Raw genomic sequence first — 72,089 nt, forward strand, 5'->3', positions numbered from 1 at the left:
TGGGTTGCACAAAGATTGATGATGGTAGGTGGGACAACTTGATGTCTTAGCCTTCCTCATCCACCATCTAAAATCATCTCCACATAAACAAGTAACTAACTAAAGATTACCACTTGTTTCCATTTAATGCTATGCATGCAAATAATTTTTAAGAAGCAACCGACAAATTTTCCATCACTACAAGAGAAAGCTATAAGGCATTGAACTCAGAATTGTAGAGATACACGAAACATATTGCAGATAACTACATGAGACAGAGTGTTTGCTACAAGAGTAAAGAGCATCATTGGAATCGCTCACAAAGACCCCGGAGCAGGCTAAAAGAGGTTGGTTGTATCCAAAAATAAGTCTAAATTCTTTACATCATCTTGCTCACCTTTGGCACCAGGGTTGCTGCTTAATTGTTGGAAATTAACCAGTCCTCATATTTCCTGTATCAATATTGTGAATTAGAGGAGGAATAGTCAATCAATGTTTTTGTCTCTATACATACTGAATGGTATGATTGTGGAGAGATAAGTTATTTTTATAATTAGAGTTAAAGACTATGCATTTTCAAATTACAGAAAATAGAGTCCCTTGCTGCCACAAGAATCTTTGTATCCTGTAGTAGCATATGAACAAATTTTTGTTGCTTGAAAACTTGTCCAAAACTATGAAATTTGTACCTTAGAATTTTGAAGACCTTGTCATACACCATGGGGGGTGGATTTAATAGAAGAGAGTCAACTGATACAACTAGAATTAATTAAAAATCCTAAAGTTGTGGTCATCCTAGAAAATTGTCAATGGTTGGGCTTCTTTGAAAAGCTCGTAGGGTTTGATGATGAAGATGATTTAGAATTTTCCATGAACTTGTAAAACCTTTAAGGCCAAGTATTGATCACTGTGGTCAAGGGACTGGTGGCATATGTTAATGAAGATTCCATCAGTAGGATCACTACTCTCCCTAAGGGGGTACATTGGAGTAAAGAAGAGAGACAAGAAGCTATCAATGCCAAGAGAGGATTCTTCCTCCCCAATGAACAACCAAATGAGTATCATAATGGAATTAGAAGGAAGAGATTGCCTTACCCTTGGGATGAGGTTGCCTACCATATTCTCAAATATATTTATTATGAGGGTAGGCTATGCATAATGTATTTCTGACACCTCTATGAGTTGATATTTCAAGGTAACCTTCCAAATTGTGAGTTGTTATGTATTCCATGCTTCCTCCTTCAATTACTCAAGGAGATAAGCGCCAAGGTAAAGGAGGGTAAGTTGAATTACCTGGACCACTATAGGCTGATTAAATTCCCAGTCACATATGCATTAGAAAATCTTCAACAACCCATCCCCTGGCTGGATTTTTTGTATATGGGTAGACAAGCCTTCCTAGAGGCCTCAATAAAGTTTGGAAACCCTCAGAAGAGTTCAACCAAGAAGAAGAAAGGGAAGGAAATGGATAGCCCTGCAAAACAAAAAGATGAAGAAACCCTAGAGGAAGAAGAGAAGGAAATTGCAACCACATTAGCACACCTCAATACTCCCACCAAGGAAAAAACAAGTAGGCTTTCTCAACAAATTATGTACATCGAAAGGAGAAGCACCAGGATAAGGTATAGTGGCAAGCCAAAGCTTCCTTCTTCCATCCCTATCACTATTGAGGAGACACCTAGTCCAAAAAAAGAAAGGCTACATGTGATAAAAGAGCAAGAGTTACAAGAACTTGAGGTACAACTAGAAGAAATGTAAGCACCTCTTGAATAAATAGAGCATTGAGTACAGTCATAGGAGTAGGTGGCTCACCTATAGGAACAGGCTTCTGATTTGTTAAAATTGGAAACTAGGGATAAATTCCACTTTGGATAACTCATTTTATGGAGATGATGATTACATTGAATTCCTATTTTCGAGAGGACCAAAATTGACCTAAAGATCATCAAATTTAGATAAGGGAGAATGTATTTTTGAATTATAAGCCCACATGTGCATATTTGATCAGGTCATCCCTTAAGAAAATTGGAAACCCTTGTAAGGCTATAAATACAAGTTACCTCCACCTCATTTTGACATCATCATGGATCATTCTTCTATTCTATTTCTTGTTTTTGGCTCGCACATGTCTGAGGTAGGTTCGTGGAGAAATGGCTTCACACGAAGGTGAAATTGTAGGGTCCGAAGCTCGAGCATATTTTTCTAGGGTTTTATTTCTCAATCGTAGACTTACTAAAGGATGTATTCGATTAGTCGTTGGCTTGCGAGATCAAAGGAGCAACTAAAAGCTTCCATTTGCTCGCATGCCCACTTCCTCCATGCGACTAGGAACTAAAGTTTCATTTTTTTGTTGACCTAAGTTTTTGGTCGTTGACCGCAAAGCTCGATAGTTGACCGCAGATAGTGACAATTCATTATAGGCTTCTGAATCAGAGTTTTGAGTATGAGCATGGTTTGGTTCATCTCATGGATATTGTTTAGTTTATTTTTGTTGGATAGTTGTATGGATGAAGATATAGATCCTTGCACTCTCTTTTGCTTAATCATTCAATGACAATCTAATAAGAAGAAAAAAATGAAAGGGTTTTCTCCATAGTGGTTTTTTCCCTGGTCTCAGACCAATCGTGGTGTCTTTTTGTGTGAATTCTTTTCTTCTATTGTACCTTTATATTCCATTGCATTGATGATGATATTTTTCTTTCTACATAGTTGCATATGTTGTTGAATAATGATGTTAATGTTATCACAAAACCTTCTCCTGATAGGCTGCTAACTAGGAAGACCTTGAGTAACTGTTTCAAACCAACTTTTGGCTGAGGCTTAGCCTCCCAAACCTAAGAGGGCTCTCTCACTAGGTTAAAGATTTTAGTAAAAGATTAGATGGCTAACTCTATGAAACAAGTAAAGAAGTATGAATGGTTGAACACAATCAATAAACATCCATTGGGCTTATGGAGTCAAAAAATGTTTCAGTATGACAACAATATTAGCTTAACATGGAAATCAGGGCATCAAGAGTTCAATATATCAATAACACATAAGAACATGTAGGAAACACAGTCTACAAATGCACGAAGGAAGTTAGAGCGTTGCCAATGAGTTTTAAGTAACATGCATTTATACCACTGCAAATGAGTAAGTGAGGACAACCATAAGATAATAAAGCATTGAACTCGCTTCTGAATCTTGAGTAGTAAAGCCAAACTCTGTATTACATACAAACATAGTCTTCCACAATGACACAATATGAGTGTTCTTCTAAAAAAATTCCAACCCCTGGTGCATTACACTTCTTGTCATATATAGAGTTCATTACAATATTGGATTCCTTCCTCCAACATGAGGGGAATTCGAATTTTACTTGACCTGACACTTATTGATACTTAAACAAACTATTAATTACAACTAGTTGTTAACTAACAGTCCTAGAGTCCTAATACAACTAGGAGTGTAACTCCTTATTATGCTAGCAACAACCTAGGATGTGGAATAAATTCAGTTTTTGACAGCTGCTCCTTCTTAACTTCAAACTTGGTGATGTCCATAACCCCCTAGCTGGCCTCCAATAGCTTCTCCTTCATTTTCCTTGAAAACTAGGAAATTGTCCCCTGCTTTGTTATGGCTGAAAAATAGGTGTTGGGACAGAGTTTTTTTCTCCTCATCAAAAATGTATTTTGCAAAACTGAAGGAGGCGTTTGTAGACCACTCCGTTTTGAACAAAAATCTCTCTTTGTTTTTTGCAATACCTTTCCCACTGCCCAGAAGCTGTCTTTGAATATCATGTGTAAACTAGAAATTGTGATTTCTGAAAAACTGCTCCTACAACAGTTTCATAACGCAATTTGAGTCATCAAATTCTCCCAGATCATAATGAATTTGAAGAAAATGAAAGAGGTTTTTGTATTTCAGTATGTTAGGAATAAAAACCTCTTTTAGTTTTCCAAAATATGCTTTCAGTTGCTCAAGATACCTCCTAGAAGTTGACTACTTAAAACATTTTTTCTGCTGAAAAACGCTGCTTAGATGATTTCGTAGCGCAAGGTTTGGTATGTGTATATGTCTTCATTTATTGAATTTACCTTTTGCTTAGGGCTCAAACCTTCTCAAGTGATCTTCTTACACCTCTGCAGCAGCATCCCTTTCAAAATAATCCCCTTTTTCTTTCAAGATAGATCCTCAAAAAAAACAAAACTGCAGCTACAGCAGTTTTGTAGCGCGCTACGAAACTGCTGTGTGAGTAAAAACACACAGTTTTTTTCTCAAAATTGTCATTATTGGGATTTTTTTTTAACGGTTTCACCATATGATAATGGGCCATATAAAACTGACATTATCCATCCAAAAACAATCTTCAAGAAGGTAAGTTCCACATCAAAATTGTATTAAGACTCCTCACTTATTGTATGGTTCATTTAAGCCGAGGATGCCCTTCAGGTTTACTCAGCTGAATCTTCAAGTCTTCAATTTGCCTCTTCATCACTCTGATGTTGGTTTTGAGCCTGTTATTAATCCATCTGATGTATCTTTCCTCCTTAATAGCAGGGATAACCCAGGTGAAATATTGAGCTTTTCTGCTCACTGCTTGGGTTTTTGAATTTTTCTCATGTTCCCACTCAGCCTTCATTTTGTTGAAGTTGACCCTTTCAATTGCATGTCTTCTTGCCCTTTTCTTAAGTCTGGCGATTTCAAGCTTGGCAAGCTTCAACTTCTCCTTAACCTCCTCAAAGCTTTGTTCTTTTTCTTGAGTACTAATTGCCTTGTTTCTGTCATCCTTGTGCACTGGTGATGGTTGTACTGGTGGAACCACAATTTCTTCATGTAACTCTGCTACCTCCCCTGTTTCATCTACCACTGGCTCTGCCTCTTGTAACCTTCTTGAATGTCTGGTCACTGCTCACCATGGGCTTGTTTACTTCGAACTTAAGAACAACAGCAAGTGTCTCTTGCATGCATATGAGCAAGATCAACATGAATATGTCCAGGATCAATTAACCCTTCCCTTTTTTGAAATTTGAAATGACTGCGGACAAATGACCCCTAACAAATCTAATGATGGATATGAATGGTTGCATGTAAGTGGTAAGGTTCATGGACTGACACCTGATGATGAAAATCTAACAAATTCTGGTGGATTTGACAGCTAGACAAGATTTAACACGAATCCCTGATTTCGTAGCGCATCCAGTGTAAATTTGGGGTTTTGCACTACGAAAACTCCTAACTGGACTTTGCGCTATGAAAACTCCTAGACAGTTTCGTAGCGCCTTCAAAATTTTAAAATGACCAAATACATGAAACTTTTGAAATGATGTGGGATTCATAATGGGTAAAACAAGGTTGTTGACTTTTATTTGATAATGGAAATGAGACTCTAACCCTATGACTTAGACTCTAAGAAACATAAAAATGACTTGACCATGTCTAACACAAAAAATTTGGAACCATGCAGGTTGTCCAAAATTTTAGAAAACTTTTTCAGTGATAACAGTTAATATGAATAATGATATGATGCTATTGGGTGAATTTAAATATGGAAATAATGCAATTATCAAAGCAAATAACAATATAGCCCTAAGAGAAATTAACATGGAATCATAGTTGGATGAAGAAAAGTCATTGAATATCAACCCTATGGAGACACCTCTGATGGAAGCAATAAAATATGGTGGAGACCTAAAATAATGCTAGGGTTTGAAGGTAACCTTATGCAATTTGGTTATTAGGGTTTGATGGATACTATGAGGTTAGGGTTTGAAAGAAACCCTGGTTTATGGCAAAGATTTGAGATATGAAATCTAAAAACCCTAGCATGGTCAATGTGAAGGTGCTCAAGCACTTGTGACATATTTGATGAAGCCGTAGATGGGATAGTTTCTATTAGCCCTGATTGCTGATGAAATGATAAATATATATTGAAGAATGGACAGTGATGGTTCTTGAAGGTTAGTTCAAGAGAGATATTATCACCTCTCACTAAAGATATGTATTTTTTGACTTATGGTGCTCCTTTATGTCTTTAATTTTGTTTAGACTTATTGATATGATTATTACTTATACTTCTTGCATGTATATGTGAGTATTTGGGTACCTCTAACTTCTTGATCAGATGTGATAAGTGGATCCTTCTTGAGGATCATCCGAGATGCAGAAAAGATGACTAGTGCAGGAAGTGAAGACCTACAGTTTCCCATGACAAATAAGTTGACAAAGTGCCCCCACTAACAACGTCAAATAAGAAGGTGCACAAGTATCTGAATACTACAAGGTACATATGGTGTAATTTTTCAATTTTATGTTCCAACTGCAATATTGATGGCAATGTAAGACCTAAGGTTTGATGAGAACGCCCCCTTATCAAATGGCTCATGTATGCATATGAAAGGAAGTTTTATTCATGATACTATGATGAAATGATGCACTTGGTAGTGAACATGTATCTTACCTTTTAGACATGATGAACTTTTTGATTCTATGAAGCTACTTAATATTGATCTTTGATATATTGATAACTTGATGTTTTCTAAAATTTTGGATATCTTGATCCATAAAGAATGCTAGCACCTTGATTCTAATAGATGGTAACTTGATACTATTGATAATGTTTGTGATAAGCATGGTAACCATGATGATAGAAGTGTAACAATGAGATTGATATTCAAGATCTTTTATTGGTCGTGGTTAAGTTTTTATGTGCTTAGTAATTATGACATATGATAAAATTGAATGCCCTGATTTGATGGATTGATCTATGTGATAAAGAAGAGATGTTGTGATCATGATTCTTGAAGTATACTCATATTAGCTATTTGACACTAATCCTTGATGAAAGATTGATGTCATGATGTGATGATGAAGTAGTTGATGCTAAAATATTATGACCATGATGGATATATGTTTTAGAACATGATATAGCTTGACTTTATGATCTAATAGTTTTTCTAATGCATGGAAATATTATAGACACGTTGATGACTTTAATAATATTGACTGAAGGGGCTACTCATTAAGAGGGAGAAACTCTCCATAAGGTCCCCACACCTATTATCATTTGCATTATATGTATAGAAGACTATTTATTGTTGAAGTAAGATTTATGGACATGAATAGACAAATATATGATATTGTTGGTCTACAACAAAGTTTTAGTCTAAGAATAAAGAGTTTTCCTTACTTTGAGCCTCAACCACATGGAAGCAAGCCTAAGGGTGCGAATTTTGCCTCTCAAATGCATGGAGGAAGGCCTATGGGTGTGATTATGCTTGTAGGACACAAAAGTGAAGCTTTGTGCATGAAATTAGAAGTTCACTTGAAGGACGATAGTCCTACAGACATGGAGTAGACAACACAATTTTTTATGAGCAAGGAAGTTTGAATATTTGACTCACTATAGAGAATGCGATTGTGTTGACTAAACTTACGTTTGCAAGGGACCAGAATATGCATATCAATATGTCATTATGATTTAACCATTGAAGCTTGTGTATGGCAATATTTGATAACATTTGCAAGGGTTTGACTAGATTTGGTTGATTGATATAGATGAGCAGTGTTTGGAGTTTTGACATGATTCTTGATAATTACTTAGAAATTTGACTTGATGTTGAGATATGTTATAGGTTATACATCTCATTGTGATATCAAATTTGGGTTTTGACCCGATGACTAATGATTTGATTTGATGACCAATGATTTGCCTTTATAACAATGCTATATGGGCATAGTGACTCTCAATGACTTATATTGGTATTCAATAGATATTATGAGTTGACATCATTAGCATTGACTCATTGGTTGAAGTATAAATAGTTGTATACAACAATATCACAATGAATGGATGACACTTGTATGACTCATTCCCGGTATACGCATGAAATTTATATGACTTGTCCCTGATGTATCCATTCATATTTAGTGGCAGAAATGTTTCATGTTATGGTAATAAGGATAACTTGATCAAGTTTGGTTTGATATTGATTGGTACATGACAATTTGATGGCATGACAATAGACGAAGTCATAACTTGATGTGTGCTCTACCTGTCACCTAGTCCAAAGAATTTGTTACAGTGATATTGATCATTTTGATCTGGCTTCTAAACTTTGATAAGCTGAATTAGTTGATTTTATTACAAAATATTGATTTATGTAAGGCTGAGCATATTGTTCTGGAAAAGTTTTATGTTTGCAAAAAAAATTGTATGAAGAAAGATCCCCGAGCCTGGTATGTATGCATTGACAATTACCTGGTGAATCCAAGAAGATGTGTCGATCCAAACCTCTACTTCAAAAGTGGTCCAAGGTATGATTTTGGTTTTGGTTTTATATGCTGATGGTCTACTCTTAATAGGTAATGAGCCTTTGATGATCAAAGTAAGAGCGAGTTGGCTTCTAAAGCTCGAAATAATGAATCATGGCATGATGAATCAATTTTTGAATTTTGGAAAAGAAAATCTATATCGTGAAGATATTGAAGAGTTTTTGGAAAGTGGAAATGAAAATCCTTAGACACTCCAATTGAATTTCAAGAAGTTGTGAAGAGATATTGTTGAACTTGACTTGGCATCTGACTTGAGTGAATTCATGATTGAGCCACTTCATACACATTTATTTTCTGCTAGGCACCCTTCGAGATATTTGCATGGGACGATCATTTTTCGGTTTGAGAAATTCTTCCTATGATATGAAACTGCATTGATGTACTGATGTTGTTTGGGATTGTTATTGATGAGCAACATATGGGTGTTCCCTTATTATGAGATCTTCCATGATATTTTGGATGAGAAGTCTGTAGCTTTAAGCATGACCGAGGTTGAGTACGATGTTGCTAGCATGGCTAGCTGTGAAGGGGGAAGAAGAAGCCCTTTGGAGAGTCATTTGAGCAAGTTCTGGACTTGGATACATTGTGATAATAATGAGTGGTATCGGATTGGTAGATATCTTCAGTCAATGCTAGTGTACGAGACAAGATTATGCTTGTGGTTGTTATCCTCGTGAGAGGGAGGATGACTATGGTATCCTTTTTGTGATATGTATATTTTTTTTCTAATATAACATTTGATTTGATGCCCTATGTGAACATGATATTGCTGTTATTGACACATAATGATTACCATATATGAGCATGATGATATATTTATGATCTATAAAGAGAATCATTGATCGAGGACATTGATCCAACTCTTCCCCCCCAATTGAGCTCCCAATGTGTGGAGTTGAGATGGAGAGCTCCTAGGGTTGAGGGATATTTGTACAATAGGGTATCACCCTTATCTTGGTCTTTGCAGAGTATAGCCCAGTTGGAATCATACCCACAAATTGGACTTTATGGGATTGTCCCTCCCCGTTTGGCCAATAGGTTGAGGAGACTTGGGGAATGTGATCCTTACCTTGTGGTAAGTCGGGTATCTAGCCCAAGATTAGATTATGATGTAGGTGTTCTACCACATGACTCTTGAGGGTCATTACTGGGAAGATCGACAGGCAATTAGATGGGTTGATATGTGCTCCCCTATATCACCTATTGCTCGATATGGGGTTGGAGATGGTTTCCTCCCCCATGAGATTCCTGGTTGAAACTGAGCTCCCTGATGTGGTTTCAGTTTGAGATGTGCTCCCTAATGTTGGTCTAGATTGAGCTAGGCTCTCTGATGTTGACGTGGGTCATATATTTGGTTCCCTACTAATGTTTCCTGGGTGGTAGCATTGGGCTCCCCGCTTGCAGTGACTCTAGGTGGTAGTAGTGGCTCCCCGATGAATAGAGGGTGGTAGCTTAGGCTCCCCTCCAATGTCAAATTATTCTTCTTTTAGATTCAAGAATGTTTAGCACATGAGCAGGGAAAATCAAGAGATAAACATGAATACGTAAGAGATTAATTGAGATGAACAATGACAATACTGATGATGAGATACTTGATATTGGATATGATTTGATGACACAATACACATGACATGATGCGGGTGGAATTCTCCCTAGTTGAGAGGGAGTGTTAAAATTGACAAATAGGGCCAAGTTCCACTTTGGACAACTCATTTGATGGATATGATGATTGCATTGAATTCCTCTTTTCAAGAGGACCAAAATTGACCTAAATATCATCAAATTTGGACAAGGGAAAGTGTATTTTTGAATTATAAGCCCACATGTGCATATTTGATTAGGTCAGCCCTAAATAAAATTGGACACCCTTGGAAGGCTATAAATACAAGTGACCTCCACCTCATTTGGACATCATCATGGATCATTCATCGATTCTCTTTCTTGTTTTTCGCTCACACAAGTACGAGGAAGGTCCACGAAGAAATGGGCTTGCATGAAGGTGAAATTGCAGGGTCCGAAGCTCGCACACATTTTTTTCAGGGTTTTGTTTCTCAGTCGCAGGCTTACCAAAGGACACATTCAACTGGTCACTAGCTTGCAGGCTCAAGGGAACGACTGAAAGCTCATAGTCGCTCGCATGCCCACTTCCTCTTTGTGACTGAGACCTAAAGTTGCATTTTTTTATTGACCAAAGTTTTCTCTCGTTGACCACAAGATTCGGCAATTGACCACAGACAATGACAGTTCATTATAGGCTTCTAAATCATGGTTTTTAGTATGAGCATGGTTTGTTTCATCTCATGGATATTGTTTAGTTGATTTTGTTGGATAGTTGTATGGATGAATATATGGATCATTGTACTTTCTTTTGTTTAATCATTTAATGAAAATCTAATAATAATAAGAATTTGAAAGGGTTTTCTCCATAGTGGGTTTTGCCCTGGTCTCCAACTAATCCTGGTGTCTCTATGTGTGAATTATTTTATTCTATTGTTCCTTTATGTTCCACTGCATTGATGATGATATTGTTCTTTCTATATAGTTTCATATGTTGTTGAATAATTATGTTAATATGAATAATGATATGATGCTATGGGGTGAATTTAAATATGGAAACAATGAAATGCAATTATCAAAATAAATAACAATATAGCCCTAAGAAAAATTAACACCATTTACAAGAACAAGTTGCCCTGCTATAGGAGAAGTATGCAGAATTGCTGAAAACTAAAAAGCATCCAAGCAACCAAGGAAGCCCCATTCATTTTTCTCTCGGCCATTAATAGTTGATCGTCCTTCTACAAGAACATAAAGAAGAGTGATTCTTGAGCACTTAGTGCCCCAACTACTACTCAAGGCGGTCAAAGAAAAAGTATAAACTCACTAGTGGAAAAGAACAACCCAATCCAAAGGAGTAGTTTGTATTGGTAGAATGGAAAATGAGATGAAAAAAATGAGGGAGGAAATGGCCTTCATAAGGCTAGATGAAGAAAATAAAAGTGAATAACTTGAGAAAGAGAAAAAGTAGTTGAAAATCCATTTACATTAGACACAAGGATTGCTACAAACAAAGTGCACCCATATTGCAACCTTGGAAACAACTTTAGGGATTATGGTACACCTCTCTTTAGAGGCAATTAATTGCAGATAACCTTCAAAGGCTTACTCGACATTTTTGAAAGAATAATGGTGTCAATTTTAGATAAATATGATTGCATTGAAAGGGACCATCTCTCAACAGGAAACCAAGGAATTCATTGATTTTTGCAAACAATGCAGTATGGAGGACAAATTCAAGGTTACTGAATTCTACCTTCACAACCTTGTGTTTACAATTTTGACTATATGAGATCCAAAATCATATTTGGGGGGATGCACAATTGTTGGCCTTAACATCCTGGTTAAAGCATGAGGAGATTAGAGCTGAAGAGATAAAGAAGATAATGGATGGGGAGTTGAGAGAGCCATTGTGGATTATACCTAAACAACCAAACCCATCCATCCTCACCTCAACACATGCTATTCTGGTAGAAGACCACAAGGTAGTGGAATTTTACACTCAGAAACAAGTGGAGTCCATCCTTCACTTTGAAGATACTTTCATATTTTTAGGAGAGGAAATATCACAAGCTTTCCAAAGGAGATGGAAAGCATTGCCCCACAATATGAAGATAAGAGAATACCACTATTTTGACTAATTGCAAACTACACTTGGCAAGACTCCTTTGTACAAAAGGATTATTCAGAGGCTTGGAGTCTAATGGATTGGGCTTAGGTTTAATCCACCACTACTTCTAGGGTTCCAAGAACGTCATAGTAAGGAAAAGGAATCCAAGGAATGGCAATCCATTAAAGAGAATGTAGTCGTCCACCCAATAAACACAGCCACCTCTAGCTCAGGAGGGAATGTCAAGCAAGTTATCAAAGAGATGAATGAGAAAGAGTAGAAGGGAGAAGAAAAGTAAGTTTCTCCAAGGGTGAGAAACAATTATAGTAGGGGGGTATGATGGGCCTCCCAAATAGGTAAAGCATAAGGCCCATATGACCACTCCTAGGCACATAAATTCTATATTAAACCTTCCTTTTTGCATTCAATGAGACTTCCCTAGCTTAATGAGTACTTAGGAGAGTCAAAGAGATTTTTCATACCATGTTCCTAACATGACTATTGTGTAGGATATTGAAAGGATTCTACACATATTTCAAGGATATCCATCTAGATACATTCATGGGGCTTGCTCCTTGCTCCCAAATCGGTTGGATAAGGACAATAAATGCTCTTTCATGCTATTGTGTGGTGACCTTAGAAATAAGATCTAGTTTTTTAGGGGTTTTGGAGGGAAATAAGTCCTCCCCTGAAGGAGGCTACCCACTACCCATATTGTATAAATAAGATGCTTGAGTATCCTAGTAGGGACAAAATAAAAATATATTAAAGCATGTGAAGAATAGGAGAAGTTTAGATTTTAAGCAAGTTTTGTAAATTTGTCATGTATAAGCAACTTTTCAATTAATCAAAGTGATAGTTGGTTTCAGCTCTTAATCTAGCTTTCTTTTAAGGGTTATAGGATTCATTGGGTTAAGGCCCACCCCAGGTGCTAAATATCCTTCTTATACCATTTTTTTTTCATGCATTTGTTTATCCTGCAAATTATTTCTGAAGGTTACTTTCTTGCATGGTTAATTAGATAGTTTTATGAGCAGCCTTTTATCATATCATTTCGTGATAGTTTTAACAGTTGTAGTGATTACATGATTTAAATGGCACATTTCCTTTAAATTTAGTTCATTTCTTTGTTATTATTTATTTGTTGTCCATAGTTCATTGTTTGTTGTTTATGTGTTGTACACTATTTTGAAGCTACAAGCATAACCTTGCACTTTGATAGATTAACCCTAACACAAGTTGATATAATGCCTTGGGCATGCATACTTTGTCCTTTTCAATATTCTCCTTATATTCCTTGCCCTCCAACCTTACAATTAGCATGTTCACCTGCTCATTGGATGGTCTTTTGCAGCAAAACAGGGACTCCTGTAGCAATTTGCAACCCGCTTTCTAAACTCACTCAAATTTGCACCAAACTCATGATTTTCCTTCCTTGATGTATTGAAACACTTCTCGAACCATGAGAATAGAACTTAGAGGTAGAGACACCTTGTAGATGCCTTTATTTGTCTTGCTATTAAAATTGCTTATTTTCTGTAAAATTAGGGTTTACTGTTTACCAACTTTCATTTTAGTTGTGTGTTTTATTTCCTTGCAAGATAGAATATGTATCTTTCATTTCATTGCAGATAGATTATTTTTCCTTCCCTCACCGTAAATAGCTTAGTCTTGCATGATGTTTTTCTTCCCACTAATTATTTCCTGCAATTTTAGTTTCCTTGTAGCATAGAATAGTTAGATTGGTCTATTTACATCTAGATTTTATACATAAAAGTTAGCAAAATGAAGAGATAATCCCTATTACACATATAATGTTGGCCCCTCTTAAGTTTGTATGAACCCCCAGGTTGACAATTAAAGCTGAGACCCTTTGGAGTTGCAACATTGTTGTTGCAATACTGAGGGCCATCAAGACCCTTTTAGGGAATATATGGAGGACTTCATATCTTTCCTTGAACTAGTGGAAATTAAACCAATTTTTAGGAAATAATATTGAAGCAATAAAAGTATTTCCCTTGGTCATATTGCAGCTCAAGTCGAAATATTTTTAGTAGATAGTGACTTTCTAAATTAATAGATCTCCTCTTCTTCCAACAACCTTGCTTAGGTAAGTTCAAACCATCAACCTATTTCTCTTTCCATGCGTCCAAACTTGGATTATGGCCTTTTTTCATTTCGGTTTAGCCCTCATTGGCTTCAACAACAAGGAATAATGGAGGTAATCTCCTCTACATGGAGTAAATGGATTAACAATTCCCAAATCTACATCTGGGAACATAAAACTAAAGAACTAAAATTAGCACTCAATAAATGGGTCAAAGAAAACCAATCAAATTAAAGCAAGGAAGTAATTATACAAAAACCCAATTTGAAATATGTTCAGAAGAAAATGGAATATGGTAATATCTCCTCGAAAATTTTGTAAGAAGAAAGGAAGGAGTTTGATATATACTACAAAGCCTTGAAGAAGGAAGAGGAGATGAGGTGAATAAAAACAAGAAACATATGGCTCAAATATGGGGATTGGAACACTAAATTTGTCCATAATTGGGCCAAGATGAGACAATGAAGGAACAATATAAAATATACCTCAGTCAATCGAGAGACTCTTACATATTACCCCAAAATTAATGAAGCTAAAAATAATCACTTCAACTCTCTTTGTAAAAATTACATGGAAAAAGATTTAGCAACAACTCAATATATGTTAGAACATATTCCCTACCAATTTTATCCATATGATAATGAGGCGATCTTTAAGGCTATTTACAAAGATGAAACTTGGAAGGTTTTGGTATCATTCAGCCCTAATAATCCCTAGGACCAAATGGCTTCTCTACCGATTTTTATAAAAAATATTGAGGGATTATAAAGACCAGTTTTTGCAGAATGATAGATTACTTATTTAAACATGGTTACATAGGAGTAGGAATTAACTCTTTGTTCTTAGCCTTGATTCCAAAGGAAGTTAATCCTTCCTCCTTTGTGTGCTTTTGTCCCATTTTTCTTTGCAATGTATCATACAAGTTGATATAAAAAAGTATAGCACTTCGAATTAAGCCCCTTCTACCCAAGCTAATTTCTAAAATTTAAAAGGGATTTGTAGGTGATATGAAATTTGTAGACAATATCATTTTGGTTCAAGAAGCCTATTTGTTATAGAAAAGTTCATGGTAAAAACGAGATGGCTATAAAGTTGGACATAACTAATTCTTTTGATAGAGTTAATCATCATTTTATTTTTGAGGTTCTCCGAAAGTTTGGATTTGATGTCCAAGTTCTAAAATGGATTTATGCCTATATATCAAGCCCCTAGATTGCTCCATCGGTTAATGGGAGACTCGTTGACTTCTTCAAAGCTCCAAGAGGATTAAGGCAAGGCTACTCTCTTTCTCCTATGTTATATATTCTAATGGTTGATTCTTTGAGAAGGAGACTAGATCACGAAAGAAGAATTGAAATGCTCATTAGAATTAGATGTGTGAACAATATCAAAAGTATCAATCATTCATAATTTATGGATGTACTTTGTTGTTAGGAGGAGCATCATTTATAAAAGCCAATTGATTCAAGTTCATGCTGGATAAATCTGTTACAACATATGGAGGTCTTCTTAATTTAAAGAAGAGTCAAATCTAAACCTAGAATATTGGCAAGAGTTGACAATGTCAATTGAATAGATCAATGTGATTTAGTGTGGTTGATAAATGGAAGGAATTTAAATATTTGGGTGTGACTTTGTGTATAAATCCCCTTTCTCATTTGTCTTGGATTCCCATTTGATCTAAATTAGCAAAAAAAAATTAAGTAATGGTGAGCCCCCTAACTGAACTTAGTTGGTAGAGCCATATTAATCAAATCTATTATATCACCGCTCCCCCCTCTTCCAATTCTCAACCTTACTTTCTCCTTCTAGTATTCTTTTAAAATATCTCAAGCTATCAAGAAATTTTTAGGCAAGGGGGAAAACCTAATACAAAATTCCATCTTGTTAAGTGGGTAGTTCACATTGTCTATACTAAAAAACTTCTTGGAGACTTAGGAATTTAGGACCTCTCCCTAATAAATTTAGCTATTGGCACAAAGTTGGTATGGAGGCTTATTTCCTAAAAATAAGAATAGTGGAAATCAGTGATATATCACAAATATTTCATAGGGAATGGGTTGACTTGTCTTGACTCACCCATATTATTCATATGAGGATCACCAATTTGGAAACTCATATACATGGCTCCCCCTTTGATCAAGGAACACCTAACATGGATCCTGAGGATTGGAAGTTTAATTAATATTTAGAGATACAACATCAAGGGTCACCCTCAACTTGGGGAAATGGATTCTCTCCTAACCCTGCGTGAATGGTTGGCTCAACACAATCAATTTTCAATAGCTGATATTTCCCACTAGGATGAGGATGCTAGGTGGTTGGGATGGATTTTGAGAGATAAATTGATCATCTGAAGAGAGTTGTGCTTACTCTTAAGGGTTTTCTTTCAAACTATGCACCCAACCATTTAAAAGAAGAAGACTCTCAAGGCTGGAAAGTGATTGAATATTCAATTAAAGAATGTTATCTCACTTTATTGTTCCGTCAAGGAGAACCTCCAAAATCACAGATGTGGGGAGACATTTAGTATCTCAATGATGTGTCAAGAATCAACTTCTTTCATCAGTCATTAGTCCATCGGGAAATTCTCATAGTTGACATTCTTTCAAAATGGGGCATCCATGGCCCCTCTAGGTGCCCTCTATTCTTTTCCATTGTGGAAACTATTCCACATTTATTTCTTGAATGTAAGTTCACAAAAAAAGTTTGGAATATTTCTCTCTAAGTTTTAGTTGTAATATTAAATTGGTCAACCTCTATGAAAAAAATCATGGCTTGGCATAAACATTATGTTGGATCTTTCCAAGGAAAAGCCCACTTTAAACAAGTTTGGGTGGCCTTTCGAAAATTCATTTGTTAGAAAATCCGACTTTCCCAAAATAGGTTCATTCTCGAGGATGAAAAGTTTCAAGCTCAATAAGTGGCCTTGAGGGCTCTCTCTTTGATGGTAGAACATTGGAAAACAATAGTCGACTCCTCCGTTCTTTTTCAGGGGTTGGACGTAAGTGAATCAACTTATTTGTCTCATTTGATTCAACCATCCTCTTGCTCCTTAACACCCTCCAAAAGTAGATTCGTATCCACTGTTGCTTGGAAAGTCCATTGCTCCCAGACCAAGTTCAAATAATGGATTCACTCTAATTGTTGTCACATTTTATGTTTTGATGGTGCATCAAAAAATAACCTAGGGGTGGCATGAGCCGCTGGGGGTGGGGGGCTATTCTTTACTTGATGAATCAATTAGATTAACCTTTTATTGGGGTTTAGGATCATGATATAATAATCAAGTTGATGCTTATGCTCTCCTTTAGGGCTTGTTGTTGTCTTAGGAAACAAACATCCCTCACATATCAATCATACAAGACTCTAGAATCATTATTCAAAGCATAGTCATGAAGACTCTTCCAAAATACATGCACTTGAGAGGTACTGTAAAGAAAATCAGGGGGATATTGAAGAAGTTTAAGAAATACAAGGTAACCATGTTTTGAGACAACACAATCATCTTGCTAACTCTTTGGCTAATGTAGACTCCTCTTAATTTGATGGTGCCAAGTGGCAGTAAGGAGGAATCCAAGATATGCAATAAGTGTTATAAAGAGGAGTGGAGTTTGTTGGTTTTTGGGGAACCTTTATTTGCCATCATTCTCTAGTGGGTATCATGAGTATGAGATCCCTTATCTCAGGGTGTATTACCAGTCCTCTCAATATGTTATGACAAGGGTATTCATCACAAGGTTCACCTCTCACGAAAACTCTAAGATCAACAATTCCTTTCTCGGAATGGATTTGGTACTTTGCAGTAAATCTCAAATTAAATATGCTCCCTGTTACTCTATAGGTGGGTTTCATTTGAGCTGGTGACACTGTTTTGGTAAAATTAAATGTGTGGAATTTAAATATTATATGAAGCAGGGATGTTGTTTCAATTATGTGGGCATCATTCTCGTCATGTTTTCACTCCATAAATATTGGAGAGAAATCCAATGGTTTGTTGGCTTTGCTCTCAAAATTAGATTTTGGAAACATAATTGGCTTAGTAAGCGACATCCTTTTAGCCTTGTGTTTTTGAAAACTTTCTACCTCATTCCTTTATTTAATTGGGAAGTTAGTATTATGTGGACAAAATTTCACTAGGGAAGGTTGTTTTGAGTGGATTTGGTGGAATTTAATGGTGTTTCTTATCAATGCAGCAAGCAATTATTCACTTTGTCCTTATTGGGGAGTCTAGGAAAGTTTGGGTATAGGAAACATCATCCATCCTAGGGTTTGTAGTTTTTTATGTGCTATAAAAGTGTGACAATTCTATGTGGGAATTATTGTCGAGTTCCACTTGATTTTATTATCATATATGCCTTATTGAGGAATTGTGTGCTACAGTGGACAATGACAGTTTGGAAGCAATTAATTTGTGTAAATATGTCCCTCTTCCATCAAAGGTGGTATATAGCAATTCTTGTAGAAGTGAAGACTAAATATTTTTGAATAGCGTTATCTGCTTATACAAATCTTTGTTTGGGTCTCCCTTAATGTAGACAATAGAAAATTACAGTGGGAGGGGTTCAAATTGTGCAATTTGGCAACATATAGGATCCTATGTGTTCATCAGAAATATCTTATACAAAATTGGCAAGTGTAAAAGAGCCCAACCCTGCTTTAGCAACCTCAATGCTATCTTGTTTTAGTGTGGTTTCTCCCCTTAGTTTCTTATTTGATAATTCAATTAATTCGTCATTGATTATATGCAAAGGATAACTGGTGTTAATGGACAAAAGTAGTCATACTGCATCATATCAGCGAGGAGTATAGAAAAATTATGTTGAATATTTGTCAACTCTTAGAAGAAATCCTCTCCTTGCAAATGAGATATAATCAATTGGTATCAAGTATGACCACAACCATGGAGATGTTAGTAGATCATCAAACTATGATGCAAAGAATAAAGGATGAATTATCAAGCCTTCATCAACAAATCGAAGAGTTGCAAATTTCTCTCAGCAAGCACCTTTTGGAACCTTCCTCCTTTACCAATAGCATTTGTAATATGCAACAAAGGATGCTTGAATTAAATATGCCAGTCTCTCCACAACTTGGGGGTTCAAGTCTTGGAGATGTAATCCCACCCTTTGTTAATTAGTATGGTCGTAAATTTTGCCAATTTTTGTAGGTCTTTCACTATATTTATACATATAGGCACAATAGTTTATATATCAAAAAGACAAGCTTTTTAATCTAATGGACTTACAAGGATAGTTACGTGTATTAGTCAATTAATTGGAATAACCCCTCTTTTGAAGTAACTGTTGCATCCACAATGTCATTTTTTTATCAATGCACAGTTCTTTTCATGGTTTATAATAAACAAATAACTTCAAATTTAATGATATAAACAAATTATTAAATTTTATATACAAAAATATTAAATTTTATGTAACTTAGTGCTCATTAGTCACGTAAAAATTATATTATTGACAAAATTCATTAAACATTATCAATGTAGACAACTATTATATTATTTTTGGTCACCCATTAACATTGAGATCAATTAAGTTGTGTGTGTGTGTGTTCCAAAGGGAAAAAACCCATAATTCTATTCAACTTTTTGAAAACAGAACAAAATCACATTTTGTAGATGTTATATGCATTTAGTAAGAGCAACCTCTCAGCTTATGTGCATATGAAAAATTAAAGAAAAAAATACAAGAAATCAAGAGAAGTTAAGTATTATAATAGTCGCTTAACTTCTCTTTCTTCCCTGTCTTTCTCTGGACCTTTTTCCATATGTCTGGGTGGGGGTAGACTAGAACCATTGCCAAATCACATGTTATTGTATTTGGTGGGGGCTCTTTATCTGAATCATAACTTTATGACATGAAAACTCTCTTTGATCCCACCTTCCTACCCTCTTTCTGTGCCACAGTTTTTTGTTCTTCTCGTTCATGAGTCACTTTTGATTAAGTGTTAGACTACTTATGGGTTGTATTTCCAACCTATACTTTGAGTTCTCTCTTCTTCTTGGTTAGGTTGATTCTATGTTATTTCTCCTTATTAATCCTCCACGATGAAGGATGTAACACCCCACCCAACATTTACCCAATTTTACAAGCTCTCCAGGGTAAATATGAGTTGAGAGTTACTCTGCATGACCCAACAACCAAGTTCCATTTATGGAAGTGGGGATTAATGTCTTGAAAATCTACTGCAACCTCCCAGGGACACCTGATCACCCATATGTCAGACAAAACCCATTGGTGATCCTTCCCTAAGCTGAAACCTTCTTTATACCCGACATTACAAGCCAACCACACACATGTCAAGTTGTGCATGCAACCAGAAGGCTTCAGCCACATGCACAATGTGCCTTTCATGCAAATACAGTCAAAATTCCCCAGTTTTGTGCTTGCGACCACAAATTCAGTGCCACAATTTCAGGGTTAGCCTACAGGCCACTGCCCAAAAATTTCCAGAATCAAGTTTAAAATAATCACAATACTAGGGATCAGTTCTTACACAAACATGCCAAACACATGATAAACATTTAGACAAAAATATGGTAAACATAGTAACTAAAGGTAATGAATGCATATCTTATCATTGTTTCATTAGTTTCACCGGAGAATCATGAAGAAGGCTTACTTCCCTCTCAAGTCAGTTGCTTCAAACAATTGTTATCTCATACATTCGTATAACCATTCAATGACTTATCGAATCATGAACAAGGTCCATAACAAGAGCACATCATTTAACCATGCCTATAATCAACATCTAATTAGAATGAAGCCACGCAAAATTGTTAGAAATTAATTAATGGAGAAATTGAATACATAAAATATTGTGAAAACACAAATACATAAACGCATAACATAAGAGACACAAATATATGTGTTTCACCCAATTTGGGCTACGTCTATGGAGAAACAACAAGTCCTTCCTTTTACATTATCCAACAAAATGAAGAGATACAATCTATAATAGATCCCTTGTAATTTCCTCTTTACTCTCACACAAACTTCTCTCTCTTTCTCGCTCTAAATAATAATACATAGCTGCAATACAATTCCATCATATAAACCAAGGGTTTCCTTCTAGGGAAAAAAACCCTAAATTAACATAACTTCTACTCTCGGATCATTTTCCTAATGGACGACCCAGATTGACTACAAAATTACAATATTTTACAAGGTAATTTTCATCTATTTTTAGCTTCGGGGGCGTTGCCCCCAAACCCTCTTTAGGGGGGCCTCATAAAAGTCATCGTTGCCCGCCATGGACTCCCATAACGATGATTAAACGGGTGACCTTGTTGCCCCATTAGGAACAGGGATCCAACGTGGCCGAAACAAAAAGCCGCTGAACAATCAGGAAGATAATCAGACTGCACAACCCAAAAAATCTCCCACTTGGAGACTGATTATATAAACTCCATCGTTGCTTCACTTGCTAGACAATGACTCCACTTTGGACCTAATTGTTTCTCATCTTCATCATCATACTTGAAGACTAATTGAAGTTGAGCAGAATCTCAGTTTCTCCCCGTTACAAATTTTGTTAACTTATTTGCAAGATTTTGGCTAGTGTGTATATTTTTCAGCTTCAACTGTCCATCTTCCAACATTGACCATATGAAATGGTACTTGAGTTTTATATGTTTAGTTTTCGAATGAAATGTTGAATTCTTTGCAATATGAATGACACTATGGTTGTCACTCTATAACCTACCCATCTCCTGCTTCTTGCCTAATTCATCCATAAACCTTTGTAACCATATCATTTCTTTACTGTCCTCTGTAGCAACAACAACATACTCTACTTCCATTGTTGAAATTGCAACAACACTTTACATTTTTGAAACCCAACTGACAATTGTTCCACCTATAGTAAACACATACCCTGTGGTGCTCCTCATGTTATCTCTATCACCTACCATATCTACATCAACATATCCCTGTAGAGAAATTTTTGAACCACAAAAGCATAATGCTTGATTTGTAGTACCTCTCAAATACCTGAGAATCCATTTCACTGCCATTCAATGTTCTTTTCATGGATTGTTCATGTACCTTCTTACAACTCCCACTACATGTGCAATATCAGGCCTTGTGTAGACCATTGCATACATTAAGCTTCCAACTGCTAATGCATATGGAACTTTAGACATATAATCCAGCTCTTCATGGGTCTTGGGACACATCTCCTTACTTAGTTTTAAATGGATAGCCAAAGGTGTACTAAATGGTTTTGCATTTTGCATATTAAATATTTCCAACACAATCTGTATGTATTCACACTGAGACAACATTAATTTGCGATTTTTCCTCTCTCTAGTTATTCTCGTACCAAGGGTTTGTTTTGCCGCACCCAAATCCTTCATTGAAAATGAATTTTCCAATTTTCCTTTGAGCAAATTTATTTTATGCATGTTAGACCCTGCAACAAGCGTGCCATCTACATACAATAATAATATAATATAACTACCATCATTTTTCTTTTTAAGGTAAATACAACGGTCAGAGTGACATATAGTATAACTTTGTTTAGACATAAACCTGTAAAATTTTAGATACCACTGCCTTGGAACTTGTTTTAGGCCGTACAAGCTATTCTTCAACCTACACACTAATTTATCCTTCCCTTTGACCTCATACCCTTGTGGTTGATGCATATAGACCACTTCCTCCAAATCCCCATGGAGTATAACTTTGTTTAGTCATAAACCTATCAAAATTTAGATACCACTGCCTTAGAACTTGTTTTAGGCCTACAAGCTCTTCTTCAACCTGCACACTAATTTATCCTTCCCTTTGACCTCATACCCTTGGGGTTGTTGCATATAGACCTCTTCCTCCAAATCCCCATGGAGAAAGTTTGAATTTACATTTAAATGCTCAAGATGCAAATCTTATGTTGCCACAACACTTAAAATTGTTTTGATTGAAGTCATTTTAATTAATTATTTATCTATTAACGAATATATAGTATTATTATTATTATTTTGCTTATTTTTATTGTTGAGTAATCCCTTTTTCCCTAATTATTATTGTTATAACAAATATTTATATACTTATGTTTTTATTATTATTTATTTATTTATTTATTTATTAGTTCTGCGTAACTAATTTTTATATATTATTATTATTTTATTATATACTAATTTTATTTATCTATTAAGGAATATATATTATTATTATTATTTTAACTAATTTTTATATATTGTTAGTATTGGTAATTTATCTATTTATTAAGAGATATTATTGTTATGCACTTTATTATTTCTTTCATAACTAATTTATATATATTATTATTATTATTATTATTATTTATTTTATTTTTTATTTTAGCGAATATATATTGTTATTTAGTTACATTTACCTTATTTATAAATAAGTTAGGTCTTCAATTTAACTAATTCCCATTTAATAAAAAATTTTAATTATTAAATTATCATTTTAACTAATTATTCCTTGGAATAATCAATTTGACTTTTTGACTGTCCCTAAGTCAAAGCTAGCCGTTAATCTAGATAGCTGTTGAGGCCCTGCTCAGACTATTTAACACGCAAGGCTGGATCTGTTTCTTCAACTTGTCCTGACGATGAGCCACACTTGCTGGCTCGAAACGCGTCGACAAAGGTCTTTCTATATGTGATTTACGCCGAAGCTCTTCTTATAACTATTATGGATCACAGAAGTCTCAATTCAACAACAGGAGAAAATATTTCATCAAAGTCTATTCATTTTTTTTGTGCAAACCCCTTCACAACAAGTCTAGCCTTATACCTCTGTTTACCTCCATCTTCTTCCTTCAACCTGTAAACCCATTTATTCTGCAATGTTTTTTTACCTACAGGCAACTTGACTAAGTCCCAAGTTGGGAAAAAAAAGAAGAGTGGTTTCTTGAAAGTATCAACCAAAGATTTCCACTCTTCTTTTCTTTCCCAACTCTGATAAACCTGACTCTCTTTTGCTTTCCATAAACACAATTTTTGCATAAATCCAAATCAACATGCTTCAAACCTATCAACATATTTCTTGAGTGAAGAATATGCATCCCCTTCTCAGTCATGTGCCCAAATCTATAATGCCACAATTTATTATATGATTTTGTGGAGGTTAATGCATTAACATAATTAGAAATACAATTACATAAATACAACATGCCAACCTTTTCTCCTTTTTCTATTACCAGGGCTCCTTTAGTGACCTTCCAGGTTTTGTCTGTGAATATAGTTATACAACATTCACCACCTAACTGTCCCATTGAAATTATATTTTTCTTCACATCTGAGACATTTCTTACCTCCTTCAATAGCCATTGGTTTCCATTTTGTTGCTTTATAAAAACCTTACCCATTCCAATGATTTTACAAGGTTTATCATCACCTAAATGAACATGTCCAAAATCTCCTTGAACACAGTCATGAAAATGTTTCCTATCGGGTGTAGCATGGAATGAAGCCCCTGAATCTATCACCCATGCATCAATATTATTCTCTAATGAAAGAATCAAAGCATCATGCAACACATCACCTGTCACATTCGCTTTGTGATTGTTCTCTTGTTGTCCATCTCCTTCTTTTCCTTTCTGAGATTTGCAGTCTTTCTTCAGGTGTCCTTTCTTCCCGCATTTCCAACACACTATCCCTTATCTGGATTTGGATATGACTTTTCTTGACTTACTGTGATTTCCTGGGCTCCTTCCTCTTTCCATTTTTCTTTCCCTAGTCTTTGCAATCAAAGCATTACCTGATGTCTCACCTAAGATTTTCCATCGCATTTCCTTGCTAAGGATAGCACCAACAACATCATCAAACTTTAAAGTACTAGATCTAGAGACAGAGTTATTGATAGCCATAACTAAGCCATTCCAACTTTCTGGCAATGAGCACATAAACAACAAAGCCCTAACTTCATCATCAAAATTTACCCCTATAGAACTTAACTGACTGGTAACCGTGTTAAATTCATTTAAATGATCAGCAACAAATACACCTTCTAACATCTTCATATTAAATAGATGCTTCATAAGAAACACCTTATTTGAGGTCGAGGGGTTTTCATATAGTTTTTCCAATGCCGTCATTAAACTTTATGTTGTTATTTCCTTTAAAATTTTGAATGCCACATACGCTACCATGCACAGTTGTATTGTTCCTAGTGCCTTTTTGTCGAGAAACTCCCATTATGCATCTGTCATACTCGTCAACTTATTTATTTTTATGCTCAATGGTAGGTACAGATCATTTTGATACAGATAATCTTCCATTTGCATCTTCCATAGTTGGTAGTTTTGGCCATTAAATTTCTTGACCCTAAACCTACCTTTTTTTCCATTGCTCCCACTCAAACTAGGAACCCTTCTCTCTTGTGAGTTTATTAGCCAAATAGACCTTTTGGCTATGATACCAGTTGTTAGAAATTAATTAACGAAGTAATGAAATACATAAACTATTTTGGAAACACAAATATAGAAACACATAAATAAGAGACACACAAATATACGTGGTTCACCTAATTTGGGCTGCATCCACAGAGAAACAACCGGTGCTTCCTTTTATATTTTCCAGCAAAATGAAGAGATACAACCTACAACAAATCTGCAGTAATTTCCTCTTCAGTCTCACACAACCTCCTCTCTCTTTCTCGCTCTGAATAATAATACACAACCGCAATACAATTCCCTCATATAAATCGAGGGTTGCCTTCTAGGGCAACAAACCCTAAATTTACATAACTTATATCATCAAATCATTCGCATAATAAACGACCGAGATTGACTACGAATTCACAATATTTTACCTGCATATGAATTCTAAAAACATAAAATAAACAATGGCGAGAGCATAACACATAACACAAATGTACACAAAGATTTTCCCCTGGATCCCAAAACTGGGACTACCAGATTAATTTTTCATTATGTTCCTTTCAGTGTTACAATACATATATATATATATACATGTTGAAGTATCCATAAACCCCAATCCATCAACCCTGGATTAGAACATACCGTAGTTCACTTGACCGAGTCTACAAAATACCATGGACCTGTTGTGCTATTCAACAACCCCCCATTTATTAATAGTAGTAGTTAATATTACATAATTAAATGGGGACCCTTTAAAAATCCATCCAAAAAATGAACTTAGCATTTAGGCATTTCTTTTATTTTTGGAATAAAGCAAGATATCAATTAAACCCCTTTTTTTCAAACGAACTACTAAATGCTTGCTTTCCCACATACACCATTATTAAGCATCATCAAAATACCTTTTTAACCCACCAAATCTAGTAAAAAATGATTAAAAGAGGACTCTATGCTTTATACCTCGAAACTATCATATTTTTAACATAAACTAGGTCCTTAAGCTTTTCTCTTCAAAGCCAAGTCTCGCATCGCATATCACTATTTATAAAGAGGCCACCTTAAAAGGTTATCTCAAAACAAAAGAGATGCGAAATTGTGATGGCGTCATAACCTTTATCGCATCGCATTTCGAGCATTCAAAAGAACACTGCAAACTTACCATTAGTCGATATTGTGAAACACGATCAAGACCTGGACCCACTCCTTAAATATATCACGAACAAATGTTTAGGTCCGCCACTCATTAAAAAAGGTCTTTACATAGAAAAACTTGACAAGTAGCTATGTTTTGAAACAATAAATGAGTGGCTCGAAACTCGCATAAACACAAGAGAAGGTAAGAAAAGAAAAAAGGAATAATGCGATATTGCGATCTGCGATATTGCTTCGAAAATCGAAAAATCGTCATTATCACAGTTCAAAGGCTTGCCACCCTATAATTTTTCTTCCCGATTTATGATGCAAACATTTATGAGCATTAAAGCTAAGGGATAACAAAGCATTAGTGGGCATTTAGTAAGAGCTAACTGCATTTATGTGTGAAAATCCATTTAACGTGATATGATATCTTCTTACGTGCATTCGAATAAAACTCCTTTTATCACCTTTACAAGTTATCCGCATTATTTAATTTCACGTTCATTATCATCTTTGTGTATCCTATAGCTGTTGTTCTTCACTTTCAGGGAAAATCCATAGATCAAATCATTGGGAGCAATGGTGAAGAAAGGCAAGGCAATCATCTTTGAGAAATTAGAAATGACTCCTCTAATTATGGATACTACATGAAACAGAGATGGAGGAACCTCTACATGGGAGGCCATGTATAATATATTGGAGGAAGAACAACCAAGGATTCTAGAAACAAAGGTTATAGTTGACGGACATGATTCCTCATATGCTTCCATGTTTGAGACAAAATGCTCATTTTTGCATCGCATAGCTGCGCGCCCAAAGATAATCCCTTATACAGACATGGTTAAATGGGTTATTGATGAATCTAACATCTCAGACAGAGAATTCAAGACAAGAAACCAAGAGGTTATGGGACCTTTTACGCCAGACAACCTGCGACTTATGTACCACCTACCAGAGCCACAAGTCATCTACAACAGGCAGTTCATCGAGAAGTTTGCCAAAGAGAACGAGGACCCAACAAACTGCACCTGGACCTGGTCAAATAATGAGGGCAAAATCAAGAAAGACAAGAACGATATGTACACTACTGCGTCTATTTGTCCCCCTCATAGTTTTGCAGTGGCCATGCTATGTAGACTATTTGGCAAACTCGATAGTACTAAATTCTCCCTGGAATGGTTGTCATTAATAGATGCAGCTGTTAACAAAACTGTAATGAATTGGGCACAAATTTTGTCTGACAATTTAGCAAGAACAATAATGGAGTATAGAAGGAAAAGAAGTGTTGCTTCGAGGGTTTACCCTCCATTTTTTATGAGCGCCTATGTAATGGATGCAATTTGTTTCGGTTCGAAATTTCCTGTCATGGGATGGAAGTGGACTATTCAAAATCCACTTCCCATTCACATATACCATAAAGACATGTGGGAATCTAACTTTCAACCACATTTTTTCAAAATTTGTCATGGAGTTATGCTCCCTATCCACAAACGGCTTTATAACCGAGATGCCCCCAGGTTTTCCCAAGAAGCCGAGGTAGATATCCTCCCAGTGGCCAGATGGTTTGGGGAGGATACATTTATGTATATCAGGGTATTTGGCAGCATTACCTCCCCCCATGTCCTCCCATACTATGTTCCGGACAAATTGATGGCTAGAGAGATAGCCTATCAAACAACTAGTGAGGGAGGGATGAGAAAAACATTAAAGGAAGCAAAAAAGGCCATCTGGCCTACATTCCCTTTGCAGTGTGGAGCATTTGCATTACACGACCTAGGGCATGCATTTAAAGAAGCAGAGATTATGTTATCTCCGCAACTACCTAAACTCCCTGGAAGGCAATATGACTCGCTCGGCACTGTCAAAGACTTTACTGCCATGGTGAAAATAAAAGTATTCAGTAATGAGGAAGATGCATTCTATGACATCTTTTTGCAGAAAAACACCTTCACAGAGGTGAAGCATATGGCACAATTACTTTTTGACCGTGAAGATCTTAAAACCTTTTACGAGTACAGAGAAAGGAGGCTAACAAAGGTCCCATTGGACCAATTATTGATTGAACCAATAAGGGAGCCTACTCCCAGTGTAAGTATAGAAGGTGACTCCAAAGAAAATTCTAAAACTGATTCTGGAGCAGAATCCCAAGAGAAATCTACCAGGGAATCAAAGAAGTCATCACAAAATGGGAAAAGCAGAAGCAGAGAGTCGGAAAAGGATACAACCCAATCTATAGAGAAGATAGTTGAGCAAACTTAAGCTAGCAAACAAGCTGAAATCCATGCCACCTCCACACAGCCAATAAAATCCCTGGTGATTAATTTAGAGGAAGAATGGGACAACTTTAATAAAAGGCTCAATATAGAGGAACAAACGCCAGAGTTGCAAACTCCACACAAAAAAACAACTCAGGAAATTATAGCAGAGGAAATCGTAAATATTCAAGAGGTAGAACACATCCATGTTACACCCACCTCTGAAATTGTTTTGAAAATAGAGGAGATTCCCCCTCTAGATGTGTTTTATAGCCCACAACACAATGTTGTTGTTAAAAGACAAAGAAAGAAGATGAATTTGGATTTGACAGTTGTTACTACCCCTGATAATCAATTGATGGATGTTCTCTAGAAAGACTCACTCATCGACCCGTCCACCAACCTTACTAGACTCTCACAGTTTGCAAGTGCCTATGCTACAACGACCATCGACAAAGCAACAGAGGTGCAAATGTTTCTTAAAGAAAAAGAAGATAAAATTTTGTCGCTTGAACAACAATTACAACAAGCAAAATCTGACCAGTAGGCAGAGATACAGTTAGCTAAGCTACAACAAGAGTTCGAGCAGATGCAAATAAAACATCAAACCAGCTTAGCAGAGAAGGAAGCGCAAATACAAGGAATAACTGATCTACATAAAGATGATCCAAAAATTGATCAGTTTATTACTGAAGCGCTCGGCCTTAACTCCCAGCTGATGCACCAAAAAGAACTATTATGCCAGAAGATTTCGCAATGGAATTCTTATTGCGAAACAAGCGACAAATTGACAAGTCAAGTCATGGAAATGAGACTTGAATATGATGAAATCTTGAAAAAGGTCTCCGACTTCATCACCTGGCAGAATTCAGAAGATGGGAGAAAAGCCAACTTGCCTAAACTAGAGGAGTCGCATAAAGAAATCTTATTTGCAAACTGGGATTCTCGGCTTAAAGAGGCAGAAAAGGAAACAACAAATGCGGCAACAGCAACAAATAGTGTCATCAAAAATATTAATGAAAATTTACATAGCGCCAACCTTGTGGCAGAATCCATTCCAGGTTTTCTTCCTAATGTAAAACAACTTGAACTACAGTGGAGACAGGCAACAGAAGAAAAAGCAGAAGCAATTAGGCAAATGACCAGGTTAAACTGGGAAGCATATTAGTGACATTTGGTGAAACCTCACAGCCAGTGGATGACCCTACGATGCCTAACCACTTCTACGGAGAAAATGGTGCCAGCACTAACTGACGTTGTATTCACTGGACAGTTGAAAGTTGAAATCGGCCAACCGACATAGCTCAAGCCCATGACGGACATTTGCGATCTAAAGGATCAAATGCAGAACAGTTAGTCACCATGCTCATTTCTATTTTGGTTTTATTTTTCATAATTTGAGGAAGGTTGTTTAAACCTCCTCAACTATTTTTGTAATAATCTATTTTTAGTTTTATAGTTTAAGTATTTAAACCCCTCTCATGCATTTAGAGAGGGGTCCAGAAATTTTATCAAAAACAATCTTCAAAACATGCACTTCTGTCCCTTTGAGGAAGTTCTGGTGAAATTAATGGAACATGATTTATTTTTATCTGATCTAGCATCTTCTACTGAAATTTCACTTTTGTACTCTTAGATGGTGTTGAATGGACTGAAAGTAGATCAATATTGTTGAAGCACATGAGTAGGACGTATTATAAATGGTACTTTTATCTCGTAATTCTTTTTACTTATGTATCAAGCAATAATTTCTCTTCAAGTTGTTTATGTATGAAAGTTTGAATCTTGGTTGCCATTATTGCACTTCTGTATGATGATGATCTATATTTTATGTTGAATACATGAATAATTTCTTATGCGATATATCTTTCACAATCGTTTCGGCTAACTTTTTATACGAAACGATTATTGTTAAAACGAATTCATTTCTCATTGCAATTGAATAATCTTTATTATCAATTGCTTTTAGACATTATTGTAGATCGCATACATCAATTTACTCTCGGGTATAGTTATAATTAGATAGTGTTTAAATTAGGATAAAATGCATGTGATTATTAGTTTATATTAGATTACTTCTAGCTTAAACATTACTCCAAAATATCACATATCACCCCATCAGCACAATCATAAAATAGATTGGGAAACTGGTCCCATTATCCCTAGTCGGAGCCACTACTCCAAACGGAAAAGGAACTGCCAACCAAGGTCCGGACTAGGTGGTTTTCCCCCATGTTGGAGCAACGATTTTCGAGGCTTCAATAGGACCGAAAACCATCGCCCCCAAAACCATGTGCAAAAACCATGCAAAAAACCATAGGTAGGTCTGCCCACATAATATAGGGTCCAAAAAAATGTTCCCCGGGACGCTGCCCTGGACACCACCCCCTTCCAACCCCCAACAGGGGGGGCTACAGCGCACCCTCTAATCCCTTGATTTAACTAGTGGGGCTAGTCGTGGAAAGAATATAACACAACCCAATAGGGGGCGTTGTACCCGAACCCCCACTAGGGGGGCCTCATAAAAATCGTTGTCACATTCCCCTGGAGCTCGTTGACAACAATTAAACAGCCAACATTTTTACCTCGTTAGGAACAACAATCCAACACGACTAAAATAAAAAACCTTTGAACAATCTAATCAGGTTCTGCACCCAACAAAAACAATCATAAAATCAACATAATAACCAATACATGTGCTCATTGATCTCAATAAGGAATAACACATAATAAGATATACATAAATCCAACCAAGTCAGGGACTTCCACATACCACCGGACCACAGATTGGGCTAAACCAAATCTCTCTTTTACCCAATCACCCTCTTGTTATATTCCAAGATTAAATGTGGGATCTCATGGGATAAAACAAATATAACTAAACATGGACACTAGAGGTTAAACCACCTCCACCCTCAAGCCACAATGATCTCACCTAAACTGGTCCAGAGATCACCAAACCAACACAAGCTTGGATGCCTCAAAATTTCTTCACCATATCCAGAGGAATTTTCTTGTCTCCACCCACCTGTCGAGGGTTTCTCAGAGAAAACCATCTCCACCCCCAACCCTTGGGATTTTCTTGAGACCACCTCACACGGATCCAAAATCTTTCGAAAATCCAAAGCTCAATCGTGAATGAATCCCATCACGCCGTGGCTATCTAGGAAATGGTAAGGAAAATATGAACACAATGTTAAACCAGATAATCCCATTCCAATGACAACAAAATAATCATGTAAACCAAATTCATGCACCATGCATTCAAATCCCAACAAGGAAATCACACATGAAACCTATTACCTACAAATTCTTAGTTGTTCCTTCACTAAAAACCTCTTCTCTGGGCTACAACTCCAATTACTCCTTGCTAGCTTATGCTCCTTACTTGCTTCTCTCTCTCTCTCAGAGTACGATTTCTTCCTTAGCAAAACTAAAGCTTTCAAAAGCTAAAATTGATCAAAAGTTGTCAACTATTTATTAGACCATTTTATCATTAATGTCTAGTTGCTCTTCCTTTCCCTTTCCTCTTCTTTTTCTTTTTCTTTTATTTTCTCTTTAATTTCCCTTGCATGCATATTCTTGTCTCTTTATCTTGCTTTTCTCCTAATTTTCCTTTATTCTTTAATTAATTGCCAGTCATTGCCCTTTTCCTTTTCCAATTCCAATGCCAATTTCCATAGCCATTAATTAACCACAAGTGATTCCCACTTTAATGTTTTCCCCTCCTTTATAATGTCCTTTTATTTGCATGGAAATACCCGGGGCTATTACAAACCCCTCCCCCTTGGGGGAACACCCTCCTCTGTGTTCTATGACATCTATGACCAACCAAAACTATTGAAAATAAAGCATATTGCTTATTAGAGCTTTATAACACAACTCATTTCAATATTTACAATGACAAACTATTGAAAATATGACAAAATACTACTTATTGGATATTTATAAACACAACTCAATGCAGTATTTACAATGAAAAACACGCGCGCACACACACATACACCAAAAACTCACTTACTTCAACTAACAAATAAAGAAGGATATAATGCCTGCATCTGATCATCCATCTCCCATGTAGCTTCATCAGGCCCAAAGTGCTTCCACTACATTTTAACCTACTCTGTTTCTCAGTTTTAGAGAATGAGTTGTTTCCACTCCAATATGCATTATGGTTATGGCTGGAACTCCCCCTCTGGTCCCACCTGTGATACAAACCAATCAATCACGTGATAAACACCCTGTACATATCTCTTAAGCAATGAAACATGGAAAACATCATAGAATTTCACTGATGGAGTCAGAGCATGTCTGTATGCTATTGGTCCAATCCTCTCAAGGATCTCAAAAGGCCCACAATACTGCAGTGCCAACTTGGAATATGACCCAATCCTCAAAGAGATCCTCTTAGGCTTGATGTGCAAGTACACCTGTGATAATCCACATAACTCTTCTACCTGTCTCATGTTGCCTTCAAACTCATTTTGATAACCTACATCTCCTGCTCCATCTTTACCAACATATCTGGTCCAATCAACACCCTATTCACTGGATCACTCTAGCTGATAGAGAGCCTCAAATGGAATCATCTTCAAGGATTGTCAATACCCATTATTATAAGAAAATTCCACCAGTGGAAGCTACTCCTCCCACTTCCTCTGTTGATGTATGACATACTTCCTCAACATATCCTCAAGAATCCTATTAATCCTCTCCATATGTTTGTATGTTTGTAGATGATAAGTTGTATTGAAGGCTAACTTTGTCCTTTTTGAAGAAAGTGTAACTAGGTTCAGTCTTCATAAATGTAATTTTGATCTTTTTACTTGTAAACTAAAAGAATTATTATTTTCGTAATTATCAAGAATGGGTTTCTTGCCCATTTGATAGGTCAAGAACATGTTTGAGTGCTTCTAGGAAAGTCAAAGAGTCAATGTAATTATTGAAGACCCCTTGAGGGTATGTTACATTATGTAACCTATGTAATTATGTCAAATATATGTGTTAAAAGTGATCCTCCAAAGCAAATACAAGTATCCTCTTCAATGTTGGCTCAAAGAATGAATTTTGGTGCACTTAAAGTCAATCCGGCCTCACTAGCTCAAGTCGGCCCAAAAGGAGGGACAAACTCCTATATATAGGGCCATTCAACCTCACAATTAGACCATCAAGTGATCTCTGAAATTAGCGAAGAAAAGAGGCAAAAAAGAGGTGCTAGAAAGAGAAAGAAAGTTGCTTCTAGGGAAACGAAGAAGAGAAAAAAGAAATCCAAAGTTTTGGGGTTGTTTTAGGGCTCCTCTCTATCACATGTGTGAAGGAAAAGAAGGACATTTTGTTGCTGCAACAAGTCAGAAATTGCATCCCTCCAAGAAGTTTCGATTGGGCCAAAAAGAGGTCTCAAATAGGTCTCCATATCAAGCGAAGTGGATCCCACCTCAAGTGAAGGAAGGGAGCAAGCTAGAAGGGAATCTTGTGCCATAATTAGCCACACATGCAAGAATAAATCAGACCTGAAGTAGGGTAAGAGGATCAACCTCTCAACTCAAAATTATATCTCAAGGAAGGTCTCATTCTCTAGCCTAAGTGTCAAGGAAAATGGAAGATTTCCAAGTGAAGTAGAGAAGGAAAGGAAGACTCCGAAGAAGAGGTCTCTAAGGAGACTAGGGTTTCTGCAGTTACTAGAAAAAGAGCCAACAGTTGCCGGAAGAAGTACAAAGGAAGAGATCAAGGTGTAAAGCAGAATAAGGCATTGATTGAAGGACAAAGGGAAGAGAGACCGTGTCTTGTGCTTGGAGGATCTACTAGTCAAGGGTATAGGGTTTGGCATTGGCCAATTGAAGCTTCAATAAGATAAATTTGCAAAAGGGTTTTCTTCTTTAGGAGAGAGAGGTTTTTCCCTGGCTGAAAGCCAACATCTTGTGTTCTTGTTTCCTTTTTTTTTGGTAGCCGTTTGATGAAGTAAGATAACAGATACTAATAAGAGAAGATTGTACTAATAAGAAAAGTAAAAGTACTTCACAAATTGTTATCATCGTCAGAAGAATCTCACTATAACCTAGATGCCTTTGATTATTCAACATGGTACCAGAGCTAAGTTGACATATCAAGGAAGGGAATCTCAAGAACACATACAATATAGAAGCATCAATATCAAGAAGCAAGGGCACACAAAATTTGAAGCATTAGATCCACAAGCAAGGGTTCCAAATCCATCTAAGACAAGGAGGATTACTACCTCCTCTCCTAGATCCATCAAGAGGGACTACCATCCTGGTAACAAAGAAAGAATAAATCCTTCCATCTAAAGGCATCTACGAGGATGTTCATCCAAGAAGGGTTTACATCAAAGACTCATCATCTTCAAAGAAAGATACTCAAATCCAGACCCATCATTGAAGATCTCCAGATCTACACATTGAGAATTTTTTCATCAACAAGCAAATCTATCACAAGGCACCTTGAAGGAAGCATCTTTTAGAACTCCAACATCCAAGAAGTTGAGACTTCATTCATCAAGGAAGCAACAATATCTCATCATCACTAACTCTCTCAAGTAGTAATTTTTATGTCCTCTTCTGAAAATATCAAAATGTCTTTTTGCAAGGATAGCAATAAATTGGTTGGGACTGCTAATTTTGTTTCATGGAAAAAGAGGATTGATCTACTTCTCAAAGAAAATGAACTTCTAGACTACATCAAAGGGGGTGTCACTGATCTTGCTACGAAAAAAAATCAAGCCCTAGAACAGTACAATAAGGATGAAACAAGGGCTCAAAGGATTTTGATAGAATCCATCAAGGACCCTCTCATTCCTTATGTTTCCAAACTTGAAACATCTAAAGAAATCTATGACAAGCTGGTGGAGCTATTCTCAGTTAGTACAGTTGGAGAAGTGATATCATTGCACAATGAATTATATAAAATGAATATATCCAAGGAAGAAGGAATAGCTCCCTACTTCATGAAGGTCTCTGAGATGAGAGATCAACTGCAAGAACTAGGAGAAGTTATGTCAAACAGAGAGACGACAATTGTGGTGCTCAATGTATTACCTAAGGAATGTAGCAACTTCACATCAAGTATATATGCCAAGAAGGAAGCTACCCCATTGATTGAACTTTGGTCTCTATGCAAAATTAAGGAGACTATACTCAAAACCAAAGATGATGTGGGATCAAAGGAGCAGGAATTTGCTACTATGGCCAAGAGAAAAGGGAAATTTGGTAAGTTTGGTCCACAGAGAAAGGGTAAAATAGATATGTCCAAGGTCCAATGCTTTGGTTGCCAAGAGTATGGACACTATAAGAGGGATTGTCCTAATTTCAAGAAGGACAACAATAAGAGGAAACGATAAGAAGCCCACATTACCCAAGAAGTGAAAGAAGAAGATAAGAAGCAGAAGAAGGAGGACCCTTCGAATATCTACTATGATTAAGATCAACTTCCTTACATAAGTCTTCTTTAAATTTTTGGGTATCATAGGAACATGTAGTAGTAGGATAGAATGCGTGATTTATGAATGGCATCTTCAGGAATATAAGAGCATTATGCAAAGATAGCTCAGATAAATATATTCATATAGGAGGGATGTAGCTATTGAATGACCTCATCAATGCATAAAGGAATGATCATGATCAAGAAGAATCATCTTAGACGACCACTATCATCAACTGGAAGAAACATTTGCAGGGTGAGGACTACAAGGATCCTCTGATGAAATCTTCAATAAAAGGTTCATGATCTTCAGAAAAGGCGGAAGTCTAGATGGGAATTCCACTTATGGGGATTCAATAGAGGATGATATGTAGGCAAAGAAATATGTAGCAAAGCAAAGGAGACTGAGGTAATCTCAATCTAGGAAGCTGTCAAAGAAAGCTGAGATGATGAAGGAAAGAACTAAGATGAGGCATGTATGCATCTATGTTTCCAGTTAAATTCATGTCGTATTTTGTATCAATGAGCATGGATAATTTCTCTGGTAGCATGGTCAAGAACATGGTAGACCTCTTTTCACTGAGAATATGCATGAAGGCATGGTTCACACACTAATAAAGGTCAACATGAGAAATGTCCTCATATGAAGTATGATGTGATTCACAAGAAAAACCTATAAAGAAGCATATGGGAAAAGAGATCAGGGATAAAAGGACACCATGGACAATATGAATCAACATCCGACAAATTTTTTGAAGGCATCTCCCAGAAGAAGGCACGAGAATTATGACAAAGGAAGAAAAAGACCAAAGGACCCTTGACACTTGTTAAGGCCTTGGAGATGTGAAAATGCAGGATGCTGATGATTCAAGCCAACTAAATGTCATGATGGAAATCCATCTCGTAAGGTACTATTTGATTTAATGCTATGCTTTTATTTCTTGAATAATATCTGGATAAGTTCATGCAGGGCTACTAGGGTTGTAAGTGCAAATACAACCAACATTCATGTGGTGGATGGAATTTCTTGAAAGAAACATGATGAGGAAGAAGTAGCCATATGACGGAGGTTCCATATATATATCAAGAAGGACACTTTCCATGGAGAAAGGAATGACATGATAAACTAAGAAGGAAAGTGATCGATGGCTATTGCACTACAAGGAAGAAGCTCGAATGGATTTCATGACATCAAGGAAAGAAATAGATCAAGAAACTGAAGTACCCATGAAGAAGAAGCTGCTAATGAAAATAAGAGTCCCTAGTTGATAGGGAGCTCTGACAAGTCCCTAATTAAGAGGGAGCTTAGGAAAGTTCCTGGTCAGAGGGAGCTTGGGTACATTCCTTCACATGTATAGGAATGTCTTCCCTAGTTGAGAGGGAGAGATAGAAACAACATTCTTGTCTTCACTTGGGAAGAAATAATGGAGGATTGAGTAATAATATGGCATCCGATGATCTTTGAGGATGTGTAGGGCATCCAAGATAAGAGTAGGCAAGAGGACCGATATTCTTTGAGGGCTGGGAACCCAAGACAAGAATAGTCCTAGAAGGTCATACTCAGTGAACACCTGGGTGGGTATGTACCTTGAGAGATAATAATGAAGGTGTCTATAGTCATTGGTCTCTCCAACATTATGCTATGATCTATTGAGAGATAGAGCTGGAAGTCAAGGCCTTGATGTGGAAACAACATTGGTTGCTATGATGCTATAAAAGACGGATTTCCAATCCGATTTCTCTTAGGTGAATTCTTCAAATTGAAAATTTCCAAACACCTTGTAATGATTTATGAATACCTCCCTAGTTAAGAGGGAGTGTTGAAGAAAGTGTAACTAGGTTCGGCCTTCATAAATGTAATTTTGATCTTTGTACTTGTAAAAAAAAAGAATTATTATTTTTGTAATTATCAAGAATGGGTTTCTTGCCCATTTTATAGGTCAAGCACATGTTTGAGTACTTCTAGGAAATTCAAAGAGTCAATGTAATTATTGAAGATCCCTTGAGGGCATGTTACACTATGTAACCTATGTAATTATGTCAAAGATATGTGTCAAAAGTGATCCTCCGAAGCAAAGGCAAGTCAGCCTCACTAGCTCAAGTCAGCCCAAAAGGAGGGACAAACTCCTATATATAGGGCCATTTGACCTCACAATTAGACCATCAAGTGATCTCTGAAATCAGCAAAGAGAAGAGGCAAGAAAGAGGTGTGAAAAAGAGCAATAAAGGTGCTTCTAGGGAAACAAAGAAGAGAAGAAAGAAATCTGAAGTTTTGGGACTGTTTTAGGGCTCCTCTCTATCACATGTGTGAAGGAAAAGGACATTCTGCTGTTGCAACAAGTCAAAAATTGCAGCCCTCCAAGAAGTTTCGATTGGGCCAAAAATAGGTCTCAAATAGGCCTCCATATCAAGCAAAGTGGGTCCCATCTCAAGCGAAGGAAGGGAGCAAGCTAGAAGGGAAATCTTGTGCCATAATCAACCACACATGTGAGAATAAATTAGACCTGAAGTAGGGTAAGAGGATCAACCTCTCAACTCAGAAGTATCTCTCAAGGAAGGTCTCATTCTCTAGCCTAAGTGTCAAGGAAAAGGGAATATTTCCAAGCGAAGTAGAGAAGGAAAGGAAGACTCCAAAAAATAGGTCTCTAAGGAGACCTAGGGTTTCTGCAGTTGCAGGAAAAAGATCCCTCAGTTACCGGAAGAAGTGCGAAGGAAGAGATAAAGGTGCAAAGCAGAATAAGGCATTGATTGAAGGAAAAAAGGAAGAGAGATTGTGTCTTATGCTTGGAGGAACTACTAGTCAAGGTTTTAGGGTTTGGCATTTGTCAATTGAAGCTTCAATAAGAGAAATTTGCAGAAGGGTTTTCCTCTCTAGGGGAGAGAGGTTTTTCCCTAGCTGAAAGCCAACATCTTGTGTTCTTGTTTCCTTTTGTTTTGGTAACTGTTTGATGAAGTAAGAGAATAGATACTAATAAGAGAAGATTTTACTAATAAGAAAAGTAAAAGTACTCCATAAATTGTTATCATCTTCAGAAGAATCTCACTATAACCTAGATGCCCTAGATTCTTCAACAGTCCCCAAGCCTGTAAACAACTCCTTCCAAAACTTGGAAGTGAACTTGGCATTTATGTCAGATATAATGTTCTTGGGAACTATATGCAACCTCACTATCTCCCTTATTAATATTCACTGCAATGAAGTGAGCTACCTTTCTCGACTTGTTAACCACCACCATGATGGAGTCATTCCGCCTCGATGTCTTATGCAACCCTGTAATGAAGTCCACGGAAATGACCTCCCATTTCCATTCTAGAATCAAGATAGGCTACAACATACCAGCTAGATGTCTACATTCAACTTTTACTTATTGGCAATCCAAACACTTGGCAACAAAATCAACCACCTCTTTCTTCAAATTCAGCCAATAATATAACTTCTTAACAACGGTCAAAGTCTTCTGGTATCCTCGGTGCCCTAAATATGGCTTGACATAAAACTCTCTCATAATAAGCTTCTTCAACTTGTTGGTTTTTGGCACATAGATCCTGCTCCTAAACCTAACCAAGCCATCTACTGTGAGGTGATACTCCTCATCCTGATCACCCTCACCCTGTTGCTACATTATCTACTTCAACTGTTGATACTTCTCATCATGTTGCCCTACCTATAAGATCTGCTCTTGTAAATATGTCCCAGAAGAGCTCACAACTGAAATAAGATTCACTTTTACTCTCTTATTGAGAGCAACCACAACATTTTTCTCCTTGCCCTTGATGTACTTGATTCAAACTCACTAAGAGTAGCCAACCATCTAGCTTGTCTTGCATTCGGTTTGGTTTGTTCATACAAATACCTTAGTCCACTATGATCACTCATCAAGACGAACCTCTTTCCAAGGAGATAATGTCTCCACATCTTCAATCCATGAATAGCTGCCAACTCAAGATCATGAGTCACATAGTTATACTCGTGCTCATTCAACTTCCTTCCTGCATCAAGACTCCACCAAGTCCTTCCTTAAATGCATCTGTAAAAGCCACAAACTTGTTATTAGGATCTGCAATCTTAAAAACCAAAGCATTGGTAAGCAAATGCTTCAAATTATCAAATCTAGTTGCACACTAAGTAGTCCATTGAAACTTCTTTCCTTTCCTTTGCAAAGATGTTATAGGATGGTCAATCTTAGAAAAGTTCCTAATGAATCACCTGTAATAACTAGATTGTCCCATGAATGATCTGATTTCATCCACATTCCTTACAGCTAGACATTCCATGATAGCTTTAATCTTTTATGGATCCATTGTTATCCCCTCCTTGGAAACAACATGTCCTAGTAATGAATATGAGTTTGAAAGAAGCTACACTTTTTGAGTTTGGCATACAACTCATGTTGTCTCAAGAATCTCAATACCGCTTCCAGGTGCTCTACATTCTCTTCCTCATTCTTTTAATATACCAATATATCATCCACATATACTATCACAAACTTATTGAGGTAAGGGTTTAACACATTTTTCATCAAACACATGAAGGTGGCTGGAGCATTGGTAAGACCAAAAGTAACCACTACAAACTCATATTGCTTATACCTTGTACAAAATGCAATCTTGTAGATGTCTTCTTCTTTGATGTGCACCTGATGGTATCCTAATATCATATCAATCTTCAAAAATATTGTTTCTCCCTTCATATAATAAAACAAATCATCAATCTGAGGCAATGGATACCTGTTCTTGATAGCCACCTTGTTCAATTGCCTATAATTAATACACAATCTGAGATTACCATCCTTATTATTTACAAACAACACTAGTGCACCCCAAGGAGAAACAATTGGCCTTATGTATCCCTTATCAAGCATCTCTTTAAGCTAAAACTTCAATTCCACCAACTTTGAGGTGGTCATCATCTACGGTGCTTTAGATGTTGGTTTTGCTCCTAGTACCAACTTAATAGAGAAATACACCTCTCTATGAGGAGGCAACTCTAGAATCTCTACAAGAAACACATCCTGAAACTGCTACAAGACATGATACTTCCTTAGGACTTCATCATCCTCAACATCCTTCCCTTTGTCACTGGAAACATGAACTGCAAACAATACACACCCTTTCCTACAATTGCGCTTAGTTTTCATTGTTGTAACCATCCTTATTGAAGCAGGCTTCTTCTTTCCTTGCAATATTCTCTTTTCTCCATAATCATTCAGGCACTCAATGTCCTTCTCATAACAATCTACATTGGTCTTGTGAGTAAATAACCAATCCATGTCCAAAATCATGTTATATGCACCCAAAGGAAGCACACTTAGGTGTGTTGTTGTAGTTATGCCATTAAGCTCAAATGCAAAAGATTTCACCCAATGATGAACTCTTCTCTTGGTCCCTATAGCCAATTGCACCAATAAAGATTTTGTGTGCACTTCTTTATTCAAACAACATTGATCCACCAAGTCAGGACTACCATAGCTATAATTATATCTAGGGTCAGTCAAAATGGAAACAACTTGATCACAAAGCTTACCATCCATCTCAATAATAGATGCTTGATGGTCTTCCTACCTATTATCAAGTGTTGCATAGATTTGGGGAATGCTCTGACATACATCCCCAACTGTCTGTGCCTCTTGAGCACTGTAGATCTATGGCCTGCCACCCTGGTACAATGGACAATCCTTCTTACTATGGTCTTTACCACAAATCCAACACTTCAACAGTTCCCTAGCACTATCTCTATTCTGTTGCTCCACAGGCTAAGACCCATGTCATTTCTCAGTTGCAATTGACTTCTTATGATGGGTTGCATTTTACTTCTCACCTACATCCTGATATATTCCTAGTTTCTTAGGCCATTCTCCTTTATTCTTGGCATTACCTTTCCAATCACACTTGAACTCAGGCTTGTGCGTTGATTTCTCATAAAAATGCTTTAACTTTATGATGGCTTCCTCTAATGATTGAGGCTCATCAAACTCAATCTGATCTTTGAATGACAATGGAAATCCACTAATGAACCTTTGGATATTTTCTTTCTCATCCTTGAGATATGGCACATACCTCAATAACTCTAGAAATTTGGTTGTATACTCTTCATATATCATGGAACCCATCCTGATCTCATAAAAATCCTTGGCCTTTCCATCATAATACATCTCAAATAGGTACTTCTTTCTTAAGAGTCTTTCAAATTATTCCCAAGTCAGCTTCCTTCCCTAATGCCTCTGACATTCTTAATATTGTCTGCTTTTCCTTTAAGACTAAAGGAGGTTATCTTAGCTTTCATGTTCTCTGAGTAATTATGCAATCTGAAAAGTTTCCTCATCCCAAGTAGCCATGCTTTTGCATCTTTTGATTTATTCATTTCCCCATAAAAATTAGGAGGCTTGGCTTTCTTGAATCCCTCTGGTAAATACTCACTCCTCCTATGATGTTGGTGGTAATGGCGATGATGTCTCTTGGAAGAAGAGCTAGAGTAAAACTCGTGCATATCAATCCTCTTCTCAGGTGTATCCAAGAGTCTTCCACTCTTCATTGTATCATAATTATCCATCCTATACCTTTTTCTGATACTTTATTCCATCCGCCCCATTAGCCTTTTCTTCCTGTCTATACCCATGATTGATCCCCAACTGCCCTTGATTTTGTAAGTATGAAAGGCTTTGAAGAATCACTGCATTGACTTTAGATTTATTTTCATGATCCTTTGCAAGTATTTATTGTGCCTCAATCAACTTGTTATTATCTACTTTACAAATTCTAATCTCTGCCCTCAGACTCCTCAATGTATCTGCTAGATCAAGAGAATATTCCTCTCCTTGCTGCTCAACTGACTTCTCCCATTCCACTAATTTCACTTCGGGCCTATACAGGGAAACATGTGAACTGTAATCCACCATTTTTCTCTTCATATTTTAGCCTTCTACTCCCCAAAAACATACCATGTTAGACAAACCAAATAGAATACATAATCAAAATCATACCTCAATGTATCTCAGGGGAGGCTATTACATCTGCACAAGTCAGTCTAGATTAGCACAATATATAATAATAGTAACAACATATCAACATCATGCATGAATCAATATGACAATACAAAACTAAAACAATAATTGCATGCATGATAACCATAACCATCTGCATTTACCTCGAGGTCCAATACTATAAACCTTGCCTTGATACCACTCTATAATACCAGTACCATAGAAAGGTTTACATGGAACGAAACTGCTCTGATACCACCCTGTAACACCCCATCCTACATTTACCAACTTTTACAAGCTATCTAGGGTAAATATGAGTTGAGAGTTATTATGCATGACCCAACAACCAAGTTACAATTATGGAAGTGGGGCCTAATGTCCTGAAACTCTATTGCAACCTTTGAGGGACACCTGATCACCTAAATGTCAGACAACACCCACTGGTAATCCTTCTATAAGCTAGAACTTTCTTTATACCTGACTTAATATCCCATCCGCACACATGCCAAGTTGTGCATGCAACTAGAAGGCTCTAGCCACATGCACAAGGTGCCTTCCATGTGGCTACAGTTGAAATTCCCTAGTTCTGTGCCTGCGACCGCTGACTCACTGTCACGATTTCAAGGTTATCCTACAGGCCACTGCCCATAACTTTAATCAAATCTAAGATAATCAAAACTCTACATAATCTATACCAGGGCTCGGATCTTACCCAAACACGCCAAACACATGATAAACATTTAGACAAACATATGGTAACATAGTAATTAAAGGTCATGAATGCATATCTGATCATTGTCTCATTAGTTTCACCAAAGAATCATCAAGAAGGCTCATTTCCCTCTTATGTTAGCTGCATCAAACACTTGTTAGCTCATACATTCATATAACCATTAATGACTTATCGAATCATGAACAAGATCCATAACAAGAGCACATCATTTAACCATGCAGATAACCAACACTTAGCCATAGTGAAGCCATGAAAAACTAGTCATAAAATCAACACAATAATCAATACATGTTCTCATTGATCTCAATAAGAAATAACACATAATAATATATACATAAAGCCAACCAAGTCAAGGACTTCCACATACCACCTGACCATAAATTGGGCTGAACCAAATATCTCTTTCAATCCTTCATGCCATATTCGAAGCATGAATGTGGGGTCTCATGGGATAAACCAAATATAACCAAACATGGACTCCAAAGGTTAAACCACCTCCACCCTCAAGCCACAATGATCTCACCTAAACCACTCCAAAAATCACCAAACCAATACAAGCTTGGATGCCTCAAATTTTCTTTATCATACCTAGAGGAATTTTCCTATCTCCACCCACATGTCAAGAGCTTCTTGGAGGAAACCATCTCCACCCCCAACCCCTAGGATTTTCCTAAGACCACCTCACCCAGATCCAAAATCTTTCGACAATCCAAGGCTCAACCAAGAATGAATCCCATCACACCATGCCTATTTAGGAAATGGCAAGGCAAATTAGAATACACTGTCAAACTAGGAAATCCCATGCCAATGAAAACATAATAATCATGCAAACCAAATGCATGTACCATGCATTCAAATCGTAGTAAGGAAATCACACATGCAACCTGTTACCTGCAAATCCTTAGTTGTGCCTTGACTAAAAGCCTCCTCTTGGCTATAACTCCAAATCCTCCTTGTTGCTCCTTCCTGACTTTTTCTCCTTGCTTGCTTGTGCTCTTCTTTCTCTCTCTCTATCTCTTGGAGTATAATTTCTTCCTTAACAAAACTAAATCTATTAAAAATTGAAACTGATCAAAAATTGTGAATTGTTTCTCACATGGATTTTTATCATTGATGTTTAGTGTCTCTTTTTTCTTTTTTTTAACCCTTGCATGCATATTCTTGTCTCTCCATCTTCCTTTACTCCTATTTTCCTTTATTCTTTAATTAATTGTGATTTATTTCCCTTTGCCTTTGCCAATGCCAATACCAATTTCGATAGCTATTAATTAAGCACAAGTGATGTCCACTTTAATTTTTTACCCTCCATACAACTTGGAATACATGTCGCATGACCTTGGTCTTATTTTTCCTTTATAATTTCATCCTATTTAAATGGAAAATCAACCCAAGGTTGCTATAAAGGGATCGAAACTTTGTTGTCCTTTTGTCTTGTGAACCTGCACCTTTTTCTTTTTTGGGTGCTTTTTTTCCTGGGGGTATGTGTCATGTGTGGTAACATGAGCAACATTTGAATGTTGTATTTTTGTAATCCAACATTTCAACCCACTGAAAGTTTTTATGTTTCAAATAAATGTGATCAGGAAGACCTTTACTCAGGTCTATTTCTACACAGGTTCTGGCAAGGTAAATAACCTTTTCTCCATTCTTTCAAAGTCCAACTTTTTAAATGAACCCAAAATATTTCCAATATCCTCAAGAACCTTATGATGCCATAAAGGAAGGAGGATGTTTGGCAGCCTCACCCATACTGGCATTGTGGCTAACACTATTATTCCATAGTCAAAATCTAGGAACCAAGGGGTGATGAAGAGCCCAATTCCTCCCCAAATCCAAGTCCCATCTTTCAATACTCTCTCCAGATCTTCCTGAGTATTGAATTGAACTATAAACAGACCTTTTGAACATAATTAAATATTATAGTTGTTTGTCCAGGTTTTAAAAAACCATTGGTGCAAAGCATTAGACTTGGGCCAAAACCCATTGAATATGCAAATCACTTCCCTGGATTGTAGAATAGAAAAAAGGTGGTTTACCTATGTTAGGGTTACCTCCATGGTAGGTGATTTTTGTAGTCATTCCACAATGTAAGATTTGGGGTTGTACTATGGTAGTCTGATGGATTATAGCCCTTCCCTTGCATTGCATCCTTATAGGAGACAAAACCTATAGGGTTTCTAGATCCCAAAGCACCCCCTTGCAAGTTCAGGTTCAAGAGAATGGTGGAGTTTCCTAAGATACAATAATCATGTAGCTGAGATAGATCCTAAATCTGATCCATGCATAAAGAAGACGTTGGATATTTGCAAGATAACCCAATCGATTCTCTATACTCTGCTTTAGGTTTGCCACTGAGTCTAAACCCATGACCAAAAAAGGAAATACTTCTCGTTTAATCTTTTTATAAAAGTCTAAAAATCCTTCTAATCCAACTTTACCTTTCCTCCATATGACCTAGATAAATGAGAATAAGGGGGTTTTCTTGTAGGTCTACACCATACAAAGAGCTTCCAAGATTGTGTGTGCATAGATCTAGGCTTGCAACACATAAGTGCTTGAGAAATGAGACTGTCCCTGCCTACTCTGATTCAAAAACATATATGGACTAAAAAAAAGTGATTACCATATCATATGGAATAACCATCCGACCTAAATCGTCAAAGGGTCATCCCCTTCTAGAGAGAAGAAAACCTTCTGCGTTACTAGCTGAGTGAAGGAGACCAATTATTAATAACAATATCATTTAAGGAGACCAATTATTGATAAAAACAATAATATATTCTTTAAGGTCACAACAAATCCAAACATCGAATGGGTGTATGATGCCCCCTTCTTTGTGTGACAAGGGACCTACCTCCACATAGCTATTTCACTAGTAAAGTCTACGCAGGTGTACATAGTCTACCCATTTTGGATTTGAACATGTGACCTCTTACGAGGAAACACATGCTCTTGTTTAGATATGTTAAGTTGTAGATATATATGGGTAAATACCTATTATGTTATTTTTGTCACCTATTAACTGGAGAGAGAGAGAGAGAGAGAGACCAATTATTAATAATAGTATCATTTAATGAGAGCAATTATTGATAACAACAATAATATATCCTTTAAGGTCACAACCATTCCAAACACCGAATGGGTGTATGAGACCCCCTTGTTTGTGCAATAAGAAACCTGTCTCCGCATATCTATTTCATTAGTAAAGTCTACGCAAGTGTAAATACTCTACCCCTTTTGGATTTGAACATGTGACCTCTTACGAGGAAACACATGCTCTTATTTAGATTTGTTAAGTTGTAGATATATATAGGTAACTACCTATTATGTTATTTTTGTCACCTGTTAACCGTGAGATCAACCAAGTTCTAGTTAACTATGAGGAGAAACAAAAAAGCTTCAATGTAGGTTTTAACCTTGTATAAAAATTACCTACATACGAATTCTAAAAACAGAAAATAAATAATGGAAAGAGAATAAAACATAAACATAAAATAGATATACACAGAGATTTTCCCCTGGATCCCAAATCGGGAATACCAGATTTATTTTTCATTATATTCCTTTCAATGTTATATATATATATATATATATATATATATATATATATATATATATATATATATATATATATATATATACATGCCAAAGCATCCATAAACCCCAATCCATTAACCCTGGATTAAACATAACAATAGTTCCCTTGATTGGATCTACAAAATACCATGGGTAGAAAACCATCATGGCTAAAACCATGTGCGAAAACTACGCAAAAAACCATAGGTAGGTCCGCCCACCTAGTATGGGGTGCAAACAAAATTTCCCCGGGGGTGTTGCCACCCCCCCTCTAACCCCCCGGCTTCACTACTGGGGCTAGTCACGGAAATAATATAACACACACCCAACATTCTCCCACTTGTTGTTTCCTTTCCATAGGGGGCCACATGAGAGCTTAATCATTGGTCTAGCCTGCAATGCCCATTGTTTCTCTACACCAAGAGAACTTCTCAGTGCTCACAAACTTTGTCAATGCATCTGCAATATTCTTTAAGGTGTCCACCTCTACTAACAACACCTTTTTGTCCTCAACCATATCCCTTACAAAGTGATACTGAACATCAATGTGCTTTGTGTTTGAATGATAAGCATGGTTCTCCGCTAAGAAAATTGCACTTTGGCTGTCACAGTCTATCTTATAGCTCGTTTTACTAACCCCATACTTTAACACAATCTCTACAACCAAATTGCTTTCTTGCTTGCATGAGTGCCTGCCGTGTATTCTGCCTCTGTAGTTGAAAGTGCCACTACAAACTGTCTCTTACTCATCCAACTGTCTGCACCTCCAAATAGGTTAAACACATAACCACTTGCAGATCTTCTTTGATCCAGATCTCCAGCCTATTCTGCATCAACAAAGTCACAGATGTCCAAAACTTTGTCCAATTCTGGTCTTCCTTGGTAGCACAGGCCATAATCACTAGTGCCACACAAATACCTACAAATCAGCTTCACTGTTGTTTGATGCTCCTTCCTTGGTTTTGACATAAATCTGCTCAATACTCCCACTGCATGTGCAATGTATGGTATAGTACAGACCATTGCATACATCAAGCCACTAACTGCACTTGTGGAACAAGAGACATGTCATCTTCCTCTTCTTATGTCTTGGGACACTATTCAACATATAACTTTACACTTACAGGAATAGGAACCTTCATTGGTTTACTATCCTGCATATGAAACCTCTGCAATATTGTCTCGACATACTTCCTCTGGTTTAACTAGAGCTTCCTCTTTGCCTAATCTTGTTGAATTTCCATGCCAAAAATAGAGTTTGTAGCACCAAGATCTTTCATGTCGAATTTGGATGATAATTGGGTCTTCAATTCCTGGATAATTTATTTGTTATTTCCGATCAGCAACATACCATCCACATACAAGACCAAATAAATAAAATGGTCACCAATCAGTTTAAAATACACACAATGATCTTCTTTGCTTCTGGTGAAGCCAAGTCCCCATATATATGTATCAAATTTATGATACCACATCCTTGGTGACTGTTTTAACCCATACAGAGACTTTTTTAACCTGCATACTAGTTCTTTCTTACCCTTCACCATAAAGCCTTCAAGTTGTTTCATGTAGATCTCTTCTTCCAGATCCCCGTGAAGAAATGTTGTCTTCACATCCATCTATTCTACCTCAAAATAAAAAGCAACAACAACATATAAAAGTAATCCAATAGAAGCTACCTCGACAACAGGAGAAAAAATATCACCAAAATAAATTCCCAACACCTCGGAATAACCTTTTGCTAGCAACCGAGCTTTGTATTTCTCCATCTTGCCTTCTGCATTCATCTTCTTCTTAAACACCCATTTGCTTCCAATGGGTTTCCTTCCAGTCGGCAACTCCACCAGATCCCAAGCCTCATTCTTGTGCAAAGATGTCATTTCATCAACCATGGCCTCTTTCCATAGTTTTCCATCCTATGAATCTACTGCTTCCTTGACAGTTTTGGGATCGTCATCAATAATAGATAAAGAAAAATTTGAATAGAAAACAGCTAGACTATACGTTTCTGGCTGCTTTCTTTCTCGAACTGATCTTCTCACAGCTAGATTTTGTAGTTCTTCATCTTCTGATTCCTTTTCTATTGTAGAGTATGATTCCTCCTCCTTTGGCTCAAACTATATCTTCTAAAGTTCCATTGGAAGGACTTCATGTTTAACAACATCTTTCACCTCTCTAAACACCACATCATGGCTATACATAACCTTCCTTGTTTATGGGTTCCAAATCTTATAACCTTTTAAACCATGCTTATACTTAATAAAGATGCACCTTTCATATTTGCTATCCAACTTGGTTCTTTTCTCTTTTGGAACATGTACATACGCATCACATCCAAATACCTTTAGATTTGAAGGAGAGGGTTTCTTACCATTCCATACCTCTTATGGAGTCTTATTCTCCAACGCTGATAATGGTGATTTATTGACCAGGTAACATGCAGTCTCCACCGCCTGTGGCCAGAATTCTTGTCCTAACCCGACACCACTGAGCATGCTTCTTGACTTTTCCATCAACATCCTATTCATTCTTTCTACAACTCCATTTTGTTGAGGTGTGTATGGAGTAGTATTCTACCGTGCTATACCACACTTCTTACACAACTCTTCAAATTCCTTCTTGCAAAACTCTCCACCGTTATCTATCCTCAACACCTTTATCTTCTTTTCTATTTGGTTTTCCACCAGAGCCTTAAATTCTTTAAACCTGTCAAAGACTTCAGATTTATTCTTGAGGAAATATATCCATGTATTCATCTATAAATGATACATAGTACACAGAATTACCCAGTGATGGAACCAACATAGGTCCAAACACATCACTGTGCACGAGCTCTAATATTCGTTTCACCCTCTTAGCACCAAAGGGGAAGTTCACCCGATTCTGCTTCCCATATACACAATTTTCATAGAAATCAAAATCGAGAGAGCAACTAGACATACCTTCTACCATACCATTACCATGAAGTATTTGAAGGCCCTTCTCTCCAACATGTTCAAGCCTTTGATGCAACAACATGGTCTTTTCTCTAGAGACCACTAAGTTTTTTGCTCCACTTTCAAGAACCACAAAACTGTTGCACCCATCAATAACAGTGCTACCCTGAAGCTTGTACAAAGTTCCAATATGAACTCCCTGCATCAATGCTAGTGTTCCCTAAACCATCTTGCAAGTATCTTTCTCAAGCACTAATTTTACACTTGCATCATCCAACTTGCTTACAGAAATCTAATTTTTGGCCAATGCAGAAATATGCAGAACACTCGGAAGTGTTCTAATAATTCCACCTTGTAACTTCAACTTGAATTTTCTGCAACCGACGATTCTACCCTTCCCTTCATCCCCTAAGAAGACATCACCACCATCATATTTATCATACTCGCAGAACCACACCCTATGGAGAGTGAAGTGAAAGGATGCACTTGTGTCAATCAAACGTGCCTTATGATCTACACGTGTACTTGAAGAAGAAGCAGAGTACACATCCCCACCTTCACCTGAGGTGGTTTTCGCTTGTGCAGAAGGAGCATAATCAGATCCCTTTCCTTTCTCAAGAGCTTTAGATCTACATTCCTTTTTGATGTGCCCTTCCTTTCCGCATTTCTAGAACACCTTTACAAGTTTTCCTGGAGATTTAGATCTCCCTCTAGATTTAGATCTCCCACTCGAGGGTTTATTTTTGTTTCTATTCTGGGACCGTCCTTATACAGACAAGGCATCACCATTCTAGCCCTCTGTATTTTTATGTCTCATCTCCTCCGACAATAATGATGAGACTATTTCATCAAACTGCAAGGCAATCACATTGCTACCTATTGCAACAACCAGACTATCCCACGAATTTGGTAGAGAACTGTTACACAACATTTTGTCACTGTCCATTTACTCCCTGTTCCTTGATCTTGGAGGACCTCTACAGTGAAACCTTCATGCTTTCCCATCATGAAGAAACTCCCATTGTGTCCCTATTCATGAGCAGAACAATTCCCCTTTGCATCATTTTCCCAAAATCTTCAGTTTTTCCCAGTTTACAAGACGACGCTAATGACTCGTGTCCTCCTTGCGCTGATATGCGGTGATTACAATTGTCCATCGTGTCAACTGGAACGACTAAGCCATTTCCCAGTCGTTCCGATCCTCTTTTGGAAAGTTTTTTAAATTTGGAGCCGAAGCTTCCAGCTCTAGAAGCTTCGTAACAGAAGTTTGGTAAATGGTTAGGCCGGATGGAGCTGAGGAGGTCAGATTGGGCTCCTTTCCCCTATTAGGATGGAACTACCTCAAGAGATAAGACCTTCTCCCATGAGAAGAGGAACCATCTCCCATCCATTCAAGCTATATAAACCTCCACTTTTCCCAAGCACAAGCTAGTGTGTGTGTGCTAGTGCTAATTAAGTTTTGTTTGGAGTAATCAACAAGTTATCCATACTTTGTAGCTCTCTAGTTTGTGTTTAAGGGAGAATTGTGAGTTGGTTTGGTGTGAAGCCTAAAGGGAAGAGCCTTGAGACTATCATTGTTGGGGCCATCCATGGAATGCTAGCAGAAGTGTGTGGGAACCCGGATTTGTCAGAGGAGAACAACAACGTCAAGACGCCGGTTGTAATCTCTTCTTGATTTAATAAAGATGCAACTATCGATTGATTTCCTACATAAGATGTCATTTCACATGTTTATGGCTTAATGTTTCTTGACTTGTTAAGTAGGTTGAATATAATTTGTATATTATCACGGTTGTTGTCTGTTGTTGTCTACTTGTTTCAGGTGTTCGCAAGAAGGAACAGAAGATAGCTGGAGCAAGGTCGTCATCAAATGGATAGCGTACTAAGAGGTAGGCCCTCTTAATTGGTTATAACCTAAGGAAATATTCCATAGAATGTCTTGTTTGTGGCTAGACCCGCTCTCGGGCTAGAGGAATTATTTGTGTCCGCACTTAGAATTTTACCTACACCACAAATTGGCGACTCCGTTGGGGATCCAATCCTTCTTTTTGCTTGTTTGTAATTCCATGGTTTTGTGTGAAATTTTCTAGTATCACCATTTCCCTTTAGTTCTATCTGCTCTGCCTTGTTTACTGCTCTGGGTTTGAAATTTACAGTAGCAAGTCTGGTCTCATCCTTTGATTTTTATTTTTATTTTCCTTGTATCTTCGGCCAGCGCGCTTACTTCGCTAACAGTCACGCCGACCAACGCGATATACTCAGGAAGAGTCGCGTCGACCCCCTTATGGCGATGTTGTTAGGTAAGCAGTCGCACCAATGCCTGTAGGTGAATATTAGGGTTTACCCCAGATCTCGACCAGTGTGTCTTCTCTCTTGATTTCTACCTTGTAACTTGTTTAGACTGTTTTCTCCCTGACTGGAAAGCTACATTTTGACTTGGTTTATTTGCTTGTTGACTTGCCTTATTTTTACTTGATTTCTTGAGTTTGTGGATGGTTTGTAGCCCTAGGGCATCTAGGTTGTCATCCATTCAGTTGATTGTGAACTCAGTGAGTCAAGTTGTTGGTGAATTTACTCCTTGCATTTTGTTTATAGTCCTCTTACTGCTTTGGTCTCCATCACACAAGTTTGAAAAGTTTTGTTTGCTTGTTTAAACATCTCTTTTCCGGCATAGGTCACATTGCTTGTCTTGTTTTTGGTAGAGTCATTGCTTCATTAGTTTGAAAGAGATTCTCTTTTGTGCCTTTTCATTTGCTTGAGGATTGATTGTCTCGAAAACTTTTTCATTGAAGTATTTGATGAAAGATTCGTTTTGTCATTTCATGAAAAGCACATAATTCTAGTTTGCTGCATCAATATGTTACGTTAGTTAGCATCATTGAAGACTAGGGTTGCATTTGCATTTGAAAAGAAAAAATAATTCTCTTTACTTTTGAAAGGACTGTTTGGAGTGCACTTGTTAGGAAACTAGGAATTGGAAAGAGTTTTTTCATTAGTTTATTTTCAAAAATTAAAGTAGTGAAAATATCTTTTTTGCTTTTAGTTGCTTGGTTGTTTGCATTTGATTGTGTTTTCTACCCTCTCTAGTATAGACGATTCATCGAATTGAAAGAGTCTTGTCTCATTTAGCTACATATAGGACTTTTCAAGTCACATCGCTAAGGCATGAAAACCAAGACATAATTCAAAATAAACTTTAAAATGAACTCAATTAACCTATGGTGCATTTGAAACCTAACAATCACATCTAGAAGGTCTAGGCTAGAGACGTGTTTTGACATCTTTAAACCTAGCAGCTGTCATTAGCTTCGGCACTAGACAATGCTAGTACGGACTTGTGCTCCCCGTACTGTCGAGTATATAAAGGGAGACCCCACTAGGTTGCAATCCTTTATCCATAGGAAGTCGAGTCTACTGCCTTGTAAACATGATACACCGAACACAACATTCGGGGAGATTGCCTGCCTGTACTTCTCGGTTTTCCGGGAGGTATTATGCAGTTCACGGTTACTTGGTAATCTTTTTTACCTATATCATCCAGAGTAGTCATTTGATCTTTTTGACTCATTAAATTTAAAAGATCATCTGAGCATTTGTCCTTTCAAGCTCGTTTCCAATCGAAAGTGATAGAGTCATCTTTGCTTCTTTGTCAACTCTTAAAACATGAAAGAGCACCAGTTTATTTATGCATGTTTAAAAATTGTTTCCCACGATCTTATAACATCTTGTTAGTCTCTTCAAGACAAAATCGTGAGTATTCCTTAAAGTACATTTTAAAGCCTTGAAATTTACTCTCTTTTCCTGATACTTGAGACAAAGCCACCATTTTCCTCTTCCTCTCCTCCATCTGAAAGATTGTCAGAGGAGCCATTTCCTGAATTACCGTAGTCACTGGAGGAACAAGGTGGTGAACTCAGAATTGTTCTAAGCATTCAACCTTTGTCATATCATCCTCCACCTCCTTTAGATACTGGGTAATTGTCTAATATTGGCTCATAATCCACGGACAATCCTATCCAGACTCCTAAGGGTTTGTCGACTACTAAATGTCAGCTTGGACTGGTTGTATATCTTCTAAATCCTTTGTTCGACCCTATTGAGATATCACTGCCACATTCATACAGTCTGTACAATTAGACGGGTATTCCTTTGGAATTATCCCCTCGAACATCTTTGGTCGTTCCTCGTTGCTTGTTTCCACCCATGGAGCTCGAACGTGATGCTCCGGTCTCCTCTTCGGATCACTCGGAGGTTTCCACTCCACACACTGTCAAAGAGGAAGAACATCAATTTCCTCCTGAATGTTTCCCTTACACAGGAATCATTCCTATCAATATTTATATGGATTTACCCACTAATTATGTGACTTTAGCACAGTTGGTCTCAGGTACACCTAGTGCCTCGTCACTTTATCATAACCCTATTTGGGCATTTGGTGCTATGCCTACCGTAGGTCCGTTCATTTAGGACTCGACCTCACAACAGACGGTGATTTCTGCATTTACCTCAGTCCCTGTGCAACCCATCGTTCGAACCCTCTTGTCTTGTCCGTCCAAGTCACCTGTCCAGTTAAATCAACGGTCTCGAGTCATGTTGCTGTGAGTTCTTCGAGCCCTCCAGTAAGCGGACAAGTTGTGCCACCGCCTATGGGGAAAAATCTGAATGTTTTTTATGGTGCCAGGCACAACCAATGTGAGTATCTGACAAACTCACATGGTTGGGATGAACCAACCTTCTTCTGGTGCTCTTCAAAACCCTACTGGTCCTGCTGGATCAAGTAATGTCCAGTACCAACAGGTCCAAAATCTTGTTGGTTTGTCTGGGTCAGGCAATTTCCAGTATCAGCAGCCTTATGAGACTCAGGTTTAGTACCAAACTCCTTATGTTCCATATGGTTCCCAAGGAATGGTCAATCCGCCCTACGTCCTGTAGCCTGGACAGTATGTTCAGCCTAGTTTGTCCTCCTTTCCTAGTGGCTATAGCCAGATACAGTTCAGAAATTTTCAAGGTCTCAATCTGGGAACAGTTCAAGTACCCTTGTAGCAGCAAGGATAGCCTCTGCAGCAACAAGGGCAACCTTTGTTGCAGCAAGGGCCATCCATGCAGCAGCAGGGGTAGATGATGTCGCAACATGGACAATTGTAACAATTGCAGGGGCAACCCTCACGAAAGTTGCAAAAAACCATGCAACTGCACATGTAGTATGTTCAACAGACTTCCCAGCCTATGTAGTCACAAGGCCAACCTCTGCAGCCGCAAGGTCAGCCCTTACAGCAGAAGGGCCAACCCGGGCAACAACAACCCTCATATACATATCAACATGGTCAAACCTTGAAAGGACAAGGTGAGGGTAAAGTCATGCAACATCAGGCCCAAAATCATAATGTCCAAGGGCAACAGGTTCAAAATCCTTTTTTCTAAGGGTAACAGGTCCAAAATCCCTATGTCCACGGGCAGCAAGTGCATAATCCTTATGTCCAAGGGAAGTAGGTCCAAAATCCTCTTGTTCAAGGGCAACAGGCTCAAAACCTGTATGTCCAGGGACAGCAGGTGCATTATCCATATGTCTAAGCTCAAGAAGCTCAACAACCTTTTAACCTATATGTTGCTTATTAACAACCTATGGCTGGAAAGTTTCAAGGTCAAAATCCTCCCTACGGCAAGGGAACCTACAGTGGGGGAAAAATCAAATCCTGTATGGACAAAACCCTCCACTATGGGGTCAAAATCCTTACCAGCAAGGATGGGCTCCTCCGATTGGACATTCTTATTGACCTCCAATGCCTTTTAATACTCAATTTTCGTTCTTGGCTACACTAGAGTTGCCAGATGTGTCTCGGCTTACGAATGATCCAATTCTTCATTCGCCATACTGGCCTTCGGTTCCATCCAATATCTTGAGCGATTGTCCAAAGTTCGATGGAAAAGAAAAAGAAGATCCCCAAGCCCATGTGATGACATATCACCTCTGGTGCTCTTCGAATTCTTACGTTGACGATTCTATTCATCTCCATCTTTTCTAGCAAACTCTTACAGGCACTGCAGCCAAGTGGTACATCGAGCTCCCTCGAAGTACTTATCATGACTTCAACTCTTTAGCCATGGCTTTCCTCACGCATTTTCAATTTCCGGTTCGCTATGAAACTAGCACCTACTTGCTCACATCGCTCAAGCAAAATACTGCGACACACATCTTTGATCACATCCATGAATAGAGACATAGGCGTCGCCTGATGAAGTTCGAGATTGCTGATCAATTGCTGACCGAATTATTTACCAAGTCATTCATCGCTCCAATTGCTCGTGATATAGATATGGGTGGGTGCATTCCAGAGGAGCAAGCCATTGCTCGTGCCCAGTACCTAGATCTTGTTTACTCTCAGTCTGGCACTTTGTATGAGTTATTACCCGATGCTCTAAGGCCATCGTCTGTTCCAATGACATCAAAGTCACAGGCTACACCTCCTGTCGATGGAGTAATTGGTTCAGTGTCTCAGGCCCCTGCAAAATCTTCTTCCAAACAGAAGTCGGTCTCAAACAATGCTTCCAATAGTCCCTCCCAAAATTCACTTGGCCCTGGTAAAACCTTAGAGGTCCATGCTGTCCAGTCTACCACAGCAAACAAATCCTCGAAAGGTAAGAAGAAAGGCAAAGGCAAGGGTAAAGTCGATGCCCCAAAACAGGGTCCTCCTATATTGTCTAGTGGTGATGCTTCATAACGGAAGCCTATGTAGTCATGCCTCATTTGTGAGGAGGATCACTATACTAATGATTTTCCCCGATGATCTAAAGTTAGTCGCTTGCTCAAAGGGACCCCCGTTGTCCTGAAAGACTCGTTTTCGTCTCAGCAGACTCAAATGGTAGACCAGCCTCAATTGTCTACTTCCTCAAGTTCACAAGTGTTCATGATGAGTACGCCAATTAATGTGGCTACTAGATCAAAAGATTATCAAACTCCTGCTCCGACAGCTAGGAAAGAGAAAGAGGCCACCCCTTCTTCTTCTGCTCCGGCGAGTTCTGGTCCTCTCCATATAGAGTGACCTAACCCTGATTCTGCCATTCGACCACCTTCTCGAGGTGTGCTGAGGAAGTACTCGTACAATCCCAACACTTGAGCCACTAAACATTATAATATTGTTGAGGATTTGGCTCAGGCGCCATCAACTATGTCTACTCTCGAGGTACTTCAAAGTTGTCTGTCCTAGCGGAAGTCATTACTGTCGGTTAGTGGGGGTATTGATCCTATTGATTCTAATATGATATGTTTTGATCTAGAGAACCACATTCCATGTTTGCCTCATCAGATTTCCTTTCTCATTCAGGTAATCATCAATGAGAAAACCATCCATAGGACCATCATTGATGAAGGTGCATCTACCTGCATCATGTCAGTCGCTTGTTGGAAGGCAATTGGTTCTCCTACTCTGAACCAATTCCCTAACACTTTGGAAGCTTTTGACGGGCACGAGTCACAACCATTCAATGTCTTACCCAACCTTGCCATTACTTTGGAAGGCAAGACAATACATGTTGAGGTAGATATTGTTGACGCTAATCTCAATTATAATCTTCTACTCGGACGGAGTTGGACCCATGTCATGCATGTTGCAACCTCCTCCTTGTTCCACGTGATTCGTTTTCCCCATCAAAGGAAGATAGTCACTTTCTACCAACTGTGTTTCTTTGCCTCTTCCTCCTCATATGGCAATGTTATGTATGTCAAGCACACCGGTGCTCCTTATGGGAGTGTGGGGGTAGGACTTTTTAAAGATTCTGCTTTGATGGGAATTTTTCCACTCCCACCTCCTAATGTTGCCTCTATTAACATGATATCGATCAAATCTAATCCTTGGGTCATACCTTCACCGGATCTTGTTGATACCTGGGGCGAGCTTATGCCACTTAGTCCAGCCAAAACCAATTATGTGGAAATTGTTTTGGCCTCAAATTTCATATCTTCTGATTTTCCTGTTTCGATTACATCTCTTGATATGTATTATCAATCCCTATGGCTTGGTGCTTCGGAATCTCCTAATCCCTTAGCTGATACTTTTCTTTCTAACGAGAGTATCATGGAAGTAATGTCTCTATAGGAAACACCTTGGAATGATACTCATCATCGTTCCTCGTTCCTGCCTAGCCCGACGGTCATGTCTACTTGTCTCGAAGAGTTCTCTTCTTAGTTCCCTTAACTACTGCTTCAGGCGCTGATCATGACTCATGAAGTATGGTCGAAAGGATATTTGGGTAACAGTACCCAAATGATGCCAATTGATATTTCTATCAATCCTGGTGTCGTTGGAAATGTCCATATCGAGGTAACTTGTTCTCCAGATGAGATCAAGCTTTATACTCGTAGGTTCCAAGAATTTTGTGATGTGTTTGCGTGGTCATATGAGGAAATGCCTGGCATTGATCCTAGCATCGTTGTGCACGAAATACCGACTCATCCTCACGCGAAGCTCGTTCGCCAACGGCTCCGCCCAGTGCACCCTAGGAAAGTGGTCACTATCAAGGGTGAAGTTGAAAAACTTCTCAAAGCTGGATTTATTTATCCGATCCCTCTCACAAATTGGGTGTCAAATATTGTACCGGTGGCAAAGAAATAGGGCACGATTCGTATTTGCGTCGATTATCATGATATCAATCGTGCCTGTCCAAAGGATAACTATCCCACTCCCTTCATTGATTAGATCATTGATGAATGTGCTGGGAGCGAAATTTTTTCCTTTATGGACGGTTTTTCTGGTTACAACCAAATTAACATTGCGTCAGCAGATCAAGAAAAGACAACTTTTATCTGTCCATGGGGTACTTTCGCATACAAAAAGCTCCCTTTTGGCCTAAAAAATGTTGGGGCTACATTTTAGAGGGCGATGTCCTATGCGTTTCATGACATTCGAAACATCGTTCAGCCTTACTTGGATGACCTTCCCGCTCATTCTCGTAAGTGCCATGATCACCCTGATCATCTTCGACAGATTTTTCTTCGTTGTAGGCACTACAACATTCGGTTGAATCCGCATAAATGTGTTTTCTGTGTCGAATCCGGACGACTCCTTGGCTTTATTGTCTCTAAGGAAGGCATTCGCCTTGATCCACTTAAAGTCGAGGCCATTGTTAATTTACCCCCTCCATCTTCATTGCACCAATTGCAGAGCCTGCAGGGAAAAGCAAATTTCCTCCGTTATTTCGTACCTAATTATGCTGAGCTAGCTTCAGGGTTTACCCGGTTGCTCAAGCAAGGAACACCCTTTGTTTGGGATGAGATTGCCCAAAAGTATTTTGATGACCTTAAGGCTGTCCTCATAAATGCTCCTTTGCTACATCCCCCAGATTATCATTGAGATTACTTCCTTTATCTAGCTGCAGCCTCTAGTATCATCACTATGGTGTTGGTACAAGATGATAACGAAGGCAATGAACATGTTATTTACTACCTCAGTCACAATCTCCTTGACACCAAAACACGTTATGCTCATGTCGAGAAGTTGGCTTTGGTTGTCGTACAAGCTGTTCAACGCTTTCGGCACTACATTCTCTTACACACTACCACTGTGATTTCTGAATGCAACCCCATGACCTAAATCCTGACTCGCCTGTTGCTGGGAGGAAAGTATTCTAAATGGATTTTCATCCTTCAAGAATTTGATTTGGTGTTTACTACTGCCAAATTTAAGAAATCACTGGTTTTTGCCAAGTTGATTTTCTCCCTTCCTTCTACGTCTCTCCCCACTAGTGCTGATGAGAAGCTCGCAGACGAGACATTTTTCCCAAATTAGCACCCTCGACCCGTGGTATGATGATATCAATGTGTATCTCCAGACATCCATGTTCTGGTATGCGTTGACTAAGGATGATCGCCGACGCATTTGGCATCAATCCCAACCCTACCATATTATTGGAGATACTTTATACCGTGTCAGTGTCGATTCAGTTCTTCACTGATGTCTTACTCTCGAGGAGGCTGAGAGAGTTCTCAATGACTACCATTCTAGGGCATGTGGTGGTCATATGTATGGATATGCTACTGCTCAAAAAATCCTTCGTGTTGGTTATTTCTGGCCATCCATCTTTAAGGATTGCATCCTTGCCGTTCGCAAGTGTCATGAATGCCAAATTTACTAGTGAAAGATGTGCGCCCCGCCCGCTCACCTACACCTTGTTCGTTATTACTGTAGGTCCTTTTTCCAAATAGGGCATTGACTATATGACATGTAACCCTCGTTCGACCGGGGCGCATGGTTATATTATCATTGTTGTGGATTATTTCACCAAATGGGCCGAAGTGATGCCTACATACTTTGCAGACGGTAAAACGACGACTCAATTTCTATTCAATCACGTTATTTCCAGGTTCGGCATCCCTCAAGCCATTGTCACCGACCATGGCTCCCATTTCTGAGATTACATGATGGTTGAGTTAACCTCTACGTTGGGTTTGCGCCATGATGGCTCAACCCTGTACTATCCTCAGGCCAACAACCAAGTTGAAGCTATGAACAAGGTCTTTGTTACAATGCTTCAGCGTACTATCAGGATGCATAAGCCAAATTGGCATCTCATTCTCTTTTCAACTTTGCGAGCTTACCGAACCTCGACCAAGGATGCAACTGGTTTCACACCATTCCAACTAGTCTATAGTCTGGAAGCAATGTTACCGATTGAGTGCGAAATCCCTTCACTAAAGCCAGTTGTTGAACTTCTCCCTGAAACCTCACCTCAAGAAGAATGCCTCTTGTATTTGATAATGGCTAGATGAGACTTGACATCTTTTTGCTTTAGTCATAGAAGCACCAAAGAAGCGATTCAAGTCCCATTTCGATCGGTCGGTCTCCACTCGCGCGTTTTCTGAAGGAGATTTGGTTTTACTGTATGATCAGGCTAATGATAAGTTGGGGGCAGGAAAGTTCGAACCTATGTGGCACAGGCCCTACATTGTTAAATGTGTGTTACAAAAAGGGGCCTATGAGCTAATTGATTATCAAGGAAATTTTTTTATTTAAGCCCCGAAATGGTCTCTATCTTAAAAAGTACTATGCTTAGGTTATCTTGCATGGTCACTTATGTACATTAGTGTGTCATTCATTTTTGTGCAGTGTGGTTTAGTGTGTTGGTTTTCAAGAAGTTTTCATGCTCACTATGTTTTTACCTGCTTTGCAGATGTCTGTGACTCCTCACATTGGTTTCGTTGATGGTGCTTGTTGTAGTACCCGAAATCTATCCTTCGCGGCATGGGCCATTTATGACCCCCATGGTGATTTGATTGATCTTCAAAGTATTTATTTTAGGTCTAACAACCAATAACATTACTGAGTACAACGCAGTTATCAAATTGTTGTCGGAAGCCATTGCTCTTGACATTCGGGAATTGGTTATCAACCTAGATTCACAGCTTGTCAGCCCTTAACTCAACATGCAATATTCCGTCAGAAATCCTCAGATATTGAGAATGTATCTACGTATTTGTCTACTAGAGTGAAATTTTGATTATATTACATATCATCATATTCCTAGACATATGAATACATTGACAGATGCATTAGCTAATTATGTGCTAGATAGACATTTACGAAACATGTGAAAAGCAAGAACAAATCATTTGTACCATAGTAAGCAAGAAAATACGGCATATATATATATATATATATATATATATATATATATAGATATACATATACATATACATATACATATACATATACATATACATATACATATGTCCATAGTGTTTGATACATCCAAAACCCCAAAAATAATATGTGTGTTCAAATAACATCCATGGCTCGCAGGCCTCAAAATGTGAAATGTTGGACCTAGGAACTAATCAGCATGGTGATCATGGTAGCATGTAACTGCTCGTGCCACACGAGTCAACAATCGATGGATCCGATCAGATACCCCCACCGTATGCCTCTGATACTGGCATGGGATATCTCCCACCCGGGCATACTCTGGGATCCCATGAGTCAACCCCTCGAGGTTCCTCATGATCTCCTCCTCATTGTCACCTCCCTCCTGATAAGGAGCGACATCGAACTGACGAGCGACACGTCTGGCAATCGAGGACATCCCGACAGGACACTCTGGTCCAACATCTACATTGATAAAACGAAATGTTATAAACATATATATCTCAAAAACAATTAAAAGTAAAAAATAAAAAATTGTTGGGCTTTTACCTTCATCGTCAAAACCCTCCCCCTCTGGGAGCGACATATTCGGCTCTCCATGGAAGTTGGTACCGTTATAAGGCCAATCCTCCACTACGATCAGCTGTCGTCATAGCCACGAGAAAAAGGCAGCCTTATAGGACATCTGTTGGTCCCTAGTGATCCTAGGCATCAACTGGCTCCACCAGACCATCTGTGGGTCTCGTGGAATCGGTAGATCCACCTCAGCTAGTTGGTATTCGAACAGTGGAACCCCCTCCAAGAAGAAGGTCACTAGCACAGATATGAAGCAAAATTGCTTTAGGTTCCCCGCCTTAGCTTTTGACCGCTGGCGTTTCATGTTGATCTTCATAGCTTCCGCCCAATTGAAGATCATCGGTGTTGTACAGTCGATAGCATACATGAACTTCGACTTATTGGTTTCATGCTCTGCTTGGGACCCAGCCCACTCTGTTTATGGTCAACAGTAGCACTCTTAGCGTAAGATCTCGAACAGTCATAATCTTGATCTTGCCGCTTTTGGATTTGAGGGCTTCTGGGCAATGTTCGGCAAGTAGCATGGATATACTTGCCTCGATCGGCCTCGACCCATATAGGTTGACTGGTTCCCCCCTCTGGGATAGTTCTGTGATGAAATAAATGTTTGAAGTTTCTAATTCCAGCTCTTGGTCACCAATGACGAAAATCTCTCGATTCACATCCCAGAGACTAATCAGATATCGTAACAGCTCAGGTTGAGCCTGCATCCCTGGAGAAAGGAAGAACTTGAGGAGCCCACAGTTCCTCAAAGCGTCCAAGCAATTTGGATCAGCCATTGCTTGTGTGTCAATGTTCTCATGTTCACGTTCCTTCCAATCTACCATTTTCGACAATTCTTTCCTGCTTGGCCGCTGAAATTTGGATGTAAACGGTGAATTAAAGAGAAAACATCAATTTTTCTTTGTTCACGGCATCGGTGCGGCTGTTTTAGAAATAGTTGCACCGACGATGCAGTTGGTAGTTTTAGCAACCCCCAACCGACGCAATTTCGTGCCCGGAAATCGCGTTGACCGAGAGCAAAAAAATTCTACCAAAACCTCCCTCAGAAATCCAAAAAATGGATAAAAACATGAAAAGCAGTATGAAAATGGAGCTTAAGGTCTTGGCTCTTACCTGCAACTGATGGCTCAGCGAATGACCTACCGGATCTCCCGCAATCTACTTCGGAAAATTAGGGCAAAAGTGGGTTGAAAGCTTTTCACACAAAGGTAAAATGGCAAATGGTAAAAAATAATTACTTTTCCCTCTTTTTATTCATTTTTTCATGAAATATTAGGGTTTTTTAGTATTTTTGACCTATTTTGCCTAAGGAATTAGATAATGCATTTACCTTTTTGTGCAGCGATAGGTCACCAATTTTTGATGATGATACTAAGTCATGTTTTAGCTCTTTTCTTGACTCGGAAAACTCAAATGAAAAGATTGCTGAGTATTTTTCCCTTTTGACTCGTAAAAGAGCATAAAATGGGGAGTCCACTTTCAAGCTCTTTTTTGACCCTTTAAACATGAAAAGATTGTCAAGCTCTTGTCGTTTTGAACTCGTTAAAGGCTACGAAATGTCGTTTACCCAGTATATGTTTACCCATTTTTTGGGTTGGGATGAACTATTTACGAAAAAGGTACTCCTTCACTGAAATGGTCAAGCGGTTCTCTCGAGTATCCTTTTCTACCTTTTCGGGCTCGAGAGACACAAATGTACGAAAAGGGACCATGTAGAGTTTTCTTTTCTGTGTCTTTTTCAAACTCTCTAAACATGAAAAAAATATTGAGTTACACCTTTGTCGGACTCATTAAAATATTAAACGACATCGGATTTGTCACCATGACGAACATGAGATTCTCATTCCTAGGTCTCATTAAACTCACTAGGTCGGATTCATCCGAAGGATGAAATTACAGTGCAAGCATATGTTATCCCCTTCAAGCTTGCGATTAAAAAATAATTGGGGTACCTGCTAGAAATGGTGGGGGGAAATGGGAAATTTTATCATTCATGTCGACAACTCACTCTTGAGCATGACACTTTCTGCTTCATGTCGAGTTGGGATATCCTCACTTCATCATTGACCTTCCTGGGTTGGGCCATTCATTTTTGCCATCCATTTGATCTATGCCACATCGTCATGACCACTGATCCTATGGATCCAAAGGCTGCCAAACTCTGTGTCATGTCGCCGATATGTTTAAGAGATGTCCTTCTTCAATTACACTTACCTCTGATTCTTTGTATCATCTAAAATCATTTGTATCCCTTTGTCTCGAGTTGATGATGTGGGATACATCATGGCCCTCCTTCGACATAGTCACTTCTTATTGACTTCAACTCATTATCCAGGAAGTTGATTGAGATACTCCTCTTTAGTACCTTGAAGCTTGCATGCCCTAAAGGCAAGTTCTTCACACTCGACGATAAGTTCACATCATTGGCTTTCGATTGGGTGATTTCATGGGTGTTTGACTTCAATTCCTTCATTCACATTCCGTGAATTGTGCTACTAGTACCTTGAGAACCATTGTCATTATTCGTGGTTTCTCTTGTTCTTGTTAACAGTTTACATCATTAACTGATAATCAAGCGATTTTCTAGCATGTTCGACGTCAACACATCTATTCACATGTTAGAATCTATACTTTGATCGCGTCGTGTTGGAGCGCAAGACCCTGGGTTCAAATTACAAAAGTCCAAGTTGCAAGGTGATGTGACATGGTTGTGCTGATATACATGTATCTTTTAGATGGATGGCTACGACCATACCATGAGTTGTCATATGTGATCCTTCTCATTATTGGATAACTGCGACCATACCTTGGTTTCGATATGATCCTCTTTATCGGATGGTTGCGCCCATGCCTATATCCATTTACGTGATCATTCTCTGGATCGTTGCGTCCATACCACGATTCATGTATCGTTTGATAGAGTTTTCAGTAATGTACATGTATTTGTACTTGCTTGCATGTTTTCCGATGATAGACTTCGGTTCCCTGCACTGAGTTATAAAGCATTTCACCCCTCACTCTAGTTTGGCCTTCACGATTTAGGGGGCATCTGTTACACAAAATTTTGTCACTATCCCTGTACTCCTCATTCCTTGATCCTAGAGGACCTCTACAGTGAACCCTTCATGCTTTCCCATCATGAATAAACTCCCATTATGTCCCTCTTCATGAGAAGAACAACTCCCCTTTGCATCATTTTCCCAAAATCTTCTATTTTTCCCAGTTTACAAGACTAGCTCTAATGACCCGTGTCCTCCCCACATCGATATGCGGGGATTAAAACTGTCCCTCGCACCGACCGGAGCGACTGAGCCTTTTCCCAGTCACGTCGATCCTCTTTTGGATTTTTTTTTTTAAATTTGGAGCCGAAGCTTCCAGCTCTAGAAGCTTCGTAACGGAAGTATGGTAAATGGTTAGGCTAGATGGAGCCGAGGGGGTCAGATTGGACTCCTTTCCCATTTTAGGATGGAACTACCTCAAGAGATAATACCTTCTCCCATGAGAAGAGGAACCATCTCCCATCCATTCAAACTATATAAACCTCCATTTTCCCAAGCACAAGCTAGTGTGTGTGTGCTAGTGCTAATTAAGTTATATTTGGAGTAATCAACAAGTTATCCATACTTTGTAGCTCTCTAGTTTGTGTGTAAGGGAGAATTGTAAGTTGGTTTGGTGTGAAGCCTAAAGAGAAGAGCCTTGAGTCTATCATTGTTAGGGCCATCCATGGAATGCTAGAAGAAGTGTGTGGGAACCCGGATTTGTTAGAGGAGAACAACAACTTCAAGACGTCGGTTGTAATCTCTTCTTGATTTAATAAATATGAAACTATCGATTGATTTCCTACATAAGATTTCATTTCACATGTTTATGGCTTAATGTTTCTTGACTTGTTAAGTAGCTTGAATACAATTTGTATATTATCAACGTTGTTGTCTATTGTTGTCTAGTTGTTTCAGGTGTTTGCAAGAAGGAACGAAAGATAGCTGCCGCAAGGAAGCAAGGTCGTCATCAAACAGATAGCGTACTAAGAGGTAGGCCCTCTTAATTGGTTCTAACCTAAGGAAATCTTCCATAGAATGTCTTGTTTGTGGCTAGACCCGCTCTGGGCCTAGAGGAATTGTTTTTGTTTACACTTAGAATTTTACCTAAACCACAGGAATACAACAAACTGATGCACTTATCTTCATCTAAATTTTTTATATGAAGAGATAACAACTAGCTTACCACAGTATTAAAGGCGTTCATATTCTCTATCACCGAGTCTCCACCCTTCATCCTCAGGTTATAGAACCTTTTCCATAAGAACGGTTTATTCACCAAAGACTTAGATTGGTACAAAGTCCCAAACTTGTCCCACAAAGCCTTCACCGAAGATTCCCCTGTTACATTCAACAATACTAAATCTTAGATACACAACCATATTGTGTTGTTTTCCTTCCAATCCAACTTCACCCAGCATTCAATTGAAATTGTTGTTGGTTTAGTACCCAGATATATCGTGATCCACTGATCTTTATCCACCAGCAGATCCTCCATCTTGAGTTTCCACAACTCAAAACTCTGACCATTAAATTTATCAATCTCTATCTTTCCACTACTCACCTTCTAGGCCTTCCCAAGAGTTGGCATAGTTACCAATATTCGGTGAACAGGAGAGAGAAGCTACCAATTGGGAACACTTATGGTTTGATTTCGTACAGAAGGAAATGAGGTAGAATACTAGAGATGGGACTTCATCCAAGGCGAGGATGAAGAAAAAATTACATTGGTTGGAAAGGGAAAGAAGGGAAAAGGGAATAAATCTAAAACCAAACCAGAATCCAACCAAGGTGGCAAGAAGAAAAAATTGTCCAAAATTAAATGCTTCCATTGTCATGAATTCGGGCACTATACCACAAAGTGTCCACACAAAAAGGCAAGCAAGAAGACCTCAGGAGGAGCAGCAGATGAAGCCTTGGATTCACAATTCGAACTTGACTTTACCCTTATTTCATGTATGGCCAACACAGTGATGGGGAGCGTGTGATACTTGGACTCATGTGCATCATTCCACATGATAGTGTGTAGAGAGTTTTTCAACGACCTGGAGGAGAAATATTTGTAGATGCACATCAAGATAGGGGATGATGAAAGGTACAACACGACCAGGGTTGGTACAGTCACCTTTCAGAGGGAGTCAGGATCCCCTCTTAGACTTAAGGATGTCATGTTCGTTCTGAGCCTAAAGAAAAATCTCATCTCTGTTGTAGTTTTGGAAGATCGAGGTTATGATGTGATATTCATAAAAGGAAAAGCATCCCTAAGACACATAGCCATGGGATAAGTGAAGTAGATTGGGGTTCAGGTGAAGAACCTATATAAGCTAGATGTGGAAGATTGTGCTGCATTAAGCACTAAGGCGTAGAAAGTGCAGGGTCGCGATGTCGGTGAATTTTGGCACATAAGACTTGGCCATTTGGATCATGGTGCCTTGAATATTATGTAGCAAATAACCACTGGACTCCCCAAAGGAGCACTCGAGCAGCAGGATGTCTGCAAAGGATGTACTTTGGGGAAGTACACAAAATCCACATTCCATGATTGGGACAACAAAGCACGTGTAGTCCTTTAAAGTATCCACTATGATGTCTATGGACCTTTCTCGTTAGCCTCCATTGCCAAACACATATATTTTGTCATTTTTTTATGACTTCTCACAGAATTTTTGGATCTTCTTCGTGCGGAAGAAAGATGAGACATTCTCCATGTTGATAGAATTCAAGGCACTAGTTGAGAAAGAAACTCACAAGAAGGTGAAGGCTCTCAGGAGTGATATGGAGGTGAGTATGTGTCATATGAATTTAAAAATTTATGTGCGAAATAAGGCATTCAATGAGAGTTGCAAGCACCCCACAACCCATTGTAGAATGAGGTGGCCGAGAGAAAGAATCGTACCATTGTGGGAGCAGTGAGGGTGATGTTGCATGACCAAGGCCTACCTCTACATTTATGGGCTGAAGCATGCAAGACAACAGTCTATTTGTAGAACCAGAGTCCTCATCGTATTATGGGCATGATTACACTAGATGAGGCTTTCTCGAGGAGAAAGTCGGATGTGCCGCACTTCAACATTTTTGGAGCCTTTATTTGTTGTCATGTCTCCAAAGAATCAAGGAAGAAGGTTGAGCCAACAACAGAGTTGGGTATATTTGTGGGTTACACAAAAACTCCCCACAACTACTGTGTGTACTTTGGATCCCTCAAAATGAAAGTTGTATGAAGGGATGTAATATTTGATGGGGAGAAAGTGATGTGGTCCTCTCTTGAGAGGGAGCCTCAGATCCCACAAAAAGAGGAGCTTTTAGCCCCAAAGGAGGAGCCTCAGGAAGTTATGGAGTAGCCACAAGTTGAGGAGCAGAAAGAGGAGACATCCACTCAAGAAGAACCATTTAGAGAAGGCAGAAAAAGGACCAAGGAAGTTGATAAACTTGTGTAGGATGTGAGGGAAAATGTGGGAGCTCCTTCAAATTTGCGCAGGAAAAGGAGGTCACCCAATCGGTACATTAGCTACATGGCTCTAATCACTGACATTTTAGAGACTGAGTCATCCTCTTTCGAGAAAGTAGTAGAGAAACCTATATGGTTTGATGCAATGGTGGTGGAATGCAAATCCATTGCAAAGAACATTTTTTGAAAATTGGTCCCAAGACCGGCAAATAAATCAATTATGGGTTCGAGATGGATCTTCAAGGTTGAGCATGAAACAAATGAAAGAATAGAGAAGTATAAGGCCAGATTTATGTCCAAGGGGTTCTCTGAAGGTTAGGGAGTTGACTATGAGGAGTCATTTCCTCCTGTAGCAAGGTACTCATCCATTAGATCAATTCCTGCTCTGGTTGTGGAGATGGGGTGGAATATCCACCAGATGGATGTAAAAACAACATTCCTCAATGGATTTATTGAGGAGGAGGTGTACAACGAGCAACCAAAATACTTTGAGACATTTGATCGAGAGTCTCATGTGTGCATACTCAAGCGAGCATTGTACGGTCTCAAACAAGCACCTCATGCTAGGTACACCAGGATCGATAGATATCTCACTGGTTTGGGCTTCACCAAAAGTGATGCAGAGATGCAAACCTCTATCATATCTTGGTAGAAGGTAAATTGCTTATTATTATCTTATATTTTGATGATTTGATTTTAATTGGTGATGAGTAGTTGATCAGATCTTGCAAGGAGGACCTTTTAAGGGAATTTGAAATGAAGTACATGGGTCTCATGCACTACTTCCTTAGGTTGGAAGTATGGCAAGGTGATGGGGAACTGTTTAACTCTCAAGGAAAGTATGCAAATGAGATATTGTAGATATTCTACATTGAGAGTTGCAAACTTGTGGAGACACCTTTAGCAACCAACTAGAGGAAGGAGGGTGCCACTTTAGGCAAGGAAGTGGATGCTACCATTTATACACAATTAGTGGGTTCACTCACGTATCTTGTGAACACATGACTGGATATGTGTTGTGTAGTCAACCAACTAAGTCGATCTATGGTTAAGTCGACCAAATTGTTTATAATACCTTAGAGGCACTACCTATTTTGGACTATGGTACAGACAGACAAAGGGAGTGAGGTTGTGTGGCTTCACATATGAAAATTGGGCGGGGAGTCCATCAAACCGAAAGAGTACATCAGGTGGAATTTTCATTTTTGGGTTCGCAGTTGTTTCCTGGTATATTAGGAAGCAAAGATATCTCGCGCTCAGCTCGAGAGAAGCAGAATACATGGCTACAAGTCAAGCAACATGTGAGGCGATCTGGATGAGAAAGATACTTGTGGGATTGTTTGGTGAGATGATGGATCCAACTATGTGTTGATTTTTTTAGAAACTAGGGAGAAATTTCCCTAGAATTCACTTTATGTGGTTAACCTCTTTCACCCTTGAAGTAAATTGTTTCTTAAGAGCAAATTATTTTTCATAAGAGAAAAAGTTATTTCAAAAATATTTTATAAATCAGTTAGACATGTGCAAAATAAAATCACTTAAGTGATTCAATTAGACATGTGCAAAATAAAATCACTTAAGTTATCTAATTCAAATGGATCACTCTAGGAGCTTCCAAAACACTTAACTTGAGGAAGGGATCTTGCCTCAAATATTTCTATATAATGAAGAGAAGCCTTCATTTGCAACACATCGAGTTCTCTCTCTCTCTCGCAATGGTGATCTAGCTCTTGCATTGGTGATCAATCCCTAGCACCGATAATTTATCTCTCTTATTATCAGTATCATATTTGTTGCATATGTGTAGATCTCTTATCATCATTAGCATATCTCTTATTATCAGTAGCAGATCTCTTATTTTTAGTAGCAGATCTATTGCAGATTTGCATATCTCTTATCATCATCGGTAGATCTATTGTTTAACATATCTATTGTTTGGTAGATCTATTATTTGACAGATCTATTATCTCGTAGATATTTTGTTTGGCAGATCTATTGACATATCTCAAAACTCTTGTTGAATTATCGCACCAGTGGTTTCTTCTTTTTTTATTTGTTTTTTTTAGTGCTCTCGCTCCAAAGAAGTATTATTGTAATTGGTATTTCTCTCACACTAGAAGTATTTAGCTCTTGTATTGATCTTGCTCGAGGGATATTCTATTCTTGATATTGCTTTCGCACCAGAGTTTGATTGTTGGTATATTTCCCTCGCTTCAGTAGCATTCTAATCTTGCATTTGGAGAATATTGCTCTGAGTATTTAGCTCTCGTACTTCTGCACTTGTGTCTACTACTCTTGGTTTGGAAGCCTTTGGAGACTTGTGGTGGTATTTTGAAGTTGTCATATTAAAAAGGGTTGTTAATACTGTTATTTGTAAAAGGGGTTTTGTACTTTGATTATGTATCTTTGTTGAACATTTGAAGACGATCTAATAGAAGAGAATTTTAAAAAGGGTTTTCCCCCATAGTGGCGTTTTTCGCTTTTCTTGGACCAAATCTTGTGTCTTGTTGTTCATTGACTACCTTGTATGGTTTATGACCTCATAAATTAAATTATAAATCTACAAAATTTAACATGGTAGCAGAGTTGTGGTGAAGATAAGCTCAAGAACAGTAAGATTAAGGAAATTATCTGCCGAAAGACTTTATTTTATGCTCAAAATACAAGAGTAGATCAATTCAGATGGCTACATCCTTTTTCAAGGACAACGAGAAATTAAAAGGGGCTTCAAATTATGTTGCTTGGAAACTCAGACTACACACCAACCTAGATGGAGAAGATGTTCTAGAGTATGTCCAAGAAGGTGTACCCCAACCTGCTAAAAGTGCCCCTGTTGCTGCTAAAGCGAGATACAAGTAAGGTGAGATAAATGCCCACAAAATTATCTTTGATTCTTTGAAAGAC

The sequence above is a fragment of the Pinus tabuliformis genome, chromosome Q (genome assembly GCF_031772625.1).
Source record: "Pinus tabuliformis cultivar Carrire ecotype Pingquan chromosome Q, CPIR1, whole genome shotgun sequence".
In the NCBI taxonomy this organism is placed as follows: domain Eukaryota; kingdom Viridiplantae; phylum Streptophyta; class Pinopsida; order Pinales; family Pinaceae; genus Pinus; species Pinus tabuliformis.